The sequence below is a fragment of the Populus euphratica genome, unplaced genomic scaffold (assembly GCF_000495115.2).
Source record: "Populus euphratica unplaced genomic scaffold, PopEup_1.0 scaffold266.1, whole genome shotgun sequence".
NCBI lineage: Eukaryota > Viridiplantae > Streptophyta > Magnoliopsida > Malpighiales > Salicaceae > Populus > Populus euphratica.
In genome coordinates this window covers 100,784-163,207 of record NW_011500149.1, presented here as the reverse complement: position 1 = coordinate 163,207, position 62,424 = coordinate 100,784, and the positions used below count along the sequence as shown (strand labels likewise).

Below are 62,424 nucleotides of genomic sequence, written 5' to 3'. Positions count from 1 at the left end.
GATGGCAATGACATTGAACTTGTCTCCCGGTCTGCTGCTTTGATTAATCAGGTTCGTGTGTGTGGTGTGCTCGCATTTGTAGCAATACATACCTGAATGTGCACTTTTGTATCTGAATTTACAATTTTGTTTTAAAAACTTAGGAGTACCTTATTTTGTAAATGAATCATGCTTGCCCAGCAACCTCCATTTCTCTTTATTTGCTGACCAGGATTTTTCATTCAACAGAAATGTCATGTGAAGAACAAGGATATCCGCAAATTTCTTGATGGGATCTATGTGAGTGAGAAGGGAACTGTAGTTGAGGAAGAGTGAGTCAAGGAGAGGAGCAGTTTTAGTTCTGTTCAAGTAGTTCTCTTCATGTTCAATTAATACCCTGGATGCTAAGATGTTTTATCGATGTTTTGTGGAGTTATCATTTATAAAATTTTGATTGTTCTGCCTATGTTTTCAATATTTATTGTGCCATGGGATTGATCAAGTCACCAATATTTTGATTGTTCTGCCGATGTTTTCACTATTTAGTATTTAGTGTGCCATCTCTTTTACTCTTTTTTTGGCTACCAGCACTGATGCTACTATGTCCAGAGCTTGAATATTGCTGGATATTTTGGAATGATAACACCTAACTAGATGACCAAGTCACCAAAATTTTGATTGTTCTGCCTATGTTTTCAATATTTATTGTGCCATGCGATTGATCAAGTCACCAATATTTTCATTGTTCTGCCTATGTTTTCACTATTTAGTATTAGTGTGCCATCTCTTTTACTCTTTTTTTGGCTACCAGCACTGATGCTATTATGTCCAGAGCTTGAATATTGCTGTATATTTTGGAATGATAACACCAAACTAGACGACCAAGTCACCAAAGTAGCTTGGGTTTTCTTGCTGTAGACTGGAAATGTGAAGAAAGTAGATTTGTATATGTTTACTTGTGGTGTGTTTCCTTCAAGGTTCACTTTCAATGATTTATCATTGTGCCTCATGTTGGCATGAGAGGATGTTTTAGATCAGAATAAAAAATAGAAGAATTTCTTCGATTCCTGCACCAAATATCCGGATCTAGTGGGTAACAGCAGGCTTTATGCTAGAAAGTTGTTCCATTACCAAAAGAAACACGAAACAGAAATGAGAAAGTGATCAGACCTAAATCAAAATAAAGGTAAACGTCCACCGATTATCAAGAAACATCAACCCAGCAAAAGAAAACATCTTTTAAACTACTACTACAGTTTCTCTTCGCTGTACTTTGTGTCAAATTTTGCAAAATCATTATAGGGTGAGGCGGGGAAGTGTTTTCTGACTGCTGAAATCAATTTTCTTTAGAAGTAAAAAAAGAGAGATCTGGACAATACAGTCCTATAAAAGATGAAAAAATCTAAATGGTACTCTTTTTTTGGCTACCAGCACTGATGCTACTATGTCCAGAGCTTGAATATTGCTGGATATTTTGGAATGATAACACCTAACTAGATGACCAAGTCACCAAAATTTTGATTGTTCTGCCTATGTTTTCAGTATTTAGTGTGCCATGGGATTGCTCTTTTATTATTTTTTTGGCTACCGGCACTGATGCTACTATTCCCAGAGCTTGAACATTGCTGGATATTTTGGAACGATAACACCAAACTAGACGACCAAGTCACCAAAGTAGCTTGGGTTTTCTTGCTGTAGACTGGAAATGTGAAGAAAGTAGATTTGTATATGTTTACTTGTGGTGTGTTTCCTTCAAGGTTCACTTTCAATGATTTATCATTGTGCCTCATGTTGGCATGAGAGGATGTTTTAGATCAGAATAAAAAATAGAAGAAATTCTTCGATTCGTGCATCAAATATCCCGATCTAGTGGGTATCAGCAGGCTTTATGCTAGAAAGTTGTTCCATTACCAAAAGAAACACCAAACAGAAATGAGAGTGATCAGACCTAAATAAAAAGAAAGGTAAACGTCCACCAATTATCAAGAAACATCAACCCAGCAAAAGAGAACATCTTTTAAATCACTACTACAGTTTCTCTATGCTGCACTTTTTGTCAAATTTTGCAAAATCTTTATAGGGTGAGGTGGGGAAGTGTTTTCTGGCTGCTGAAATCAATTTTCTTCAGAAGTAAAAAAAGAGAGATCTGGACATTCCAGTCCTATATATAAAAGATGAAAAATCTAAATGGTGGGATGGATGCTGTAGTTTGGAGATCATTCTATGGTGGACTAAAGATCCTTGGAATAGTCATCACTGCTGGAGGATCCATGCTGCTTAGCTTCTACTGAAGATCTCCAATGAGACATCCTCACCCGCCTAGTCCTTTTGGCAGCAGTGAAGGAACATTCTTTATAAATGAATTGGAGGATAGAACGAGATTGATATGAGGACCTGTTCTAATGTTCCTTTCTGCCATAGCTTCGTCAACATGGCTTGCGTTCAGTCGAAATTTCTGGAGCTTTATCCAGCGAGGTGACGCCTCTCCGCTCTAGAGTGTCTCATCGGCTCTGTGCAATCCACTATTATAGCTGCAGCCTTGGAGCGAGAACGCAACTCATGGAAGATAAGATGGGATATTCATCTTGCTTCCCTTGCATATCGTATAAGCTTCAGCTTTCCACAGACCAATTACTGCCATTACCATCCCTCCATCATTCATTTTTATATCCTCCTTTTGTAGTTCGTATTCAATTTATAACTTGCTTGAACAAAATGTAGGGTGTATTTGTATCTGGGACTGCATATAGACTCCAAATTTGGTGTATAGAGGAGGAATAGCCTTTTTCCGTTTCCATGTTTTCTCCACTTGCATTGCTTTCAACTGCCATCTTCTCGGCATTTGTCTGGGCTGAACGATTGAACTGAGGAAGGTTTGTTGCTTTCAAGTGAAAGAGACAAATAGCAATTATAAACACAGCTAGGTTTTTCTTATGGTGCACCCTTCTTACTTTGTTTCTTATGTTTATTGTGTTCTTCCACAGTAAATTGGGAGGTATTCTGATTGTTGGTCATTATGGTTTCCTGTGGGGAAGAAGCAAGGCTGGGAAACAAGAAATGCAAAGATGGAAAGGAATTGGATGCGCTAAACTCAAGTATTTATTAACCAACATTTTGTTCCCACGAAAGAATCATCATCGTTCACGAATTTTGATTTCCTAATCGGAATTGTTGTTATGTTGTCGCCATTCATGTGAAATGACAGCTCTCTCATTCCAAGGCGGCTGGGGAGAGTAAAAAACGAAGCTGCATTTTAATGTGTTTAAGGGTGTAATTACTGTTATTTTTTAAAATATTTTTTTATTTATAAATATATTAAAATAATATTTTTTTATTTTTTAAAATTATTTTGATATTAGCATATTAAAATAATTTAAAAATACTTAAAAAATATTAATTTAAAGCAAATAAAATAAAATAATTTTTTTTAAAAACGCTTTTAAAATACAAAAATAAATCAAAAATAATTTGTACACTTGCTTTGCACCTTGCAACTCGTGGCCTTAAGAGTTTTTTTGTTAGCAGGAGGATTCGAACTTGAGACCTAAAGGGAGCAAACCCTCGAGCCCCATCTAATTTCCACTAGATCAACACCTTAAGGTTCTTAAATGGTAGCGACATCTCTAGTAAAAAATGTTTGGCATGTTTGATAGCCATCAATATTGAAGAATGAGCTAGAATGATTATCCATTGAAGCCTATAAATAGAACCAAGCAAAGAAAGCAATTTAGAAGCGCCAATGAGGACAAAAAAGAGGTAAGGAGAGCTGCTAAAGGGTAAGAGCAGTGGCTGCAACTATAGAACTGTAGAGATAAAACGAGTGAGATTGAGAGTTGAGCGGAGATGATGTTCCTCACCCATTGATTGTAGTTTGTTACTTTCTCTTTATATATTAACATTGGTTGTCCTGTGGACATAGACAAGTTACCAAAGCATGCTAAACATTTTGTTCTACCTCTAGGTAATGATGAGACATGATCTTAGCAAGTGGTATCAGAAATTTGGTATGAAAGTTATAGTTTGTTTGAACTTTTTATTCTAGAAATCAAATTGGTTCAAAACATGTTTTGAACATACCACTGTAAAGAGGAGGTTGAGAGGAATGAACTGGATAAATTGGTGGGAAGAATGATATCCTGCATGTTCACCCACACTACCACACATAGATGAGGGAATTGCTCGAATGCACAGAGCATATCACTTGCCCTTTTCACTCAAAATAAATGACTCGAACCATAAATCAATGATTCAACCTGACAACAACAAAAGTGACATCAATGATGATGTAAGCGTGACATCAATTATCACATCATCCATCTAATCAGCAGCCATGTTAGCCTAGTAGTCCCGTCAATCATGTAAACATAATTGCAAGCCGAGTCGAGCCAAGCTGAAGGTAGTGATCTAGTGTGGGTGATCCTACGTGCAACCAATGATTTGTTGTTTAATTTAGACCATTCATTAGCCATAATTGTCATGGTCAAATTAAAGTTATTTAGAACGCGTATGTGATGATTTTAGACACATTATCAAATAATTAAATTATTCTGAATGCAACTGTCTAGTCTAATTGTTGAGCTTTAAACTAAGAGTGTTGGTAGTGATCTAATGAGACATATTGCTTATAGAGAGGCATATGAAAGTCATCTTGGTTGGTGATGATGAAGAAGAAAAAGTCACACATGTTATATATGTGCTAGATTGTGATGATTTTAGTAGCGTTGAGAAAATAATAAAATTGGATATTTTAGACATCTTATCACATGGAATGTAAAAAGATCAAGATTCAGAGAGCTAGATGAAGAAAGACTAATCTTGAGGAATCTGTAGCATTATTAGTCTTGCTAGGTGTTTAGTAATCATATATATAAAGCACCAAAATATTAAGATAACTTGTAATGAGGTAAAAAAAAAGAAAAGGTTCACAACCAAGCATGCGATATAAAAACTATCAAGGATAACCATATATAATAGGGTTAACAAGTTGATGACAAAAGGGACAAATAAGTTTCATATGTTTAAGGATATGATTAAGATGTTATGTCTCCATAAATACTAGATTTAATTACTATGGTTTCTCGAGAGTATAACCGAGAAGGTCTTGAATAGAAGAACAAAAATACAACAAGAAGAAGAAAATTGACATTCTCTTTTAACTTAGAGAGGTGTTGTGATAGAAGAAGTTATTGTCAAACATATACAAGGGACATGAAAACTGGAGAATAGATATTGCATTAATGCACATAGAGATTATATAGCAATGCCTATAGATCCAGAAAGGTATTGGAAAATGAGATAAATAATGTATTAGAAAGATGTTTGACATGACTAATACATTTGATTTAGGTATAAGAATGATTAGTGACTGTCTTAGATGAAAAGTAAATGATTAATCGAGAAGTAAGATACGATTTCTAGAATGGAACAAATTGTAGGAATGACTTTTGGATGAATAGACTTTTAGAAGTGTGGTAAGCTTCTGATCATATTGTAATACTTATTTAGTGATTATCACACTCATAAATAGATATTTCGACTAGAATGGGGGTTGTAAGCCTCAATGAAAGGCTTAGTTGATCATTCTAGATTGAACATAGTTGCGAAACTCGATGGAAGAAATGTAGTATAAACCATAAACTAGTATGAATTTTGATATGGTGTGACAAACCATCTAGTTATAATGAAAATTTAGTGTAAGCAAATGGGTGTTTTGATAACTTTAGTAAAATAAATGTTTGGCTAGTACTTGTAACTTGTCTAAAATGTTCTCATATTGATAAACTTAGAAGAATTGTAGGTTGCAAACATGCGCTAAAGTAACAAAGATGATTATTACAACACAAGAACAACAAATAAAGTGATTTTTCAAACTCTTGTGAGTGATAATTACATATAATAAAATACAAATTCAGAATTCTCTCAAATGTCATAGAAGATTACAACTCTGTCATAATCTCTCTCTAACTCTCATTATTCTCTTGATCACTTGACACATTTAACACTTAAATTACATGCCTATTTATATATAAAAAAACACACTAAAAAAATCATTGATTACATTAACTCTTTTATTTTCTTCTTTATTTTTTTAACTATTAGCCATTCTTTAATATTTGTGGTTGCCTTATTAATTAACAATGATAACCACTTGTTTCTAGAAAGCATAAGCTGATGTTGTGTTATCAATCAAGTTTACTCATATGACTCTATAGGTTTAATCATTTTAAATTTTTTTTTAGTCTTGCAAATATATCATGTTTAAAGGGCTTCATAAAAAAATCTATAATTTGAACACAAGTTTTATAAAAGAATAATTCCACTTCTCTATTCTTGGTAAGCTCTATAATGAAATGATATTGAATATCAATATCTTTGCTTCTCTCACGGAAGACTATATTCTTTATTAAGTTAATTACCAATCAATTGTTAATGCAGAGCTGTAAATTAACTCTTGAGTTGAGCTAAGTTGATTAACTCTAGAACTTTACATTAACAATCAATTAGCGATTGTCCTAGTAAAGAATCTAGAATCTAGAATCTAGTCTTTTATTTGCGAAGCAAATATATGGATACTCAATATCAATTCATCATAAAGCATGCCAAAAATAGAGAAATAAAGTTAATTTTTTGCATGACTTATGATGAGATTGCAAATATTTTAATAAAGTGTCTCGAGCATGATATATTTGCAAGACTAAGGAAAATGCTCGAAGCAATTAACATCTAGAGAGTGAAGTTTAAAGGGATGTTAATATATAAACTGATGAACACACTATTAGCCTATACTTTCTAGAAGTGAGTTGCTGCCATTATTACATAAGAAAGCCACCTTGAATATTGAAAAATAAAGTAGCCACTAATTAAAAGAGGTGCAATAATAGTTGAAAAAAATAATTTAGTTAAAGGGTAATATAATCATTGATGTTTTTTAGTGTTATATTTTTCAATAAATAATCATGTAGTTTCAGTGTTTAATTAGATGTGTGGAGTAATCAAGAGAATAGAAAGAGTAAAAGAAAGAAAAAAAGTTGTAATCTTGTGTACTGTTTGAAAGAACATTAAATTGAGTGTTTGTTAATGGGCATTTATCTTTTATAAAGGTGCACCACTAGTAACCTCAATCATCCACTCCACCCAACAACTCAATCATCCACTCCACCCAACAACTTTAGCAGCTTGGGATATTATTTTTGTGTGTGTTTTATTGTTTTTTCGTGATGTTCCTCTTAATTGCACATTAAAGAAATCAGATCAGTTTTTGTTTTTTTATTTTTATTAGACTTTGTGGCAAAAACTATTAGAGTTGTAAGAAAGTTAATATGTGAATCATATATAGGTGTTGAAGTTTTAGATTTGGGACCTGCAGAATAAAATGCTTGAATGGTTGATGCTAATATGTGGTAACATGTGAATTAGTGGGAAGTTACTGGCAAGTTAATGGCAATACAAATAGGCTAAGTAAAATCCTGGAAATAGCACAAAACTATTGTTTTTGCACAGTTTAGTGTTCTTGTTTGCTCAATATAGAGTTCTGTGTACGTGAATGATGCATACCAGGTCACTAAATTATATGCTTTCATTCTCTGATCTTGTCTCTTTCTCGTACAGAAATGTCATGTCAAGAACAAGGATATCCAAAATTTGTAGATGATGGGCAGTACCGTTGTTCAGGAAGGATGATGCGACCTAATCTGTTTAAACAAGGAATCAAATCAAACAAGATTACAGAAATCATGAAAAGGGATTATGGAACCTTAAAATTATTGTATATTCTTAATATTTTTTTTGAAGAAACAGAACCTTTTGGCTTCTCGATCTCAATTAGTTATAACCAATCGATCTATATTACAAAAAAATAGTGTAAAAATTTCTTGAAAAATTTAAATAAAAAATTAAACAAGGTCATTTGACATGTCTAGATTTCTTTTTATATTTTAACCTGTCGTTCTTGTTCATAAACGAGGCATTTCACATTATCTAATTGCAATGAATCCAGTACCTTCGACTATTTACATAATTCAGAACCTCCTGCATCAAATCAATTATCAAGGAGCCATTCCAGTTGCATCAACATTTTGCTGTGACGATGAGGTTAAGAGGTTAGACATGACTGAATGCTTTTTTTTTTTTTTTTTTTTTTTTTTTTTTTTTAATTTGAAGAACCCTATTTGACAATATATTACAGACTGTTTTCGATGAAAGCTCAGGCAGTTGGGTTGTAATTATTGAGAAAATTGGCAATACTCTACTTAGCAGTGTTTTTGGCGTTGGCAGCTTGAGATTCTCTGTTGCACTCTAGTTTTCCTTTGAAATGCCCGGTTTAAGTACTCCGATCATGATTCTTGTTATTCCATTTCCCAAAATTTTCATACATGATAGAGGATCATATAGTTTTTGAGCCACTAGTTTGCTTTAGACTCGGTGCCATCATCGTGATAGAGTTGGCAAAAGTTATCTTGCGAGCTAAGAAGTTAGATATTGGTGTCGAAAATCAGTCAAGGACCCTCAAAACTATAGTTGTCAAAAGTCACTCAAGGTTTTCAGGTGTTCTGATGATTTTGGGGCTGATCTTAGATTCCCAGTGCATGCCTAGTGCACTCGCCACTTTCGAGTTTACACCTGGTTGGAGTTAATGCACTGTTTTGAGGCTGATGTCTTTGCTATATCCGATCCTCCGTTCAACCTTCTCCTTTTCCAGGCTTGTTATAGGAAGGTAGTGGTGCTGGTGATTGGCTAGGAACCTTGTGGGAACATGATGTTTGTAGAGCCAGTCGAGTTATGCAAGGATTGACCTCGATGCCTCCAAGCCTTTGCTCTTTTAAGGATTGGTGGCCAAAGGGTTGGCTTGTTGTCCTCTAATGCTCTTTGCCTGTTTTTGCCTTCATGTTGACTATCTATAATCCAATGAAATCTGCCCTACGAATGCATCTTGCTTCACCAGGCAGCAAAATTAATGAATAGTGGTGATATAAACATTCAACTGAAGGTGTTTCAACAGAAACGACAGTTGCAAGGTTCTTCAGTCGACGGCAAAATGATCTCCACTTTGCAGTCTCTTTCCTAAATCTTGCAACCATGTCAGACTCGTCAGCACAAATCCTTGACCACGTCCAATTCCAATCAAACAATAGGAGGAGGTACATGCACCCAGAAGCCTTGATGGCTGGGTCTATTCTAATAATAGGAAGAGGAGCCCGTTCCTGCCAGCCATTAATGGCAAAATCCTACGGGCTTTGCCGGATTTGCTTGCCGCTGAGGTTCCTTTTCTCAATGTATTTAAGCGTGTGGTGGTTAGCAGGTAGCCATCACAGCACATTAATTCTTCTTGCCGTAAATCAGAAGGCAAACATAATTAACATTGGCCGTTTTCCATCTGGCACGAAAAAGACCCCATTGGCTAAAACATTTACGGGGCAGACCAGAAAGCTCTTCAAAGTTCAATCATCAACAACATCTGTTTTTAGAAATTGAAATAAAAGGGATCCTCGAGGCTGAGCCACGCTAAAACCAGCAGCTCATACGGTCAATCATGGGGTAATATACAGAACTTCGAACTCCTGACGACTTGTTCTTGAAACTTGCTCTTAGATTTGAATCTAATAGAGAGAAAATCTAATTACTACTCAAACGTCCGACTTTCAAAGAATTAATTGAACCACCAAACTCGTCATGGGTTAGTAGCCTAAGAGATGACACACTAAATTATTGCACTTACTATGGCTGCCAACAAACAGATGACTTGCCAACATGGGCACGGCATGGTTCTTCAATACGAAAGGCTCAAGGCCATACCCTTCAGAAAATTTGTCTTCAGTACACAATTGAGTTGAATAATAATTAGATGAACTCCATCCCACCCGGTACTGTGCAGTTGCCTTTGGAGCAAGGCAATTCCATAGCTATTTCCTTTACCTAATAAATTCCTTGATGGGTGTACAACAGTACAATTGTACATGTATTTGTGTCGCCTCACCTTCATGCCTTGAATTGGCTTGTAGTCCTGGTAGCCTAATTTAAACTCTCGTCAATTTCAGTGCCTCTATACCACATAATTTGAAGGCTGATCCAAATTAAATTCTTGGAATACCTGGCAAAGATTGATGGATATAGGGCCTAAATAATTGTTATAAGATTGTTGGGTTTGGTTTGCTTTCTGCAGGGAAAGGTTATGTGCAGCTATAACCTAGTTGTAAGGCTTGGTTCAACCTGGTGAGTCAGCTCAATAACTAGTTAATTGAGAGCTTGATCAAGGTTGCTGAAAAAACTAGTTTTTTTTTTTTAAATGATAGTGTTTCAAGTTTTTTATTTTTTTTATTTAAAAAAATAAATGAGTATTAATTTATTAACACATAATTCGAGTTTTAGAATAGACTAATCTCCAAACCTGATTTTATATCTATGATATATAACCTCATATTGTATTATTAGCGCTATATATTATTAATGCCATATATTACCCTAATTAGTTCAACCCTGGCAACCTGTTGTTTTCTTGATTCATTTAAGAGGTAACCATGTGTAGCTTACATCAACCCTAGTAAATGTTATTTGTTCGGACATGTTTATGAAACCCTATGTTGTGAGATCATAGTTAGGCTCTATCCTAGTAGCAATCACATTTGTAAATTGCCTACGGGAGCTTGTAGAGTTTGACATCACCATTAATTAAGCAATAAGATTTTTTGCTTTATGAAAATGTCCCAAGGCAGAAGAAACAAATATCATTAAAAGCTACCAAATACTTAATTAAATAAAGATTAATTGTTTCATTATTTTAATATATGAAAACTGGCTGGGGAATATCCGATCGTCAGAAAAAGTTGTGGAATCCCTTGATGCCTATAAATTCACTTCAGTCTGAACTTCCACGAATCTTTCTCTTTCTCACTCTGTGGAGCTGATAAACCTATCTCAGGACACGAGCATAACCGGCAAGAACCAAGAATCGCACATTGCAAAACATTTTCGAGCCCCAAAATGAGACCAGCACCAATAGAAACAGTAGCAGCAGACATCGGCCATCTATCCCCACCACCACCACTTCCTTCTAGACCTCCATCATGTGACCCTCAAGTTCACAGCTGCAAATGGTGGCCTTACTCAAACTCAAATGATGCTGGAGCCAACACAGCTACGATCCTCATGATTCTCCTCTGTGCACTCGTTTGTGCACTGGCTTTTAATACAGCCATTCGTTGGTTCTTGCGAAGCGACAATGATAGCTCATCGGACCACCTTCGCGAACTCGAGGAGCAGAGGAAACCTAACAAGGAGTCAGACATGGCATCACTAGTACTGGCTACAACACAGGTGTATTATGCTGGAACGAAGCTTGCTGGGGCGGAGGCTGATTGCGCAATTTGCTTGTCAGAATTCGTTGAAGGCGAGGGGATTCGGGTGTTGGGGAGATGTAACCATGGATTCCATGTCCACTGTGTAGAAAAGTGGTTGGCTAGTCATTCTTCCTGTCCTACTTGCCGCTGCAGTTGTCTTGCTTCCTCCCTTTCCTCACCAGAACCTGCCAATTGCTGCGCAAGAAATGGCCTCGACAGCAACTCTTCTCAATCAGCAGAACCTGAAAGAGCTCCAGCCAATCTCAGTGCTAATGAAAACACACCAGTGTAGCTAGTTTTTGCAAGTTTTTTCTTTTAATAAAACTTTCATATTTTTAAGCCCTTCAACCACATGGACCTCCCCCCCCAAGAGGTCTTGGCTTCAAGCCTCTCTGCGAATACAGAAACGTTGAGATACTTATATTTAATAAAACTTGAATATTTTTAAATCCTTCAACGACGTTGTCCCTTTTGGTTTCAAGCAAGCAACGCCAGTTGTGCTCCTAGGTATTGAATGTGTTTTGGCTAATGATAAGACTCTCGCCCTTTTGTTCTCTGTTGCTGAACCGAAGAGAAGCTTGCGTTCAACTCACTACAAAAAAAGAATTATCCTTTTATTGCAAATGGGTATCGAATATGTGCCACTTCTTTCCTTGATCATGATTTATTTCAAAGGCATCAATGCAAATGTGTAGTTCTTTCCTCAGGCATCGCTTGGCCGCAAAACTGATGGCAACTCCTCGCCCTACTTCAGCTGCATTTCTCTGGGAATTCTAGAATCCACCGAGGAGAATGTGCCGGATCCGGACGTATCTCAATAAGTTCACTGTCTGCACAAAAATCGTGGGTCATTTACCAGCACCGGAAAGGGCTTCCGTTTCAACGCAGCGCAGAGTCAACACAAACTATTAAAAGAATAAGGCTCCTCACCTCAATCATTCCACTGCTATTATCACAAACAGTAGGCAGAATTTCCTCAGAGCTGCCATGGTTGATATTATCCTCTCCAATTTAAACAATATCATTTATTCTACTATCTTTTCTTATATAGTTCTATAAATTAAATGCAGGAAATTTATTTCTAACATATTGCTTTATGTTAATAGATATAAGTTTTAATTCAATTATTGAACGAGGCTGAATTTTTTTTAAGAGATTTGAAAGAAATTAATTATTTTATAGAATTAATTTGACATGTTTTTCGAGTTGGTTTAAGAATTTTTTTCTTTATTTGTTTAAAATATTTTTATTGTTTTTTTCAGTTTTATTTAAGATTATAAAGAATGCCCTACGAGTTAAAACAACCTATGATCCACATTACTTAACTTTTTTTGTTCTTGTTCATAATCACATATTCAAAAAGACAACATCAATAAGAATTAATATGCATAACTTTATGATTTAAATTACATATTTAACAAGTTAATTCAGATTGATTTATTTTTTAATTTTTTAATATTTAAATTTCATGTTTATTATATTAGTTTGTTAATTTTGTTGATTGATCATACTGATTTTTTTATCATTTTTTTTAATCATATTCCATCTTTCTATATTTAATTAATTAAAAATTAAATAATATTGTTTTTCTACTATTAAATAAAGGTCTTTTCTTTGTTTACCTTAATCATTTTATTTTTTAAAATATTTGTGTTCATTTATTATCGTTTCCTTTTATTTTATTATTTGATTTAAATAAAATTAATTTATCTAATTGATCAATCAACACTTAAATATTTTATTAAAAAAATAATACGGCCCACGGTGCAGTGGAGAACTATAATTCAACTAACAACAGAAAAAGAAGCAGAATATATCAAAAGTAAAGTATCTGATCAGTTCTTGAATATAGCTAAGAAGCATGATAGCTAGACAACTCATAACAAATCTTTTTTAAAAAAAAAAGAAAAAGAAAAAGAAAAAAATACCTCGATAGAATGTGCTCGTTTTTGTTTAAGAAGTAAAACGAGCACTAGCTCGGTAAGGAGGGGAGACAGTGGAAGCTGAAGAGGGCTCACTCTTGTTTCTTTGTTGATTTTTTTGTCTTCAGTCCCATCGGTAAAACGTGAAGCTCATACATTTAATGGCGGGAAAGGAAAGAGATAAGGGGATAGGGAACGGTTGGGTGTTGATTTTTTACTTTAAAGCGTGGTGCTGGCTCGTTAACTGGGTGGTCAGGCAGCCCACCTTACCTCCCTCGTCTGGTTAACGAGCAAGAAAACACACAGGCCCCTGCAAGATCAGGCCTTGCCGTATTCACACAAACCGCCATCTTCTCCATTTTCCCCTCTCCCTTTGTGGACACAGATATACCACCTCACTTCTCTGGTCGAAAACCAACCTGAGGGCCTGATTTTTGTGTGTTTGTTTAAATACTACAAATCGTTATAAGAATAAAAGATTCTCACCTTGGAGAATCTGAAAAAAGGGGAAGCTATTTTTAACAAAGTGCTGTACACCGATGATGACTAGCATTTGATTTCTTTCCCATTTCTGCAATCTTCAAAGAAGGTGCATGCAAGCTATCTGAGGGTGGAAGGCTTCTGGGATTTCATTATTCATTAAATGAAAATTTTATTCTGTAATAAAAGAGCGCTTATTAACTCAAATCGCTGATTCACAGTGCATGAGCCATGACCATGCTATTAAAATCTCAGGAACGAGGGAAAATCCGTGCATTTCATTTCATTTCGTCCAGTCTAGTATACAAAGAGCAGGAAAAGAAAGAGAAAACAAAGGAAGAGACTGAATGATTGTAGTGATCAAACACATTAATGCTATTTATGGGGCAATGACTTGGAGAAGATAAAAAGGCAATCTACACATGATTTACATGTACCAACAAGTACATGTTTCATATTGTGACCATGTAGGTGAGAAAGAGAACAAAACCACAGAGGAGCAAAACCGAACCAAACACGCCGATACTACACGGTCTCACAATCCAAAACCATAATGATAAATAAGGAATGGGAAAAAGGGGGGCAAAATGGCAATTGCATATCTAGAAGCACTTCCTATGAACAATGGAGGGTCCTGATTCATCATACTCTCCCTTTGATATCCACATCTGCATATGACAGAACCGAAACAAATAAAAAATTAAATTCTAAAATCCATTTCCTGAATTAAAATGCTGAACGCCAAATAAATATAGACAGAAAGTATGTGGAAACTTCAGAACAGCGTAAAATAATTAATCCAGTAAATGTTATGACTTGGATTTCTAGTTTTTCTGTTTTGTTTTTGTACCAATTACCATTGCCAATTGTCTTGTGAGTGTTATGGGTTTCTCAATTAATGGAAGCTAACATTTTCAAATACAGAAATACAAAGAAGAAATTAAACATATAAGAGAATCCTCACGGGAGATGTACGATGGATACCTGTTGGAAAGTGCTGAGAGAAGCCAGTATAGACCCTCCAATCCAGACACTGTATTTTCTCTCAGGAGGTGCAACCACCTTGATTTTCATGCTACTTGGAGCAAGAGCTGTGATCTCCTTACTCATTCTATCAGCTATTCCTGGAAACATGGTAGATCCACCACTGAGCACTATGTTACCATACAAGTCTTTCCTGATATCAACATCACACTTCATGATCGAATTATAAGTGGTTTCATGAATTCCAGGTGCTTCCATTCCAATGAGTGATGGTTGAAATAGGACCTCAGGACAACGGAAACGCTCTGCACCGATGGTGATAACCTGGCCGTCAGGTAGCTCATAGCTCTTCTCAATTGAAGAGCTACTTTTAGCAGTTTCAAGCTCCTGCTCATAATCAAGAGCCACATATGCAAGCTTCTCCTTAATGTCTCTTACAATTTCCCGTTCAGCAGTTGTGGTGAATGAGTACCCTCTCTCTGTAAGGATCTTCATCAAGGCATCTGTTAAATCCCTTCCAGCAAGATCAAGCCTAAGGATTGCATGAGGAAGTGCATAACCTTCATAGATGGGGACTGTGTGACTAACTCCATCACCAGAATCCAACACAATACCTGAAAAGTACACCACAAAAAGAAAGTTACAGACAAATTTGAAGAGCATCAAACTTTTCTTTGTGATTGAAAACAGAGAAGGGTTTCAAAGATACATGTATCTCCTTCACACCTGTAGTACGTCCACTAGCATATAAGGAGAGCACTGCCTGGATAGCAACATACATGGCAGGGACATTAAATGTTTCAAACATAATCTGTGTCATTTTTTCCCTGTTGGCCTTAGGGTTCAGGGGAGCTTCAGTAAGTAGCACAGGATGCTCTTCAGGAGCCACACGAAGCTCATTGTAGAAAGTGTGATGCCAAATCTTTTCCATATCATCCCAGTTGCTAACAATCCCATGCTCGATAGGGTACTTTAACGTGAGAATACCTCTTTTTGACTGGGCCTCATCCCCAACATAGGCATCTTTCTGCCCCATTCCGACCATAACACCTGTATGCCTAGGCCGACCAACAATACTTGGGAAGACTGCCCTTGGAGCATCATCTCCAGCAAAACCTGCCTATTGAAGAAGCAAACACTTCAAAGTTATATGCATGTTCAAGTGAACTAAAAAAGGCTCTCACAACATTGTGGCCCAAAAGGAACACAAATTGTTAAAAGACAACCACACTCACCTTAACCATTCCAGTGCCATTATCGCATACAAGAGGTTGGATTTCCTCATCATCAGCCATGGTTTATACTGATCCTGCAAGTCGAGCAGCACCATCTAGTCAAGGCAGAGAACCATAGCAAGGTACAATAGTATTTGGAAAAATAGTCATAAATTCACCATGCAACAGAAAAGATTGGTCTTTGGAAAGACAAGATAATTGTACTTCAACAATGAGAAAAGAACTGTTTACGTCTTGGAGAAACAAACTTGAACGAAGTGTTATGTACTTTCATTGAAAGTAAACTTAAGAAAGACAAAGTGTAAACCAGCAATACAACAATTTAATTCTTTATTTGTGGCAATACCAAACCAAAGGCTAGTGCTCCCTACACCACCTCTAATGTTAACACAATCCAATGTTAGCTTATGGGCATAATAGGTGGTGTTTGGTGATAGGTTATGAAAAAGAAGGATGAATTATTACTGGAGTAATTATTACAATAGCAATTTTTAAGGCTGGCACAATTGGTTTGTAAGAATGTTTGGTGTTCTAATAAATTGAAGGGTTAAAAGTTAGTGGAAAAATAAAAAAAATATTTGGTGTGTATGTTTAGGGAAAAAGGAGGAGAGAGAGAGAAAAAAATTACTTACTTAATGGTTAAAATTTACCCTCCAAAACACCAACTCAAGGTATACTAGTTGCCCTCCTTAATAATTAAGCCCACTCAAAAATTGATCCTATCATACTTAAGATGACCAGGGTAAAATTTAACCACCATAAATCCCCTACCATACACCCCCCAACGATCACACCAGTTATACCAATCACCCATTTTTCTTGCACACAACAAAAATCAAGTGTGCAAATGCTTCCGTTCAGAAAATCTCATATCCAGAATCAAGGTAAACATTTGTCTTATAATCCATATACAAAAACAATAAGTCCAAATTCAAGACCCCTAATAAAGTTTTAGTGCAATTTCTATAGCAAATTACATGTCTTGAACGTAAAAATATCTTAATTGATTATTGTACTTCAACAATAAGAGCACACTTGTCCACATTATCAAGAAACAAGCTTTGAAAATAATGTCAAATACTTCAACTGAAAGCAGCACGCGACAATTTGATTCCCTGTTCATTGCAATCCTAAGAGAAAGGCCAACGATTCCTACACCATATTAAAGTTTAACGAAATCGCCTATCAGCTAAATGAGCACAAAATGGAACATGCCAGTCATATCAATCACTCATTTTTATAGCATGCAGCGCAAACCACAAATGCAAATCAACAAATCCCAAATCCACAGCCCAGGTAAACATATTTCCTAGCAGAAAACAAGAAGTCCATGTCCAAAAACCCGGCAAATAAGCACTACGCTAACTGACATTTGCAGTTAAGAGTCCTAGTACAGTTCCTACCGCCCAAAGCATAAGTCTTGAACATGAAACACACAAAGCATACATCGAATGTTCCTGTTTCCAATAATCAACAATTGATATTATAAACTTAAGCACAAAATGATCCAAGTAATAGATCCAATCATTGATAATAAAGACTATAAAGCACACAGAAATCAAATAACAAAAGAAATTCAGAGCACAAAACACTAAAATCCACAAGTAAAAAGCACTGATACTGGCAAGAAATAATCAAAACTAAAAGCAAGCAAGCAAACCCAATTCTTGAATAAAGCAAGGAAACACTATAAACAATTCAAGAAACACACTTTCCTTAAAGAAACAACGTACACTGAGATTCTGATGAAATAGAAAACCAAAACTGAGAGCAAAAAAGGAAGAAACCCAAGTTTCTTCTGTTGTATGCTCACAGTGAATGAGTTGTCTAGAGAATGTGCTTGCTTTTATTTAAGAAGTGAAAGAAAATAAGAAAAAGCTGGAATTTTTGGGCTAATGAGATTGAAGTGAAGTGGGCAGGGGAGGGGTCACTTTCTTTTCTTCCTTTCTTCGATGCCACGGGAAGAAGTGACTGAAGAGAAACAATGCTAAAAGCAAAAGCAAAAAGAGAAAGAGGAGGGGGAACAGGTGGGTATTGTGCCACTGGACTGACAGTGTGGCAAGTGGAGGATTTGCTTGCCTGCCTGCCTGCCTTCCTTTACTTTGGACAGTATCTCCAGTGATGCTTCTCGTTTTCTTTCATTTTCTCTAGTTTTTCCAACATATTTTTCTTCTTTCTTTTTTAAAGTAAATTACAAAAGAAGTTAATGTGATTTTAACCTTAAGGTGTTCTTACAAAACCCGAATTGAGAATCAATTCAAGACAAAATTAGGGTTATAGATTGAAAAATCATTTTAATTAAAAAAAAATTGATAAAAAAAATCAATTAGTTGGGAGTCGAGCTTAAACTTAAATTTACTTTAATCTATTTGAATTTTTAAAAGTGAACCGAGACAAACTTCTGGATCTCAAGTTGCAATCCCTTGGTTGTGTTTTGGAGATATATATATATATATATAAGTGGGGGTAAAAGTCTTCTATATCCTAAAAATTGCTAGGGTGGATTAGAATATGTAAGTATAATATCAAGAATACATGCGGGAACTTCCTTCTTGCGTTTCCCGTATGGGCTTTTGCAGTCACTGCCCTTGGTGAATGGTAATGATGCCTCTTGCACATTTGCTATAAAACCAACATCTTGAAGTGTATTTCAAACAGGGAATTCTGTTTCCATCGCCCTTTCTCATTGTTCACTGTTATAGAGGGAGATGTAATTTTATCCAGCAAATTCGAGTGAATCTGATTTTTTTTTTATATAATTTTTTTTTCAATTCTAACTGGTCATTTTGTTCATCTCGGGAAATATCTGGAGTACACTTTTCCGGTGGAAAGGGCAGGACTCTAAACTCTCCAGCACTTTCACTCAATATCAGACTTGCAAAGAAGCTTTGGACTTCATCCTGTGACCTCTTTCTAGAGTCAAGACTCACTCCTGATAGAACATGCTCTTATTCTTGATTGCCTACATGCATGTCGCATTGCACTTTACCTGAAGAACCACGAACTGAGCAATCAAACAGCGCACCAGAACTGAATCTGCAGACCAAGAAGCTTTCAACAAAGAGGAAAAAGCAACGCAAATAATACTTGGCAGGGAACACTGCTAAATTAAGGAGTGCTCATTGGAACTCACAACGCACCATCTCTTTCTGTGATTTTATGCTCCATCAGGATTGATGCTTCTTAAACCCTGTAACTCGTGTTTGTTCAATGTATTAGACCTTTCCCAATATACCGCACCATGATCCTCTCCCCCTTGTTGGAAGATTTTTGACATCACCTTGTTTCTTGATTTTCTTGAACATGTATAATAAAGTTGAAAGTTTTAGGAAACATACTTCTAGTTGTGCCTTTGTGTGCGGTATGTGTAAGTTTTGAAAGCTTGTTTGCTTGAGGACATCTTTCAATATTACCACCTGTGATGGCATAGCATGCTTGTCTCACGCTATAAGATAATGCTTTATGCCTGATTGTTCTGCTACTATAAAGTCAGAATGAAGAAATCAGTTCATTCTTTTGCACGCGGGTTTGATATTTTTTTTTTCATCAATCTTGAAAAAAATGTTAAGAGCGCTGAGGTGACCATCACTGAGTTATGAGGAACTTGCCGTCTGCTCATTTTCTCTAATCTCTTCTCTTCATGCACGCTCGAAAAGGTTTGTGTTCTGAATTTGGATACAGGACCATCAACAATGGATTCGCCCCAGACGTTTATCGATTCTGTATGGCCGGATGAAGGTCGTGTATTAACTGAACTGGGCACAAGCACCACCAATTGCTCCGATCTGCTTAATCACAGATGACCCTTGAGACATTATTACGTAAATCAAATATATTATATATTGATCATGTCGATAAATTTATTTGTGTAAACCATTGATATTAAAACCACGAATTAATTTTTAAAATTTTATGATTTTACCAGTTAATATATATTTAATATGTTAAATTGAATTAAAAATTAATCAAATTTAATTTGTATAAAATTAATAAACTCAATCTAATTTTATAAATTTATTAAATTTGTGATATAAATCAAGTCAAATTTAAATTTAACTTTAAAATATTTATTGATTAATTTTATGAGATTGATTATATCTTTCAAATTATATATTAGATAAAACTAAAATTTTATAAAAAAATATTAGATAAATATAAGTTTTTAGGTAAAATATAGTTAAGAAACATAATATTTCACATGATTAAAATTAATAAATTAATATAATTAAATATCTCAAACAAAATTTTTATGCATTGTTTAGAATATATATAAAGCTATAAATAAAATTTTACTTCAATTAAAATAAAAATAAAAACTAAAATTTTAAAACTTTTTAATTATATATTATAAGTCGATAATCCATTCACATAAAAAAAAATATGTTTAAAATTAAAAAAGAATAATATATTTAAAATTAGGATTCAAAGGCATCAAGAAATATGTAAAAATTGAACATCGAAGTTATATAAAAGAATTATAACACGGAATTTTTTATATTATTTAATTTTATTTATTTATTTAATTTTAAATTATTATTTTAAATTTGAAATTTTTCAACGCATTAGCCGACGTCCATGCTTTGATATTAAAATTAATATCTTTAACATTTTCTTTTTGAGTATTTTGCAATGGCAAGATGAGATCTTATCTCCTGGATTTGATTTGCTAATTGAAGAGCCCTATCTCATCAGCCAAAGTCGTTCTTCAAGTCTCTTTTCTCGTACAAACAAACAGAACACAATCACTCTGCAACTCGCCCTTCTCTTCCTTCTCAACTACTTCACAGCACTACTACATCTTTGGACTTTTACGGGTAATAACAAAATCTCTTTCAATTTGATATTTAGAATTTCTCTGTGAATTTGTTGTTTATGGCACTAAATTTGATTTCCCTTTTATCTAAATTTTGCTAAGAATTAACTTACAATCCCATCTCAGATTCATAAGTTGTTGTCTGTGTATAAGCATTAGTTACAAGCAAATCGATATGCTAGTTCCATCCTAAGCTTTTCAATCCTTTTTTTTTTTTAATTTACTGTACAATTTATGAGTGCCTTTATATGCTACTGAGGTTATGATGTCTACTGTGTTAGACGATTTATGTATACCATTTTATTTTTATTGCATACTTTGAGAAAGTGATGTGCCATGGCTTTTATGGCGATTTAGTTAAAACTACTTAGCAATGAGCTCTGAGAGTGTTAAAGATGACTGTCTTGCGTGGGCAGCGAGAGACCCCTCTGGAGTCTTATCTCCTTACAAGTTTAGTCGCAGGTATGCTTTAGGTCTTCCCTTGAAGGTTGAGTTTCGTTTTTTATATGCAATGTTTATACCAGCGGTTGCAATTTACAGCTTAAGTTTCGAATAAGAGTTTTTTGATTTATTTATGGATGTTTTGTCAAGTATAAGCTAGAAGAACTGGTGATTTTTTTTTTCCGCTTAATTCAAAAGACTATTGTTTTTTGAGATAACAGTCAAATACCCGAGCTCTTTGATGTTGTTAGCTGTAACCCAGAATGAATTGGCTGTGCTTCCACAATTCTTCTTGCCTTTGTAACCGTTGGCTAAAGGTAATCTGGGAAATTCTATTCAGGGCTCTTGGAAAAGATGATGTTTCGCTAAAAATAACGCACTGTGGAGTTTGCTATGCTGATGTTATCTGGAGTAAGAACAAGCATGGAGATTCGCGCTATCCATTGGTGCCTGGGTATGTGGCCTAATTGAATAATATCACCAACTTTGATGATAAAACTAATTTTATAGTTTTATTAAACTTAAGTAGTTATGGTTATTTGCTTACAGACATGAGATTGCTGGAATTGTAAAGGAAGTTGGTTCCAGTGTCAGCAACTTCAAGGCTGGTGACCATGTTGGAGTAGGCACTTATGTTAATTCTTGCAGAGAATGTGAGTATTGCAATGACAAGGAAGAAGTTAGTTGTGAAAAAGGATCGGTTTTCACTTTTAATGGCATTGATGCTGATGGCTCGATTACAAAGGGTGGATATTCTAGCTACATCGTTGTCCATGAAAGGTAAATACTTTTGTAATTTCTGCCTTTGTTCTTATATTTTCTGTTTATTTTGTTATACATCAAGAAATTTAGAGATGAACTATCCATGAGAAATAAGTTGACTTTGCTGTTGCTTTGTCACCATGAAATTCCAATGATTTGCTGTATTTCAGAGCCTAGACATCTCTTCAGCATCAAATAGTAATATAATGCGTGTTCTTAGTGCAAGGATCTAACATTAAAAAAACAAAAGAAAAATCAATGCCAAGGCTTCTAGAGTTAAAATGATACTGTTGACCTATCAATCTGATGCTTCGAAAATTGAGCCAGCTTTCACTCCATCGGTTGTGTTGAATCTACAGGTACTGCTTTCGGATACCTGATGGTTATCCTTTGGCCTCTGCAGCACCTCTGTTTTGTGCTGGAATCACTGTGTACAACCCCATGATGCGACATAAGATGAACCAACCTGGTAAATCTCTTGGAGTGATTGGGCTCGGTGGTCTGGGTCACATGGCAGTGAAGTTTGGCAAGGCTTTTGGATTGAAAGTAACTGTTTTAAGCACAAGTGTATCTAAAAAAGAGGAAGCCCTGAGTGTGCTTGACGCAGACAATTTTGTGATTACATCCGATCAAGTGCAGATGAAGGTGAAGTCACAAGAATTTCTGGGAAGCATGTTTTTATTTAATGACATAAGTGATATTAATAATCATGTTTGCTCCCTATTTTCCAATTGTTGATTTGTTTCTTTGATATCTGATATCTTTTATGCAGGCCTTGTACAAATCGCTAGACTTCATAATCGACACAGCATCTGGCGATCACCCATTTGATCCATACTTGTCTCTTTTGAAGACTGCTGGTGTTTTTGTTCTTGTTGGGTTCCCAAGTGAAGTCAAATTCAGTCCTGCGAGCCTCAATATCGGTAACTTACTCTAGCAAATTTAGTTCTTAGTTTCTTTCTAGCCGAACTTTCTGATAGTCTTCTGTTGATATAAGAAATTGCAAGCGGAATTGATAGCTTAACCTACCATACTGGCAGGTATGAAAACTGTAGCTGGTAGCATAACAGGCGGGACAAGAGTGATCCAAGAGATGTTGGACTTCTGTGCTGCTAATAAAATTTACCCCGGGATTGAAGTTATTCCAATTCAGTATATAAATGAAGCTCTTGAGAGGATGGTAAAGAACGACGTGAAGTACCGGTTTGTGATTGATATTGAGAAGTCCTTGAAGTGATAGCATGGAGGCAACCAGGGAAATCTCCTCATTTCATGCATACAGTCATAATATGCATGTTGGATGCCAGGGGTTTTTCTTCTATGAAATATATTTTGGTTTGATCTCATCCTTGGTGTTGTCGAAATAATGATCCAGAATTTCGCGAATGAATCATTTATATCCAGGAATATTGTACCGCAGCAATAACAGTATTTATTACCTACTGTTTATTAAGTGTGGCGCTCTATCCAATAAAAGAAATAGCAGTTTTTGTATTTTTGAGGTGTCCTTTCTCGTTTCTCTATTGATGCTTCTGAGTACTGTTACCGCCAAATATCACACGATTCCATGCAAATAGACTTGAATGACTTCGATTAGAAAGTGGCATGAGAACGTTGAAGATGAAGACAAAACCCTTGTTGCTGTACCTGCATAACCAAGGACATAACTTCTGATGTGAGCAGCTTCTATGTATTAACATTATTATTAGCTGACAAAACCTATATATTAGATAGACACGAAGAAACGAGTTGCATAGACTCTGTAAACCACAACCTGAGTAAGTTGGACGGAATTATTATTAGCAAGACCTTAATGAACAAATCCACTACAAATATAACAGATGATTGATTACCTGGAGAATTAGTGACGCACCACCTGCAATATTTCTGGTCAAGGTCAAAATAGAAGTGTGTCAACAATTGTTTTTTAAAGTATGCATTTATAATCTTCACTTTCTCCATCCTCAGAAGCTAATCTGTAAAATGGTAAAAGTTGAGCTGAAGTTTTTCATCATGAGTTCATTTAGGCACGTACCCGAGAAAACTTCCATGGAGAAAGTGAAATTCGGGGTGACATTACTTAATGCACTTGCAACTCCCGAGGAACTGCGCTAAACCAGCATGGTTAAGATAGGTGGTAAATGATGCGGGTGTCTGCCTCACCTGGGCTAAATGGATAGTTGTATCGAGATATTTATCGCTCGATAGGGTGGAGCTAAGCTTAAAAGTGGGTTTGAGTTGCTTAAAATAATTGGTTTGGCAAAAAATTTCATAATTTTCAATCTGCGTATTGAATTGTACGCAAATTTTACTAGGAGGTTCCAAAAATCAAGTTCTACATGGGGTTATTGGAGGGGTTGCTCACTTATTATTCTCGAATTCTCTAGTTTGTTTAAGTCTATTTTTAAATTTATTTAAGCAAAATTATAAATCTCTTATACTTGGAGTAAAGTTTGAATTAAAGTCTTTCTGTGGTAAGTTGTGGTTGCTTTTTTTCTTGTGGTATCTTTGGCCACGTCATCATAATGAAAGGTGGATGATCCCAAATTGCTTTAAATTTTATTTGTATGCAGAATATTCAAAGATTACAAGATCTTTATCAAAAAGAAAAAAAAAATCATCACAATCATAATTACAAGACCTTTATCAAAAAGAAAAGAAATCATAACAATCATAATCTTCTTTATCTAAGGGATTATGTAACTACATGGAAATATTCTAATCAATCTAATCAATCAAATATCTAGATAAACTTAAGCCTAATAATTAAAACATAAAAAAAAAAGACAAAATACCATAACAGATAAATAACTATGGTTAAAAAATAGATGATAATCACCTTTTAACTTTGATGTCACTTTTTCAACACTTCTCCTTAATATCAAAGATATACATTCTAATCCTTTTCCTCGTAGCTTCAAATCTGTTATTAATTAAATACTTGGTAAACAAATATGCTAACTATTCATTTGAGATGTATTAAACTAACTTTAACTCTCCTTCTTGCTGAAATTATCTAATTACATGAAACTTAATCTTCATGTCACGAAAAACAAAATTTTTTAAAATAATTATTGTTAAAGTTTTATCACAAAATAATTTTGTAAGATGTCGTTGATTAAAGTCCAGATCGGTCAATATTTTTCTTAACAAAATCAATTGCTTTACTACCATGTAAAATGCTATATACTTTATCACTATAGTAGAATGTGCAATAACTGATTGCTTTTTAGAGTGTTCATCATTTCACCATCACTTTAATAAAGTTAGATTTCATAAAATACATGCCTAACTCTGCAATCCCTTTCAAATATATTAAAACCCTATTAGCTTTCACGAAGTGAGTTTGACTTGAACTTTGCATGAACCTAGAAAGATAATTGATATCAAACATACAATATTTGGATGTATAATAGTGAAATATAATAAGCTCTCAACAAATTTTTTTTAAGCTTTATCATCTATTCCTGGAGCTTCATTCTCTTCTCTTTTTTAAACTTATCTTCTAACACCATAAAAGTACTAAAGAACTGTTTGGGATTATGGTAATAGTTACGATTCAAAATATGTTTCGCTTAAAAATACATAAAAATAATTTTTTATTTTCAAAAAAATTATTTTTGAAATCTGCACATTAAAACGATCCAAAAACATGAAAAAATAAATTACTTTTTTTAAAAAAATTTGAATTACTAGATTATCAACCTCTCCTTTTTTTTTTCTCCTTTCTTCTGTAAGAGTTCTAACCCCTGGTTATAATTTTTCTATAATATTAAAATATGAGAAATTTAATTGATAGTAAAATAGATTAAATTAAATTAAAAAACCTAAATCAATATAAAAAATAGTGAAATTAAGAAAATAAAAAGTAAATATAGTGCTAAATTGTTAGAAAGAAAAAAATTATGGGGACAAAATAAATACATAAAACTAAGAGGGGTCAATGTTTAAATAACATAAGGTTAAGGGTTTATGTACAAATGATAAAATGACCCCTAATGTGAAATCCTAGAAATTTATAATTTACATATGCAGATGATTTGGTGGAAATTTTGTAAAACCCCAATAAAAGACTTTACCATGATGAATTGAATAATGAGAAGTAAAATAAAAATTATGGTAAATTGTAAACTCTCGATCAAATTTTATGATATTAATAAAATTATTGATTATTCAGAACCGAGAATGGGATGAGCTAGTTAAAATAAAATAAAATGAAATAATATTGAATTATTAGAAAAGAAATTTTAGAGAGAAAGATTTTTTTTGCATATTATTTTAAAAATGGACCAAGAAAAGGCATTTGGTTAAACAAAAAGATACCCAAACTTGATATAAGGGTGTTTTAATAAATATAGATAGATTTGCTAAATAAATAGCAAAATTATGCAAAAATTAACTAGGAGAGCCGAATGAAAGGAAAAAAAAAAGGGAGAAAAAGAGAGAAAAAGAGTGTTTTAAGAACAAACATTCAAATGGCCATATTTTTAAATTTCATTGTTGGATTGTTCTGGTTTTTAGATGTATTATGGTTCTCACCACCCTCTAACATCTAACTATTGGGATCTGAATGTTTTGATTTGGTGTGAGAGATATAACCCTCGCAATATTTCAAGGAAAATTAACTAGCAGTTTTTGCATTTGTCTACTGTTGGATTTTGCTTAATTTTTGATATGTTGGTCATATTGATGAGATCTTCATTATGAATGCGAAGATCAAAATTTTTGATAATAAGTTATTCATTGGAGAATAGTATATTATCAATTTTCAAGTTCGTTTTAGTTTTGTCTTGATTTAGGAAGATCTAACCGTTAAAATGCCATGATTTTTTGGTATGTGTTTTATGGTATAATGGTGATTAACTTCATTGTTTGGATTGTATTCATTCAGATTAAGTTGGGACAAACTTGAACCTTAATGAAACATTTGTTTAAATTAGGTTAGCAGAAATGAAATGAATGGAAAGTGTGGTGGCTTGATTTGTGTTTAACCATTAAAAGCATGTTAATTGTGATTTAAATTGAAGAAAATCCTTAGTAACTTTCCTTAGGCATGTTCGGCCATATTATTAATATTAGAAAAAGAGAGATATTAGTTGTTCCAATCTATATATTGGGACTTAATAGTTTTATCACCCATCTTTCAACTGTTATTAGGGAACCAAAATGATAAAATTACAAATTAGGTTCTTCACAAAGATTGTAAGTATAGATGTTATCTTTTAAACAAAACCGACCTTACATAATTTGAGTTATAGAACTCCAAATATGAATTGAAAATTAAAGAAGGGTCGAACTGTCTTGTACTTGACAGATTTTGCTGAGTACTATCATAGATAATTTCAGGTGTGTTAAGGGCATAATTGGTCTTCCAATCCTTTAATAGAGTTGTAAAATCGTGTCTTACCTTTTCAAGGAGCCAAACGACACTTAAAACCGAATTTTATTACTTTACTTACGAATTAGATGGTAAATAGTGTTCTCGAGTGAAATTTGATTCGGAAAGTGTAATAAGATAGTTGAAGAAAATAATCAAAAAATGAAATTAAAACATGGTGATGAATTCATGTGAATGAGATTGTAATAGTATGAGAAAATTAGAAGAGGGTACTAATTGTATCTCTTGATTTTTAAATAGAAGAGATGCTTGGAGTAGGGTCGTCAGGAGTTGAAGGGACTTAATTGATAGGGGAAACAGGTAGGTGCATTACACCTTGTGTTTTTAATTTGTGTAAACTCGTTGATAAATTTAAGAATTTATTATTTTATTAATTTGATAAATATTAGAATGAATATGAATACCATGAATACATTGATGTGTATTAGTTATGATATAACTGGAATGGATATGAGTGTTTTAGGTATATTGATTTGTATCAAACTTGTGATGATATTATTGGAATGAATAAGAGTACCTCACGTACAACGATATAGATCAATTAGTTAGGATAAATTGGCTCTTAAAAAAATATTTTCGACACTCTTATACGGTATGTGATATGATTAGGGGTTGAGATAAAGAGAAAATGTTGAATTATGGATGTTGTGTGTAAATGGAAAGGTTGATGAATCTTAACAGATTCATCTCCTGACTTGTGGAGAGAATTTGAGTAAGAGGATGAAGAAATTAGGATTACATTCCTTATAATAATTGTAATTTTGGATGTTAACTATCTAAAACAAGTGGTCTTACTTAATTTGGAGATATAAAACTCCAATTATGAGTCACTAACCGAGACCAGGTCATGACAGACCCTATAGGACAATAGGTCTAATTTGTTGATGAATAATTTCAAGTGTCTTAGGGGTAGAATTGGATTCTCCTCCCTTCATGAGACTTGTAGCCGTGTGTCTTAATTTTTTGAGAAGACCAACCTTGCTTGAAACAGAGTTCTAAAACTTCAGATATAGTCAATAATCTGAGGAGAGGTTGGAATACAACCTCTGCTAGCAAATTCAAAAAATAATTAAAGCAACTATTTAAACGTGTTAAAGGGTGAAAATTTGGGTCCTTTTCCTTCGAGGAACATGTGATATCATATCCTAGCTTCGAAACGAAACGAGCTGTATTTGACATGAAAATTTATGATGATAACTATGGTTGGACAAAGAATGACAATATTAATTGATGAAATTGGCATAAACTAGTATATAGAACTATGGTTGGACAAAGAATGACAATATTGATTGATGAAATTGGCATAGACTAGTATATAGTAAGTGTATGTTAGGATCTTGGGTAAGGGGATCGCCATGCATGGATTATCATACATTTAGTATATGTTAGGCTCTTATATAAGGGGATCACCATGCATCAATGCCTATATGACATGGACTAACATACATTTAGTGTATGTTAGGATTCCGAGTAAGGGGATCACCATGCATGAACTAGCATATATTTAGTAAATGTTAGGATCCTTGGTAAAGGAATCATCATGCATCGATGCCTCTGGGGTATGAACTAGCACACATTTAGTGTATGTTAGGATTATAGGTAAGAGGATTAACATGTATCGACTAGCATCCATTTAATGTATATTAGGATTTCGGGTAAAGGGACCGCTAAGCATCGATGCCTATGAGGTGATGATGATACCAGTGAAATTGGTATTAACAATGAGTTAGGCAGAAATAGTTATGGTTAATCTTATAGAATTTTAAATAAAAGTTGAAAATGGAAGATGAAACAGTTTTAGTTATTGAATAAGAAAGAGTTCCAATAAAAAAAATAGAGAAGTGAATAGAATATAAATACATGTTTGTCTTTTTTAAATTGTTGGATATTTATGTTACTATATTTTTTGTGATGTTCATGTTTAATAATATGTATTTTGTTTCAGGACCATCGCGTGCACGATAAGAGTAAATCCTAGTTTTTGTTCACTTTTTTGTTATGTAGTTCTAGCAAGTATATCTTTGTATTTTAAAATATTAAAATATTTATATAACTTAATTTATATAATTGATGTTTAAACTTGAATAAATGAACTTAACTCTTAAATTCATATAATCATGTTTCATGTATGCGTGTTTATCTCATTTATTCCTCTATAATGATATTTGTTATTTCAAAGTATATTATAAATATTATGGTTGTGATGATGATGATGTTTATAGGATTGAGACCCATGACAATTGGGTTATGATTAAGTTATGAGATGTAAGATATTAAAAGTTAAACAGGGTATATATTAATAATTTGGGACCTCCTGGTATAGGAAAAACTCCGCTAAAATTTTGATGAAAATTTTAGTAGACTTTTATATGAGAATTGTAAAAAAAATAAAATTCAACCGTATTTTCAAGTACCAAATTATATATATATATATATATATATATATATATGGGGTATTACAGTTATTATCTTAACTCTTTTCTTTTAAAATTACAACAAGGGTTCTTATACTTTTACCTTCTTGTTGATAGACTTGTTTTTGCTCCACTATTTATAATGCATTTAGATTTATTTCTGATAAATATTTTTTAGTTTTCTATGGAGCTAATTTTATGATTAAATTTTTCTAATAAACTTACTAGAACCTTCTCTCATATCTTGGAATCAGAAAAATCTTTTTTAATAGCCTCACTTGATTCACAATCTTAAAAATTTGATTTGAAAAGTCTTGATTTCCTTTATCTTCATACTTTCAAATTGTCTTCTAAGATTCAAGATTTATATTTTTTTGGACTTCTCCTCACCATGAAATTTAACTTTTAACCCATCTCATGCTTATTTTGCAGTTTAACGAGCTGTAATTGTGAAGATTTCTTCACTCAGATTATCATAAAAACAAGTAAGAGCTTTGTATAGTTTTTTCTTTTCTTTATTAAAGAACTTTATCTATACAATTATCGGATTGTTTTTTAATGAAGTTGGTTGCTTATCACTTTCTCCTACAAATCAGAGATCATAAGATGAGCCTCCATTTTAACAACCCATACACCATAATCTTGCATTGTGAAAACTGGTGTTTTTGGTGGAAAGCTTAAAGCTTCCATTTTCAAACCTTACTAATCCCTCCTATTTCATTCACAACCTTTCAAAGATAAAAGGTGGGCTCTGATATTAAATGTTGTTAAATGGTATTAAGAGAACTTAGCTTAATCAAGGAACAAAGAACCAGGAGTAAAACAAGAACATGGAAGTTACCAAATGTTATTAAATTGTATTTCAAGAACTTAGCTTAATCAAAGAGCAAAGAACCAGGAGCGGAACAAGAACAAGAACATGGAGGTTATTGCCAACCCTCAAATTTTATTTATAGGCAAAATCCAATATCACAAGATCTTTATCATAAAGAAAAGGAATCATAACATCCATAATCTCATTTATCTATGGGATTACAGAACTACGTAGACTTATTCTAAGTGAAACAAACATCTGGCTAAACTTAAACCTAAAAATCAGAATATATATATATATAATCTCTCGCTTTGGTGCCACCACTTCAGCAGTTAATTGGGAGGATGACATTTCTTTCTTTTGGTAGTGGAAGACACGATCTCTCCAGCAACATTCTTAATAATTAAAAGGATGCCCCACTATTCAACACAGTATATTCCTTTCTCTTTCTTTCTTTCTTTCTTTCCTTTTTTTTTTTTTTTTGCTTTGATGTCTAATATCTTTTATGCAGGTCTCATCCATATTACTGTACTTTATGATCAACACAGTATCGGGGAATCACCGTTTTGATCCATACATGTCTGTCTTAATTGAAGACTGCTGGTGTTTTTGTTCGTGTTGTGTTCCCAAGTCAAGTCAGATTCAGCCCTGCAAACCTTAATATTGGTAACTTACTGTGGCAAAACTTACCCCAAGATTGAAGTGATTCCAATTCAGTATGTAAATAATGACTTGAAGTACCTGTTTGTGATTGATATTGAGGACACCTAGAAGTGATAGCATGGATTTTCTGATATGACCAACGCAATGCGATGTTACTTTAAACTGAACTGACAATTCAGAAAAGAAAAGAAAAGAAAAAAATCCAAGTCATACAGTAGAAAACTGAAACTAGATAGTCCTTTCATCACAACCTTACTATTACTAGGTAAATGGATGGCGCGTTGATGACATTGACTCCCACTAACTAGTCATTGTTTTTGGCTGGTCCTTTTTGAGCAGTTAGCAAGACGTTCCATTTAAACTTTATTTTCCTGTGGGTAGGAAAAAAGTGTGTTTGGTGAACTTTATTCAAATACAAGACACCACTGGGACTTCAAAAGCCACTTTGATAATTGCTGACAGTCTTGCATTTGAATTGGTCCAGGTAAGTCTGAATCCTCACTTCCCTTCGCTTGTGTCGGGATTCGTCATTGGGTAGTCATTTATGGAAGTTTCCGATGCTTTACCATCAGCTAAGCCTTTTCCCTCATCAGGCTTCCGCAAAAGCAATTGCTGAGAATAGTACAGCAATGACAACTTGCAGTGAACCAAACATTAGCTGCAAAAACTGGCCCCTTGTGACTAAGACACCAGGTTTGCGGGTAGAAGACTAATGCTGAGTTCACAACTCCCTGTAACAGAATACATCAGTAAAAAGCAATTGACCAGTGTCAAAGTTAGATAGCTATTGCAGAAACTCTTACATAGTATATAGTGGTCAGGAGCTGCACATTCCAATCCAACTTCCATATTGCAGGATTTCTTGCAAAAACAGCGCAAGAAAAGAAGATTGGATTGATGGCAAATCAAACTGTTTAGTGATAAACTGGCTGGATATACTTCGTAAACTACAGCCTGAGTGAGAAGGTCAGAATTATCAGCAAAATCTTAATGAAAATATCTACTTCCAATAAAACAGATGAATGACTACCTGGAGAATCAGCCATGCAATCCACGCAACATGACTGTTAAGAATAAGTGCAGAACCTTTAATCCAGTTTTCTTTAGCATGCCTGTACCCACCAGCAGAACCTTTGGTGCTATAGATGTTTATCAGTGCCAGTCTTCACTTTCTCCATCCTGAATGGGATGGCAGCAAATTAATAAAGTTTGATCTGGTGGACACAAAATTGATACATTATGAGGTCACTTGAGCACATACACACCAGAGTAAAACTGCCATTATGAATGTCAAACTCGAGATAACATTACTCTGCAACTGTGAGAGAAATTTACTTATGTTATATGCTTAAAAGCACACAAGGCATCAAAAAAAATTATTTTCCACAAATGCATGAATTCACAATTATATTTCTTTACCTTTCAATTATATAAGCAAAAGGGCCCACAAAAATCATCGCAATGAGATGACGGTGAACCACAAATACTAGTTGATAGAGTCCCTTCTCAAAGCAATTTCCATGAGGATATTAGATCCTCCATAAGCTAATTGAACTAGTAACATCGCTGCATATGGAGCACTGGCTTGCATGGTTATGAATTGCTTCCACTGCAATAGAAGAGAGAACGGTTCTTCATTTTCCCCTTTAAATAGTAACGAAGGATCAATCTCAGCAACTTCTTCTATAATAAATTCTGTGTCTCGTGTGGAAGAATGACACCTCTTTCTTAATTTAGTGGAATTCACAATCAGTGTAGCAACATGCTACATAAGAAGGATGCCCCACTATTACTGAAAGAGCATGCTTTACGAACCAGAAGCCAGCTATCTCTGAAATGCCTTTCCTTTTCCAAATCCACAATTTCTTCCGAAATCTATGGCCACAAACTGAAAATATATATATTAGAGTACTTTGTGACACGAACATGTTCTGTTCAAAATTAAACCTGATCATTTTCTGGGAATAATAGTTCAACTTGTTCATTCTTCAACTCTGATGTCTACATGGAGCAACTTTATGTCTTTATTCTTCAACGTATCCAACTAGCTCCTCGTCGATTTGTTATGGTTACTTGACATGAAATTCACAAAATATTTTGTGAGGTTCTTCATCAGCCTATTAATGTTAGTTTGTCTGTGTGAGAAAATAGAAGGGGAATTCTGATGTATGTGGTCTAAATTGTGTGTTTGCTAGAATTGGATGCTCTTTACTATAAATTCTACGGTGATATCTGAAAAACAAATCATGTGTTGTTGCAATTCTTGTTAGGAAAACAAAACTCGTGAACTATGATGATTCGTTTGTGGGAACAAAAGGTTGGTTAATAAAGACATGAGTTTAGAGCATCCAATTCCTTTCCATCTTTGCAATGGACCGATCAATGTCATGCTGCAGAATATTTTTTTCAGATAGAAAGGAAAAGGGGGGAAAATTGATATTAGAGGTTAAGAGAGAATTTGACAGCAGAGGAACAGAAAAAGAAAATCATTGTCAGTCAGAGAAGCAGTTTACTTGATATAACTTGCCACACCACTTTATATATCAGAGAAACACAAGCAGAGAAAACAGAGTCTTTTTCGATATCGGAAGATTTCTCTGCTGGAGATCAACTACTATGTATTTCTTGTTTCTCAGCCTTGCTTCTTCCCCGCAGGATACCATAAAGACCTCCATCAATAAGAATACCACCCAGTACAGAGAAACGAAATAGTCCATTCCTCACAACATTACTATTACTAGGCAAACGGACGATGCCTCGGCATTAACTCCCACTAACTAGTAATTGTATTTGGTGGATCCTTTGTCAGCAATTACCAAGACATCCCATTTATCATTGTTTATTGATGAGTAGAAAAGAAGTGTGCTTGGTTAAGTTTATTCAAATACAATACACCACTGAGACTTCAAAAGCCACTTTGATAATTGATGATGGTCTTGCATTTGAATTAGTCTAGGTAAGTCTGAAACTTCACTTCCTTCCGCTTGGGTCAGGATTTGTCAATGGGTAGTCATTTATGGAAATTTCCAATGATTTACCGTCAGCCAAGCCTCCTCTTCCTTCATCAGGCTTCTGAGCAGCGCTATTGTCTTGCCTTTTACCCCACAGTACACAGTAGAGACCCACTACAATGATACCTGTTCCTATCAAGCTGGGAAATGCCAAATAATGGTACTGATAAATAACAATGGACAGCTTGAATTGTTTTGAAATGGCAACCTGTAACTAACTGATGAACGAGAAGAGTGGAGAAACTTTAGAATTGAATAGCTCACCTGCCCAAATGAAGTCTCTCTGCAAATGCAAATGCTGAGAATAGTCCAACAATGACAACTAGTAGTGGACTAAACATAGCTACAAAAACTGGCCCCTTGTGACTAATACACCAGGTTTGCAGGTAGTAGCCTAACGCTGAGATCACAGCTCCCTATAAACATAATATACGTAAGTAACAAGCAATTTAGCAGTCTCAAAGTTAGATAGTTATTTCAGAAACCTCACACTGTATATAATGGTCAGGAGCTGCACATTCCAGTCCAGCTTCCATATTGCAGGAGTTCTTGCAAAAAACAGCGCAAGAAAAGAAGATTGGATTGATGCGAAGAAGCAAATCAAAGTGTTCAGCGATAAACGAGCTGGATAGACTTTGTGAACTACAGCCTGAGAGAGCAGGTGAGAATTATCAGCAAGACCTTAATGAACATATCTACTTCAAATAAAACAGACGAATGACTACCTGGAGGACTAGCCATGCACTCCACGCAAAATGACTGGTAAGAATAAGTGCAGAACCTTTAATCCAGTTTTCTTTAGCATGCCTGTACTCACCAGCAGAACCTTTGGTGCTATAGATGTTTATCAATGCTCTGTTCTCAAAACTTTTAAACAGATATCCTCCTTTCCAGAAGGTAAAAACCAGTGAGCCACTTATGCAAATAGCCGTGCCCAACATTTTAGCCCATCCTCTAGGGCTTTCAGTCTTCACTTTCTCCATCCTGAGAAAGATGGAAGCAGATCAATAAATTTGATCTGGTGAACTTAAATTGAATCATTATAAGGTCAGTTGAGCACATACATACCCGAGTAAAACTGCCATGATGAATGTCAAACTCGGGATAACATTACTCAACGCGCTTGCAACTGTCGGAGAAGTGTATGCTAAACCAGCATAGTAAACATTAAGATGGATGGTAGTTCCTAGTGATGAAAGCAGAAAAATCTTTATGATCACTGACAATGAAAGCAAAGGGCGCTGCTTCCTGCTTTGCAAATACATTCCAAAAATTACAATTTTTCTCATATTCTCCTTAGGAATCCATGATGTCTTAAGCCTTTCTGTTAGTACTTATGTTATATGCTTTAAAGTACATCTAGGCATCAAAAAACTTAATTTCCCACAAATACATGCATCGACAATGTTATTTGTTTACCTTTCAATTACGTAAGCAAAAGGGCCCAACAAAATCACTGCAATGACATGACGGTAAACCACAAATACTATTTGATTGAGTCCCTTCTCAAGAGCAATTTTCATGAGGATATTAGATCCTCCATAAGCGAATTGAACTAGTAACATCGCTGCATATGGAGCACAGGCTTGCATGGTTATGAATTGCTTCCACTGCAATGGAAGAGAAAACAGTTCATCATTTTTCCCTTTAAATAGTAACAAAGGTATCTCAGCCACTTCTTCTATAATAAATTCTCTGTTTTCCGTGGAAGAATGACACCTCTTTCTTTAGTTAGTGGAATTCACAATCAGTGTAGCAACATGCTAGATAAGAAGGATGCCCCACTATTACTGATAGAGCATGCTTAAAGAACCAGTAGCCAGCTATCTCTGAAGATGCTTTTGCCTTTTCCATATCCACATTTTCTGCCGATTAATAGAATTCTCTGAATTCTATGGCCACTATCTGAAAAATATATATTAAGACTATTTTGTGACACGAACATGTTCTGTTCAAGATTAATAGTTCAACTTGTTTATTCTTCAATTCTAATGTCTACATGGAGCAACTTTATGTCTTTATTCTTCAAGTACCCAGTTGGCTCCTTGTCGATTGGTTATGGTTAGTTGACATGAAATTCACAAAATATTTTGTAAGGCTCTTCATCAGCCCGTTGTTAGTTTGTCCATGTAAAAAAATACCAGGGGAATTTTTATGTATGTGGTCTAAATTGTGTATGTTTGCTAGAACTGGATGCTCTTAACTCTGCATTTCTACAGTGGTTAATATCACTCTTGGCAACCTGGAAAACAACATTCATAAACGATAGTGATTCCTTTGGAGGAACAAAAGGTTGGTTAATAAAGAATTGAGTTGAGAGCATCCAATTCCTTTCCATCTTTGCGATAGAATAATTAATGTCATTCTGCTGAATATTTTTATCAGACAGAACGGAGAAAGGAAAAGGAGGACATTCGAGGTTAAGAAAAGGAAATTTATTGTCAGTCTGAGTAGGAATTTACTAGATATAACTTGCTACACTAATTTATATATGAGAGAAACACACAAGCACAGAAAACAGTCAGTTTTTTTCAATATCTGGAGATTGCTCTGCTGGAGATTCACCATTATGTATTTCTTGTTTCTCAGCCTTGCTTCTTCCCCACAGGACACCATAAAGACCTCCAACAATCAGAATAGCTCCCAATATACTGCGGAAAGAACACCAAAAACATAAGATACAAACTAAGAAGGCTGCACAATAAGAAAAACTTTAATTGTGGTTATTATTACTATTTGTGTCTTTCACTTGAAAGCAACAAACCTTTGCCAGTTCAATCGTTCAGCCCAAAAAATTGCTGAGAAGATGGCAGTTAAAACCAATGCAAGTGGAGAAAACACGGAAACGTAAAACGGCCCTTTCTTCTCTATACACCAAATTTGGAGTCCATATGCAGCCCCAGTTACGAATACACCCTGCAATTCGTTCAAGCAAGTTATAAATTGAATATGAACTGCAAAAGGAGGATATAAATATTAATGATGTTGAGATGGTAATGACAATAAGTAGTGTGTGGAAAGCTGAGGCTTACACAATATGCAAGGGAAGCAAGTTGAATATCCCATCTTATCTTATATGAGTTACGTTCTCGCTCCAAGGCTGCAGCTATAATACTAGATTGCACAGAACTGATGAGACACTGTAGAGTGGAGAGGCGTAACCTGGCTGGATAAAGCTCTAGCAATTTTGATTGAACGACAAGCCATGTTGACCAAGCTATGGCAGAAAGGAACATTAGAACAGGTCCTAAGATCGATCTCGTTCTACCCTCCAATTTATTAACAAAGAATGTTCCATCGTTGCTGCCAGAACTTGACGAGTTAGGATGTCTCGTCGTAGGTCTTCGGTAGAAGCTAAGCAGCATGGCTCCTCCAACAGTTATGACTATTCCAAGGATCTTGAGTCCACCATAGAATGATCTCCAACCTACAGCCTCCAACCTACCATTTCAAATTTTCAGATAATTTTGCAAACTATCTTTGGCTCCTTTTTTTTTCTTCAGCAAGAGAAAAATCATCCATCTTACCCCATAATGATAGCTAAGAAAAATGTGATAACTGGAATGGAATTGAGAATAGCAGCTGCAAATGTTGCTGAGGTTAAATGGAGCGCCACGTAGTATAGATCCAAGCTCAATGTTGGCCTACGTTTTCATCAGCCAGACACATAAAAATTAATCTAGTTTCACTCATGAAGATGATTCCAAATTGTTTTATTAACAAAAGACACCATTTAGTTAGGAATTTGAAAGTAGTTTAACCCTGTCAAACAAAAGTTAAAAGTGTAATTAAACAGTTCTATATTGAAAAAGCTGTCGATACATCAACTAACCCTAATAAAGCAGCTACAAAAATCTTGCAGAAGAGGCTGAATGACAGCGATCCGCTCTTCTTCCTACAGGGATAAAGTGATAGAGAGTGTTAGTTCATCCACCCCGTTTTACCGCTTGCCAGTGAAAGAAAAACATGTAGGAATCATTTTACTTGAAGTCAAGCCAAACATGAAAGCAAAACAACGTGAAATGATCAAGATAGAAATGAGAATAACAGCACCAACCTCTCCATCAAGAGAACAAGGAGCGCCAACACAAGTGTGGCAATCATTTGCCGATAGGCATTGAACACTAAAGGGTTCATCCCAGCATTTAGCGCTGCCTTTGATATTAAGGTCATCCCTGCAAAACCAAACTGTATGAAAATCATTGCCAACAGGACTTGATGGCTAATTGCCGCATCCTTCAAAGCTTTGTAAAGCTTCATTATGCAGGCCATGATGGATAAAGAAGAGCGCTCGAATGGCAACATATAAAGGAAGTGAAAACTACTAGCAATGAAGTAGACCTACAACATCGTTGTGGGAAGTGTCAGCGGAGAATCGCATCCCTGTCATTTTCAAAGACACCAGATACATAATTTATTCGCGGGTGGAAAGTGTCCCCCTCTTCAAGATCATTAGAAATGACTGGACAAGCATACAGAATCATCTCCTCTTACTTTCTTAATTCCATGTTAGTCAAAAATCGACGACATGACTGGATGAGCCAATATTATAAATACAAGTCCCTTACAAGTTGATATTACTTTACATTATTATTCAAGACTGGAATAAATGAAATGACAGCAATAGAGAAAAACGCTATAAAATGGATTAAGGTTAGTTGTTATAGTAAAAGGCACCACTATAGGTTCCACTAGATATAGAGGGATCGTGCCAAAGAAACTCCACTGTGTTCTCCTTGAGAGGAACATCAAAGATATCCAGCGAACTGTTCGAACCACCTCCAAATTTGACTTTTATCCTTTGTTCTGTTTTTTTTCTTCCAAGATTTCACACATTGTGCAGCTGGAGAAAATGTATAGTAATCTATTTATAACATGTGTTCCTTTTCGAGGATGGTGTTCTTGAAAATTGGTGACGTTCACCTTCTTTTTGCTATTCGTCCGATCACTTTCCATTTGGTTTAGGTTTTTTTTTTTGTGTTTTAAAGTTGCACCGTCTCCCATAAAGATGTTGTTTCCTACTTCTTATCCAGGAGATATGGTGGTTGAATTGGAATATTTTATATTTCTATTTTAGCTCCTTTATGTTTCTTCTTTTAATAAATTAATAATTACACTGGTAAACAAGTGCGTGCTCTGGAATTGTTTGATTTGGATAGCAGGGCCATTACTACTATGCAGTTGAGATTCCTTCTTTGACCCTCTTTGGATGTCAATGTCTCTGCTCAAAGTTTTGGAAAGCATTTGAGATCTGCTTCTTTGGCTCTCTTGGACGGTAATGTCTCTCTACGGGTGCTCTCTGTTTTTGAAAAGCATTTGAGATTGCTTTTTTGACGATGGTAATGTCTCTATTTGAGAAAGCTGCTTTGGCTCTCTTTGGATAATAACCTCTCAATTTGAGCCTCTTTCGATGGTAATGTCTCTTTTTGAGAAAGCTGCTTTGGCTCTCTTCGACGTGAACCCCTGTATTTGACCCTCTTTGGATGGTAATCTCTCTGAATGCTACAAAGCTGCTTTGGCTCTCTTCGACTTTAACCTCTGTATTTGACCCTCTTTGGATGGTAATCTCTCCGTGAATGCTCGCTGTTTCGAAAAGCATACGTGACCACCACTGTCCTCATGAAAATGTTATATTTTATCTTTAGGGTTGAGGCGTAGCTTTTATTCGAATCAGGTCCTTTGCATGAACAATTATGAGGAGAAAAAGAAAGCAATGATCCTCCACGTAGATTCTTAACATGAATAATTTCATACATCTAAAGCATCCACTCTCATGCAGCACAACAATAAATCACTGTCAATGATGTACAAATCTACTCCCCTCTCATTTCAAGAGCACAGCAAGAAAACCAATGTTGCTTGGTGACTTCATCTTCTAGTTTGGTGTTTGTACCAAATAATTATGAGAAAGAATAGAGAGCAATGATCCTCTACGTAGATTCTTCACATGAATAATTTCATAAATCTAAAGCATCCACTCTCATGCAGCACAGTGATAAATCATTGTCAATGATGTACAAACCTACTCCCCCCTTATTTCAAGAGCACAGCAAGAAAACCAGTGCTACTTGGTGACTTCGTCTTCTAGTTTGGTGTCTTCATTAGTAGAAGTGGCGTGTCAGTAAAAATTTTCAATTTCTTTAGCTGCTTTCATGTGACATTTTTATTATTTTCTCACTTGCCTCTTTTTTTTGGCTCTCGGTTTTTATTTTTCAATTTCAACCTCCTAGGTCAACTTTTTAATTTCAGAAATTTCTTCCATTTTGCACTTCCTATCCTGTAAATAGTTTTGGACTCCGTTCCATGGTTTATGACTCCAAACTATTCAGCAATGTTCAAGATTTGGTAACAATGGCATCGGTGCTTGTAGCAAAAAAGAGAAGAGAGCAATCCCATGGCACACAAAATATTGAAAACATAGGCAGAACAATCAAAATTTTATAAAATGAAAACTCCAGACAAAATCGGTGAAACATCTTAAGCATCCAGGGCATTAATAGAGCACGAAGAGAACTACCATATGAACAAAACTAAAACTCCTTGACTCACTCTTCCTCAAAAACAGTTCCCTTCTCACTCACATAGATCCCATCAAGAAATTTGCGGATATCCTTGTTCTTCACGTGACATTTCTGTTCAAAGAAAAAACTTTTTCAGCAAATGAAGAAAAATGGAAGTTGCTGGGCATGCATGATTCATCTATAAAATAAGGTGCACCAAAGTTTTTTGAACAAAAGAATAAATTCAGATACAGAAGTGCACATTCAGGTACACAAGCATCATCGCACACACAAACCTGATTAATCAAAGCAGCAGACCGGGAGACAAGTTCAATGTCGTTGCCATCTAGGACAAGTTCATCCTTGACCTTTTCAGACCGAACAATAGACACACCTTCCAGCATGTCAACCTTTCTCACCTTAAGAAACCAGACACAAACAGCATTACCAAATTGATCCACCAACAAAAAACATCCGCAAAAAGTAAACATCAGGTTTTTTTAACATGGTCAAAACTCAAAACACTGCTGACTGGCAACAACCACTCGTATCATATCCATGCCCATTGACAAAAATTCAACACAGAACTACACCAAAACCAAATGAATGTTCTTCCTTTAGATTAATCTCACAACAATATTTCAATAAAGAAACATTTACTATGTCTCGGATCAAAACTGCATTAGATCAGCAATAAAGAAACAATAGAATAATCTGTGTATCTGTCATACAATAGCAACATCATTTAAAAATAACCAATAGAATAATCTCACAAACCATCAGCTACCAGCTAAATTATCAACAGTTGAACACTAAGATTTTATAAATAAAAATACTATTTTTTCACTTTCTAAATTGATCCACCAATAAAACTCAAAACACTGCTGACTGGCAACAACCACTTGTATCATATCCATATCCATTGAGAAAAATTCAACACAGAACTACACCAAAACCAAATGAGTTTTCTTCCTTTAGATTAATCTCACAACAATATTTCAATACATTTACTATGTCTCGGATCAAAATTGCATTAGATCAGCAATAAATAAACAATAGAATAATCTGTGTATTTGTCATACAATAGCAAAATCATTTAAAAATAACCAATAGAATAATCTCACAAACCATCAGCTACCAGCTAAATTATCAACAGTTTAACACTAAGATTTTATAAAATATATATATATATATATATATATATATATTTCACTTTCTAAATTGATCCACCAATAAAAATCATCCGCAAAAAGTAAACATCAGGTTTTTTTTTACATGGTCAAAACTCATAACACTGCTGACTGACAAAAACTACTCGTATCCTATGCATATCCATTGACAAAAATTCAACACAGAACTACACCAGAACCAAATGAGTGTTCTTCCTTTAGATTAATCTCACAACAATATTTCAATACATTTACTATGTCTCGGATCAAAATTGCATTAGATCAGCAATAAATAAACAATAGAATAATCTGTGTATTTGTCATACAATAGCAAAATCATTTAAAAATAACCAGTAGAATAATCTCACAAACCATCAGCTACCAGCTAAATTATCAACAGTTTAACACTAAGATTTTATAAAATATATATATATATATATATATATATATATATTTCACTTTCTAAATTGATCCACCAATAAAAATCATCCGCAAAAAGTAAACATCAGGTTTTTTTTTACATGGTCAAAACTCATAACACTGCTGACTGACAAAAACTACTCGTATCCTATGCATATCCATTGACAAAAATTCAACACAGAACTACACCAGAACCAAATGAGTGTTCTTCCTTTAGATTAATCTCACAACAATATTTCAATACATTTACTATGTCTCGGATCAAAATTGCATTAGATCAGCAATAAACAAACAATAGAATAATCTTTGTGTATTTGTCATACAATAGTAACATCATTTAAAAACAACCAATAGAATAATCTCACAAACCATCAGCTACCAGCTAAATTATCAACAGTTTAACACTAAGATTTTATTAAAAAAATACTATTTTTTTCACTTTCTAAACCTAAAATCAATAAAATTAAAAAAATTTCGAAGAAAAACGTATTAAACACTAACACCAGCCTTAAAGAACAATTGGTTTCTCGCAAGTAGTTAGAAATCATTACCTTCTTCTCGCCAAGGAAGTTCCTGATCTCGATGGCAGTATTGCTGTTAGTTATGGAGGCATTGATGGGAAAGTGAGCATACACAAACCTCATCTTGTATCTGTAGCCCTTGGTAACCCCAGTGATCAAGTTCTCAACGTGGCTAAGGGCTGTCCTAATAGCAGCACTGGTCTTTCTTGACCCAAACCAGGCATCTATCTTGAGCTTTCTCTTCCCTTCCTCGTCTTTGATCAACTGAAAATCAAGATTCAAGTGCTTGAAGTTCCTTGTAAGCTTCCCTCTTGGGCCTTCGACTTCGATGATTCTGGCATTGATCTTGATCTTAACCCCATCTGGGATATCCATAGTTTCAGAAGAGAGGATTGTCTTCATGATTTCTCGGCGTCGACGGCAGCCCTCTCCAACTAAAGTTTCTCTCCAAGGCCACAAAACCAGAATTTTTATTATTATTATTATATAACAGCGGGCGGCAGCTTAGAGTAAAGCAGGGTAGAGTGTTACAAAAAATGCCCTAAAGTTATTGTGTTTTAGGGCCTAAGCCCTAAAATATGATATGGTGATGTAGGCCCTTTTTCTTGGTCCAGTTTGAAATTGCTGGATGGGTTTTTCTGAAGCCCAGCCCAACCCACATTTCCATCCCTTGTTTGTTCCTTTATTCATGTAAAACCTTGTTTGGTGAATTTTGTTTTAGTTTTTGGAAAACTTTAGGTGCTTGATTTTTATCCATTTACATAAAATTCTTCTTTTTTTCTTGCACAGTCTTTATAGTTTTTGTATTTTCATTTTTGATACAAAAGCTTAATTTCTTTATATTTTAGTCTGGGAGAAAAAAATTATCTAAAAATAATAAGAGTTAACAATTTAATCATGTTTTAAAGATGAAAATTCTAAGTAAATAGTAAAAACAAAGAAGATATATGAAAAAAAAAAGCTCAAATGAGTTTATTTTCAACTACATAGATGTGTTTTTAAACCCTAAGCACCAGTAAGAACAAAGACTTTCCATTATCCATTGTAATCTTTAAGAATTTTCACTTTGTTTTATTTTCAAGTTTATTTTAATTATTTTTTGCATCCCTTCAAATCTTAAAAACTTGCTTTTGAAATAATATAAGGGATGTCTTTTTCTTAGTAAATGGTAAATAATCATGATGATGGTTAAATTGATTTTTTTTATCAAAGAATAATGTATTATTATTAGTTGTGTTATCATTGTCACCATTGCCATTATACTATAATCAATTCTAGTTATTGATTTTATTGTTATCATTTTCAAATTGAGATAAATTTTTGTAAAAATATCATTCTTTTTCATCATAAGAACACAGCCATATTTTGGAAATGTTGTATATGCTTTATATTAAAAATAATATAATTAAATTTGTAATTTTTTGCTTAAAAGAAATTTGAATAATGATACCATTTTGATACTGTTATAATCTTCCAAGTTTGTTGACGTTATTGAGATACTAGTAGAAACTTAATTACTATTTTCATGATCATGTAAGAATTAACCTAAAAAGGAACCTAGAGTTAACCATGTTTTATAAAATTATGTTAATGTATTGTCTAATCAAGAAGAAATGCGATCCAAGTTTAAATCCCATGAAAACCAGCCTGCAATCCATGCATTGGGTTATGGCTGTCATCACCCCTTGTCATATTACAAGTAAAATCACCAACGAGTGGGATTTGTGATTTCTGTAAGCAAAAGACGAGATTTCACGAAGAAGAGAAACTTGAACAGGAATTTCAAACACAATAAAAGGAATCAATTTTAGTAGAAAAAGGAAACCGACCATCCCTCCATTTTGTCCCCTACAAAGATCAGAAACAGTGAAACTAAAAGAACAACATGCCGATGAGCAGAAAAGATGAAGGGTAAGAACTTGGGCAAGGAAAGGAAGAAGCAAGAGCTAGTGATACACAACCACATTACTCAGCGCTAATATATCACAACTTAGATAAAAATCCTATACAAGTCCAGGCCCCCTCGAAAACAAACAAAAACCCTTGCATCACTCCCTCGGGACTGCCTGCAGTTGTCAACAATCTACGGTAGCTTGCGCATCCGGATCCTCTTCTTCCTCCTCCAGCATGTACTTGCTGAAATGGTTGACCTTGAACTTCCACTCTCCTTTAACAGGGTCATATGAAACAAATTCGGCGCCTTGGTCTTCGGCCTTCCTTTTGAGCATCTCCTTGTATTTCTCTATTTTTGGTCCTTCTGTGAACTGACGTCCGGTCTTTTTGTCAAAGCATTTTATGTTGAGAAGTGTTACCTCAGCGGGCTTGTTGAGACCTTGTCCAACGGGTGGTTTCTTGCTATCATCCATGTACACAATAACCTCCCGGTTATTAAACTGAACAAGGGACTCAAGATCAAGCCGTCGAACATCTGTTTCACCAGAGAACTTGATGCTTCCATAGCCATGCCTTCCAACCACAAAATCCTTAACATGGCGGCAGAAACCCGGTTTAGCCCTCTCCTTGGCTGCCAGTTCCTGAATACGAGGCTCAGTAAAATAGTCAGAACGTCGCAGTTTTGGCATTAGCGCCTCAATATCTGCTCCATGCTCATACACAATTGCAGCCTCGCCAGCTCTGTGACCACTGAGTGTCATGTAGGACTCCTCTTTCTGAGCTGAATGATCCTCATGGACTCCGTTAGGTTTCTGGTTGACTTTGACATGGGGAGCTTGCTCCTTGATCACACCATTTTCAGCCAAATTTTCTGCATAATAAATAGTGATGAGCACAAGCAAAAAAAAAAAAAAAAAATCCATTCAGGGACAATAGAAGCCATACCCAAAGAAAATCCTTGTGAAATAAGCTACAGAAATTAAAACAAAAAAACTACACAAACCCCCAGAATATATTTGGTTTTGAGAGTTAAAATAATGCACAAGACGTAAGTGTCATAAGGTAAGTTTAAACATGCAAAAAATGGAGAACAGCTGTGTTTCCATGGAAAAGTGTGCCTATTGAAGAAAATGACATTCGAAGTGTAGACTTCACGGATGGAAGTCATGAAATCGGTTGTCATATGAAGTTCAGTCAGAAGTTTGAATATACCACGCAACCTCCCAAAAGATCTTATTAAGTAGGCAAGATCAAACTCTTCAACATAAACTAGCAGCAGAAGTTTTGGCCATGTCAATTTCAGGAATCATTCAGCACAAATGAAGAAAGCGCGAATATTGCAAATGTAACAATATCTTACTATTTTTATCACCAGCAGTGTAACCATTTGAGAGATTGGCAAAGTCTGATTCTGAATTTTTTCCTGGATAAAAGAAGGTAATAAGCTAAATTTGGACTGTTAAAAAAAAATTACAGCAACAATGACGCTATAATATGATGACACGGAATGAAAGGAAAGTAAAGCCCTGGAGCATTGGAATAACTGGGGCATCATCCCTTCCATGTGTCAATCACAGTTAGCCAGAATATGCCAACACACTACAAAAATATTGCAGACCTGAGGTAGCATTGTTAGATTGGGAATTTACCATTCTCATGTACTGGTGCAGATGCATTCACTGGAGATGCTTTATCTGCACTTGCCCTTGGAGGCCACTGGTCCATAGGACGAATCACCAGAGCTTTTGGGTTTTCCCTCGGAATAAAAAGAGCATCTGCCTTTGGTGTACTGGGCGTTTCTTCTTCATCACTGAAAAATGGAACCTGAATGCAATAGGTGAGCAAAGAAGCAAGTCAATATGCAACCTCTCCATAAATCCAGTTATAGACAAGGCAATCAATAGCCATTTTAAGGAAAAAAATTTGCAAATCTAATCACCTTTGGACCATCATGCTTAGGGTAATATTTCCTAGCAGGCAACCTAATCCTTCTCTGTGACAGGTGCCGCGAAGTCAATAAGGATGATACTCTAACAGGAGAGGGTTTCTCAATGACCTGATAGAAAAAAAAGAGCCAAAAGTCACCGCTATTTCTCCAATTACATTTTATAGACACAAGAATCAAAGCCAATAACACAGAATAATAGTAAAGATGAGGCAAAGCTGATTTACATTACGAAAAAAAAAAAAAGTCAAATCAAGGTAACCCTATAGTAAACAAGTTCAGTTCAGAACAAGTTATAGTTACAGGCATAGAAGAAATCCCATATTGAACTGAAGGTGTAGTTCCAGCTCGACCAATAGACATTTGAGGCATTGCAGGAAGTGTTCCAAATGGATTTGTAACAGGCACTGGTTGTATAGCAACAGCACTTTGTGGGGTAGACCTGTTAAACCAAAAAACATTGTTATACGCACCATAAATTGATTAATTACCCAGTAGCTTGAATCTTTTCACGACCCATAATAAAGAGGGGTAACAGAACAATATTCACACTGAGTGCACATGTTAAGAACAGACAGGAAGCCTGTCTTAATAAAACAACATAAGCATTGCAGAGCAGGAAGGAGAACACATCTCCTACGCATGTACATTTAGCATACATGATATGAAAAATCAAACAAACATGCACAGCAGCTAAATATAGAAAGTGAAGCAAAGACATACAACTGCCACATGCATACAGACAACTAACTAGAGAGAGTGAAGCAAAAACATACAATTGCCCCAAATTGTTTGATACACCAGCAAAGCCACTCATACCAGCTGAAAAATAGCGCACAACTAATGTCAGCACCATAAATTAAATGCTTAAAAACTAAATGATGAAAAAGAAAAATAAAGATACCTGCTTGTGTCTGACTAAAGTTCGAGGCAAAAGTACCTGCATTCTGAGCTGGCTGAGACATTTGAAAAGGTGCTGGTTGCGATGGCTGCAGATAAAGTTATAGTTAGTCATATAAGTTTACCAGATGTGACAACACTGGAACTTAAATCACTTGCAAATATACACACGCTGCATACAAATCATAAAAAACTAGACAAATTGCCAAAAAGGATTTCTGATTTGGAATGTTTGTTTTTCATTCTCTTCCACCCATGTACACAAGCAGAAAGAGCTTGAAATAAATGAGGGATGGAGCTGAGAATTCAAGTTGCTTGGGAGGTATAAAAACTGATAATGCTCGATACCCACATTTCTGCTCATAAAATGAAGAATTAAATATGATGATAAAGTACTCGACAACATTAATTGTTACTTACTGTCATTTGATTAAACCCCCCCAGATTTGGAGTTATCAGAGACGGGGTGCTTGAGAAAAGGCCACCAGTGGAAGGGCTACTGAACAATGAACTAGTGGTACTTGGTCCAAATGGACTGGGCTGTGAAAATGCAGTAGCCTGTCCCAGTGAAGGTGTGGTTGATGGAAATGAGAGAGATGGTTGGGTGTTATTAAACATACTAGAACCAAATGGTGAAACAGTTCCTTGGCCTACAGTAGAACTAAACAAGGATGGTGTTGAACTAAAACTAGGTGTACTTGTTGATCCAAAAAGAGACGGAGATGAGCCAGCTGAGAATGCAGGTGTTGTTGATGACTGAAAGAGATTGGAAGATGTTGAAGGGCCAAAGGAGGTTGTGTTGAATGAAGGTGTAGATGTTTGAGTTTTTGGAGCAAACAGGTTTGTAGTTGTTGAAGAAAATATATTTGCAGACGTTTGACCAAGTCCAGTTGGAGGAGCAAAAGGATTTGGCTGTGAGGCTGAGACATTAAATCCGCCCCCGCCAGGAGATTGACCAGCAGGAAGCGGTCCACCTGTAATTCAATATTACAGCATTAGTTGTTGGAGAAAATACGCATGATGTGTGTTTTTCATTGTTATTAGCAATGAGAATAAAAATGTCCAGAACTTTCCGACGTAATCACAAACAAATTACCTTTGTCTCCCAATTGATAGTCCTCCCACCTTAGCTCCTCATGGCTTTTATCTTTGTATGCAGTCATGGCTGATATCGACAATAATTTCCCAGCCTGTGCACCACCTTCTGCCTCAGCTGTTTCTGCATATGGTGATGCTCTACTTCCAGGACGTTGCACCCCAAAACCTGACTGGGCAAAGCCATTGTTCCCAAATGGTGATGTTGTACTCTGGGCTCCTACATACCATATTATAAAAATACAAGTCAAACAATGTAAGCCATTCAAGTTCCTTTTACTCTAGAAAAACAAAACTCATTATCAAGACAGGTTTTGTTGCAAATTGCAAAACAATAAACTTAGAAAGGCTTACCAAAGGGAGAAGTCTGGGCTGGAAAAGTTGATGTAGTACTTCCAAATGGGCTGCTCCCAAAAGCAGAAGCTGATTGGCCAAAACCTGGACTGGATGAAAACGTAAAGGATGGTGATGAAGTAGCCCCAAAAGCAGAAGTAGTTGGTGTCCCAAAGGCAGAAACAGTTGAGTTCCCAAAGGCAGGTGTGGTAGTTGAAGCTCCAAAACCTGAAGTGGTGGAAGTTCCAAAAGCTCCACCAGTTCCAAACAACGGGGAACTGGTAAATGTAGTTCCTGTGCTACCAAAACCAGGAGTCGACGTTGAGCCAAAGGCTGGGGCAGTGCTTGGGGCACCAAAGGCTGGGGTGGAGCTTGGGGCACCAAAGGCTGGGGCAGAGCTTGTGGAGCCAAAGGCTGGGGCAGTGCTTGTGGAGCCAAAGGCTGGGGCGGTGCTTGTGGACCCAAAGGGTGGTGTGCTTGTAGCGCCAAAGGCAGGAGTACTTGTAGCGCCAAAGGCAGGAGCGCTAGTAGCGCCAAATGCAGACTGAGTTGGTGCACCAAAAGGTGTGGAACCAAATAAACTATTCCCAAAAGCTGGTTGTGACTGCTGATTTGTGCTTCCAAAAGGACTTGCTTGAGCAGTAGACCCAAAGCCTCCAAAAGGCTTCTGACCGAAAACAGAAGAACCTGCAAATAAATATATAGAAAGAGTGAGAAAGTGCTGTCCATTTGTAAAACCAGGGGAAAAAAAAACAATCAGATAAAGGATACCAACACAAACTTAAAGTGTGTGCGCACATGAGTGTTTGAGCACATGAATTTGTTTGTCTTGATATACAGATGCTAGTAGGGAAGGCAGATGAAGTTAGCCATTAAAATGTTGATGAGGGAGAACACAAAGGCAAGAAAATCACCAAGTTAAGAAGAAAAACAAGCGAGTATAAATCTGCTACAGAGACCGGATAGTAGTAAAAAAAAATGCACAGGCAAAAAATGAAATAGTAAACATACTGTATCATAATTAATTAAATATCAACATCTACCAATTTCATTGAAGAAAACAAACAATAATGAAACAACGAGCTCAAAAACTAGGGTGAAACAACAAGAAGCATTCAGATTTTAGAAAAATAACCAACATGCTGTGCAACCAAATCATCTCCTAGAACACTTGATTTTCCAAGGAATTGAAAACTTGTCTGCTGTAAGACTTCCAAGACAAAAGTTTACGAAATCTCCGAGTTAGTCCACAATCCATATACATTTACTGTACAAGCACAGCAATCTTACTTCTACATGGCAAAATCATAACCCAAGAATAGATAACGGGTGGAAAAGGAAATAAAAATAAAAACTTACCACCAAATGCTGATGACGATGAAGCACCAAAAGCAGGGGTACTAGACGCTCCAAAAGCAGGGGTACTAGATGCTCCAAAAGCAGGCGTTGAGCTACCAAAAGCATTTGTTGCAGAGAATGAAGCAGTTTGGGGTGTGCCAAACATTCCAGTTGAAGTGCCCCCAAATATAGAACTTCCTGTTTGTGCACCAAAAGGAGAAGTCGGACTACCAAATGGCTTCGGCGCAAAAGGATTGTTACTTGCATTACTGGTCTGACCAAAAGCCGGCTGTGTTGTCCCAAACGGACTATTCGATGATTGTCCAAAAGCTGTTACAAAACACAAATTTCAATTCTTTAGCACACACATTACCCATACGGAATCTCACTGACAAATAAATTACACTCCCAACAAAACATGAGCCAAAATTATGAACATAGCACATCAACAATCATCCATCCATCTATTCACGACACAAAAATATGCAATGGCAGCACTGTAATTATGATCAGCATTACGTTCACTTCCATTCCGTATCTATTTCGTGTTTCTTTCATTATTTTTCGCCTCTTTCCTCTAACTCAAAAGAAATCCGAATTCAGCATTATAGAAAAAAAATTAAAAATCATTAAAATCATAAAAAATAACTTACGATTGCTAGCGCCAAACATCCTTCCTTTTATTGACCAATCACTCCCGGTTTGATACCATCCGCCTGCGTTTCCTCTCATCTATGACTGAAACTTGAGGGTTTGGGTCGTCGGAGCCAGAGTTTGAGTTCGAGTTGTCAGGGTTTTGGTCTGCCTGGTTGGATTTATCCGAACCGGAACTCGAACCAACAGGCTTTGGTGATTGAGGAGAGCTTGGAAAGGGGTCGAAACAGTCCCAAGGCGTAAAGCCGTTCTCGAACGACTGAAATGGGTTGCTGGCCATCGGTTCAACCGATGGGAAAATGGCCGAAACCGTTGACAGCATGGCTATAGAAATTGCTAAATAGATAGGGGGGGGGGGGGGGGGGAGGGCAGGGGAGGGAAAGGAAGGGTTTGGGTGTGCAAAATAGAGTGGTGTTTGGCTGTTTCTTTTATTTTTTTATTTTTTTTTCCTTATCTTGCAGAGAGAGGGGCTATGCTGAGTTGCTTGAGCATCATTAATGAAAGGGGTTTTTTCAATGTTATTTAAAAAAAAATTTGTTTGTTGTTAAAAAAATTAATTCATGAAAAATATTTTTTAGTTAAAATAAAATTTTTATTTTTATTCTAATTTTTTTATTTTTAATAAAAAAATTTGAATTGTTATGAAAATTTTAAAAATATATTATTATTTATTAATTATATCAAACTCCATATTTAATTTTTTTTCATTACTATATATTTTATGATGAATCATTTTTATTTTTATTTTATATAAGTTTTAATCCTTATTTTTTATTATTTTATTATTTTTTAATTGAAATTTCTTATTTATTACATTTGATTTTCTATTTTTTAATTTTTATTTATTTTATTTTAAATAATTTATTAAATTAAGTTTTATTTCCAATTTCATTTTTTTAATTTTTTAATTTGTTATGTTTGGTAATTGTTCTTTCCATTATTATTTTTTATTTAAAATAATTTATAAAATTATATTATTTTTGTTAATTATTTTTATGATATGATTAAGTATTGAAAAATATTTTTTAATTTATTTTTTATTGATATTATTAAATGCAAAAATTAATTATTTTTTTATAAATTTATTTTTATAAAATTTCCCTTTTAAAAAATATATTTTTGTGCAAACAAACAAAGCATTGTGAGGGATAAAAAGGAGGTTGTGATAGAGTGCAGAGACAAAGAAAGTAGCGTTGTTTCTAAGTCTGCATGCCTAAGGAATTCAGGACCCTTTTTGTAATTGTGTTAGAGAATAGCGTTAAAGTCCTGTTGAGGTCTGAAAGTGTAGTTTTATTATTTTTTTAAAATATTTTTTATTTAAAAATATATTAAAATAATAATTTTTTAATATAATATTGATTTGATGAAAAACAAATTCAAATTTTAATAAAAGATAGGTTGGATATCAATTTCAAATTTACTGGTAAACTGGAAGTTAATCATGATTTAGAGTGTGTTTAGGAGTTTGGTTGAATTTTATTTTTAAAAAAATTGATTTTTTTAAATTATTTTAATATTTTGATGTCAAAAATAACTACTATTTCATTAAGTTTTGAGTTTTTAAATTTTTTTAAATAATTTTTTTAATCATTGATATTCTAGAATAAAAACTAAATTTAAAAACTAAAAAAAATTATTTAATATATTTTTAAATAATTTTTTTTTATCATTATCTCATATACCACTTAAAGAGGCTTAAGATTTCAATTTAAAGTGGAATTTTTAAGATATTATTTTGATAAATAACCGCTCTTGTTTTACAACTCGCGTAGCTCGTTGGTTTGGTGGAGCTAATCCATTTCAAAATGATAATATTTTAAATAAAAAATTAAAATAATTTTAAATAATATCATTTTAAATAAAAAAAAATATGGTGGAGCCCATGTTTTATTTGTATATCATTCCAATTTAACCGAGCCCGAAACAAACGTGGTTTAGACCGGGCTGAAATTTATGACAGGGTAAATAATTTTCTTGTCCTTAAATTTCTATTCAAATGATAATCAATGTAATTTCAACTTTATAGTAAATAATTTGGGAGCGATTTGGAACCTTATATATTTTCCGTAGGGAAATTAAATTATTTTTTAATTAAAATAATATTATTTTAACAAAAAATCAATTTAAAACAAAACTCATTAATGAAAAACTCCACCTTAACAAAAGGTAGGCTTGGTTTTATAACTATAATTTCAAAGCATGAAAGAGCAATTGAGGCGTTGTGGGTAGTTATTCACTTATTTAAATTTACAAGTTAAAGCTATGTGGTAAACTACGGAATTACATAAACATCCACACATAGATGTTGGAATAAGGCTACTCGTTGTTTTTTTCCAATGGATTTAAAAAAACATTATTTTTAAAAAATTATATTTTATAAATTCCTATAAATAAATAAAACTTTAATTATTTTATTTGAGGCCTTGTGGGTAGTTATGCACTTATTTAAATTTACAAGAAGTTAAAGCTATGTGGTAAATTACGGAATTCCATAAACATCCACACATAGATGTTGGAATAAGGCTATTCTTTTTTTTTTGGATTCAAAAAAATTTTATTTTTTAAAAAATATATTTTATAAGTTCTTTAATTATCTTAGAATTGTATAAAAGATATACACTTTAACTTGTACTTGTTTCATTATTGCATACCTACAAATAATATTTCACACCTTCACTTTTTTTTTCTTATCAGGAATTATTATAAAAATATTTAAAGGTGTGTATTGCTTATTTTTAATTTTTTTTAAAAAAATATATTAAAATATTATTTTTTATTTTTATTATTAATATTTCAAAACAATTTAAAAATATAAAAAATAATAATCTAAAAGAATTTTTTATATATAATTTTTGACATCAAATATATTAAAACTCAATCCCAAACACCTTGAATAAAAAGTATTATTATAATTAGCCATCATTTGGGTAATTTAAAATTCATTATTCAAAAATTAAATTTAATTAGCCATCATTTGGGCTAATGGGTATTTAGTATTAATTAAAAGTTTTTTTAAAAGTTTTTTTTTAAACTTCTCGCTTCTTTTCTTGTAAAATATCATTATTTATAATGATTCAAATGTTATCGTATTAAATAATCAAATATTATTATGTGATAAAAGTATATATTTCCTTCACTTGATTAATCACAGTGACGTAATTTCAGGGTACTCTGTCAATGAAAAGTAAAAAATAATAATTGTAGGTCCCATTGTTTTTTTATTTATTATTTTAAGTATAATTACAAACCAATCCCTCAACTTCTATTCTATCAACTTTTTAAATTTTCTAAACTTACTATTTGACCAATCCCTCAACTTTTATTTTTGTATTTTAATTTTTTTAAAATAATTTTTTGATTTTAAATTAATATTTTTTTTAATTTTTTCACAACATTTTGATATACTAATGTTAAAAATAATTTTTTAAAAAAAATATTTTAATATATTTATAAATTAAAAATACTTTAAAAAATAATTATTACCAAACTCTTAAATACTCACTGGTCTTTTGCACCATAAATCAACAAACTACAACTAAAACTTTCCTCAACAAAATAAAATACAATAAAATAATCCTTTAAAATAATTATTTTATCATAGAATATAGCTAAATTTTAGATTTTCTTCCCCTTTTTAAGTGATTATATAATAAGTTCTTCCTTCAAAATTCCTTAATTTGACTTAACATCAATATAAATAATTGTAACCCCCCACCCTCAAATAATAATAATAAAAAAAATCAACATCAATTGTTCTCGATGAGATTGATATTTTCATAAAAATAACATAAAATAAATTTAATTGAGTTTTTATTTTTCACTCAAAATAGTACTTTAAAATGATTCAAAAAATATTAAAAAAAATTAAAGCAAAAAATATTAAAATTAGCAAAAGAAAAGCTGAACTGTTACATTATTAATATATTTGGGAGTGTAGTTATTGTTGTTTTTTAAAGTATTTTTTATATTGAAATGCATTATTTTTTTTATTTTTTAAAAAGTATTTTTAAGATCAATATATCAAAATAAAATATAATTTTTTTAAAATTTTTAACAATAAAAATAAATTTTTTTAACCACATTCCAAACAGTTTAAAACAGTTTATGAGTTAACCAGCAAGACAGAGTTTAATAACTGTGCATTATACGACCATAGTGGATAATGATTCATCGCACGGATTGTTCTAGCTATTAAAAGCAACGAATTCAGTAATGTATATGTTATTCTTGTTTCGATGTAAACAACATGGCCTGCAATATTCAGTCTAGCTGAGCTTATCATTTTCTCACTTGTCCATGTATGGGAATCAGCAGGTACCTGCATGGTTTTAGCATTATAAAAACCAGCTCCTTAGACCCTGGCAAGGTTCGATTAAGTAGAGGGTCAAGTTTGTAGTCGGTCAAGAAAATATGGGGGCACCAAGTGGTGGTTTAAGAGGCAGAAGGAAGTCATCAACTAGGGGACACCACAGGTTTGTTGGTGTGAGGCAGAGGCCATCGGGGAGATGGGTGGCAGAGATTAAGGACTCGTTGCAAAAGGTTCGGCTCTGGCTTGGAACTTTTGATACTGCTGAAGATGCTGCAAGGGCATATGATGATGCAGCTCGGGCATTACGCGGTGCTCACGCTCGTACAAACTTTGAATTGCCTCAGCTTGCACCAAATTCTGGGCCTGGTGGTCGGGCTAGTCTTTCAGAAGTTGAGCCTTTCTCGTTTGAGGACGTTTGCGGGACGGGAACTGAAGCAGAAGGGATTCTCGGTGCGCTCAAGGCCAAGCTGCTTGATGGCAAGGGATTGCGGGTGCTTCCATCTGCTAATTGCTCTTCAAGTGTGCAGCCTGACATGATTGCGAACATTTCCCACAAAAACAATATTTCTAAGAGAGAGCTGGCATCAACAGCTTCTATTACTGACGGAGTTGGAACTGTCATTGCTATTCAGGATCCTGGTAGTTCAGGATCAGGTAAGGGTGACCTTGTCTTAGATCTTGATCATGGTGACATGATGGCAGGTCATGTTGCGGCAGCTCAGTGGAGTCAACCATGCCAAACTACAGCAACAGCAAACATGGAATGGCCTAGTGAACCAGCATCATATGAAGTCTCCTGGGCCACACAGATGAACCATATTTACGATCAGGCTGCTTTGTTTACCTCTAGTTCTACAATTGCTACTTCTGCATGGCCACTTTCTGCGACAACTCAACCAAGTTTTGATTCAACGTATCCGTATCCGTGCGCCACTGAGCTGTTTATGAACAAGATTAGTAGAACAACGACAACAAACACGCCATCACCTCAAATTGATGGACCAACAGAAGGTGTTTGGTCTGATGAACAACAATTCCTGCATTGTGATAATAGTGGTTGGACAGGTGCTAATAGCAGCAGTTGGGATCCTTTTCTCTCGTATCCTCAATGCTAGGATGACATTGTCATTTCTCCCTCTTCTGTTGGTGTCTATAACTTGAAGCCAACAACAATTGTCAGCTAATCATTATTTTACAGTGCACTATAAACTCCCGCCTATATATAGCTAGGGCTTCAAGTTCCAGAATTGTTTTCTTTCCAGGGATTGATCAGTGATAAGTATGTGTAATTTTCCCTTTACATGTAATATTCAAAAGTGTCTTTCACAAACTTTTATTTATTGGAGGAATTATATTGCCTCTACTATGAAGATATTCTCTGGATTTTTAATCACATAAAGGAACAAAATTCCCTCTGAAGCATAGAAGAATAAAAAGCATAGTACTGCTGATAGTTGTCAAAAACTTAGTTTTATATTTTTCTGAGAAAGCAATCTTATCAGACAGGAAATTCTTGCCCTGCAGCTTAAGCACTCAAATTTATAATTTATTTCCTTACTATCAAAAGGAACAGGAATCCTGTGCAAGCGATGGTAAGGCTAGCAAGCTCTAGAAAACTTACAAGTCGAATGGAAAATGGAATAACAGTTCATATCCTGAAGTTTGAATCCCTAACCATAAAATCCAGAACCGGCTTTCTTACTCACAGTAAGTTATTGATCTACCATAACGCGTGAAGATTACGATAATTTATAAATCTAGACCATAATATGTGAAGATTACGATGATGTTGTTTCAGTTGCATGTTGCAGTACTTCATAGTGAAGTACAATTGTTAGAATTTAAGTCCATAAAATAAAATAAAAAAGAAGATTACATTTCGCACTTTTGAAGCCTGGAAATGTAGGATGACTATTTCCTTGTGATGATAGTCGAAACGACAAATATCTGATTCAGTCCATGTTACTAAGAAGCGTGATACGGAAAGCTAGAATGGCCCTGCAATTAAAAGCCAAAGACATCAGGTTACGAAAAATAAAATAACATGGTGTTACTTCATTTGGACTTAGTAAGATATATGCTAGCAGTATGAAATGTTTCCTTGTTCTTGACATGGCATGTTTTGTCCCAGTGCAGGGACATGACAGAGACCGTGCGAGCCGGACGAGGTTAATTAAACACCATTTTACTATTTATGATAGTGTCTGAAAGGGGAATCCTATGGCAATCTGAAATGACTACAGTTTTATCCTGTCTCTTGCTCCCTTGGGAAAGGACAGAAGGGATCAGGCACTTGAGGGTCTTAATCATCATCAACGTTGACAGATTATCTTAATGTGTGTTTCAGGTGGGATGCTCAAGTAATCTCACTAAATACGAACGATAATTAACAAAACAGATTAAACTTTGAGAAACCCTGTATTCGTTGTTGAGGGCCTTGAGGCTGATTACCCGTTTTGTCATCGTTGATCTTTGCAGCTACTACAACTTCCATACAACTACCTGACCAGGATTCTCTAATCAAGAATTAATCCTGTGATTAACTAGATATCAGATAACTGATAATACTTCATTAGAAGAGGATTTTCATACACTAAAATGGAAATCAAAAGGAATACGAAAGAAAGCCATCTTTAAATTAGACTAGTCCTCTTGGAAACACATAATAAGGAAGTGATGATCTACTTATCCAATATGCTTAGGAATATGATTGGAGGGTTTGAATAATGGATGTTCCCAGGTTCAAGTTAATATTTTATTTTTAAAAACTAGAATAGCAGGGGTTTACTGGTTAAGGACTCCATTCCTGCAAAATAGTTTGTTTAAACCCTTCAATAATTAACTCAATGATTTTATAGGAAAGAGTTGTAATAAATAAAGAAATAAGTATTAAACTCTTAAAATAAAAATATTTGTTCTTAATTTTTTATGATAGATGCTTTAAGAATATATAATAAAAAAATAAAGATCGTAAATCTCTTACCTCTTGCCCAAATGGTTTGAAGGGTTTTTATAGTCCTTGTATTATGAAATATATCATTTATCTCAATGAGCCAAAAATCTTTTCCTTTCGAATATTTTAGTAAAGAAAAAATCTCTTAGATCAACATTAATATTAATATGAATCACCTTTTCATATCTTTAATGTTAACAAATAAACAATAGAGCTATAAAAGACTTTTATATCTTATTTCACACACAACATTAATGTGGATGAAAATAACAATTTTATAGTATTAACATCAATTAAAATATATTGGTTTCTTAAAGGATTTTTACACACCTAGAGATATAGGGAAATGATTATTCTAAGATCTGATGTTGTGTCATATCCACATTTACTTAAGTTTGGTGTGAGCATGATAGATTTGAGTTTGACATCTTGTTAAAATCATAAGCACTTGAGCTCAGCACGTAACCAAGTCTAAAAATATTAGTAAGATGTATAGTTAAGCAAAAAAGATATTGAGTTTAGCATCTCACTGGATCCATACACATTTGGGCTTTGTATGTAGCCGGGCCTAAAGATATTGAGTCTAGTATCTCGCTAGATCTATAAACAATAGGTTCAATATATAGCCAAACATAAAAGGGATTGAGTTTGGTATTTTGTCAGATCCACAAACATTTGAGCTTAATGTGTAGTTAAATTTAAGGATGTTGGGTCTAACATCTTATTAAATTCATAGACATTTGAATTTAGCTTGACTCACAAATATTTGGATTTAGCGTGTAACTAAACTTAAGGATATTATGTTTGACAAAAAAACTAGATTCATGTCGCCTGAGCTTGTTATCATGTTGTTTATGCATGTTAAGTCATGATCTTGTTTTTCATCCTTTTATTTATGGGTTAAGTTATATAAAACTATGTTGATTTACTAATAGTTTCTCAGTATGTGTATTTAATATGTAAAGATTTTAAAATGTTATTTTTAATAAATAAACTTTTTACTTTCTCTATAATATCATACGTGGAATTATTAGGATCCTTGTAGCTAAACGACTTTGCCTTTACTGTTTAGAAAACAAAATGACATCTGTTATTAATGCAATTGTTGAGTGGAATTTTAAAAATCCAAGATAACATGAAAAATTATTCATCCAAAGTAAAAAAAATATTCCTTTTATAACTTTATTCGTTCATCTTTTCTTTCTTTTACTTTCTTTTTTTATGATCCATGTAAAAACAGATTTGAAGATTTTTCAAGCAAGTTCTGCCCTTTTCCCGAGAAGAAGCTATCGTTATTAGGTACTTCCTTTTAACCACTTCCTCTTCTGTAATCAAAACTAAATGGACCCTCATAGAATCAGACCTGACCCTCGGAGTTTAGGCATCGCTTCCTCTAGCAACGAGCTGAGGTTTCAACTAGGAACCGGTGGAAGCGGAGGGGAACAAGGGGACACCAAATTGGGCCTCAAACCTTCCATTCATAGGCCTCAATTGTATAAAATATGTCCATCCATCAGGAAGTGCCTTCATATTGAACACCCGGTAATACCATATGTTCTGAATCTTATCGTAAATATTCAACAAATCCATTCCAACCTGGCTAACTTGTATGGTCCCTTACAATCTATCACTTTCCTGGAAGAGATCAACTGGGACATGCTATATCAGTTAACGAAACACAGAGAGTACGGCCGTACAAAGACGATAAGCAAATGAATGGTTTTGGCCCTCCCTTCAGAAAGTTGTCAGTAATTGGAATGCAGAATCAGGAACAGGTTCTCGATGCTACATTATTGTTTGATAAAAAAAAAATGAAGGTTCAGGGGGTGCTAGGGCCTTAACCAAAAAGCTCAAACAAGGAGATAGTTGACACATTCAATATATTGATAGTGTTAAAGCATCTCTTGGCGAATCAACACAACAGTATTCCTCCTATTGCCTACTCAGCAGCTGCCTGGTGAGGGTAAAAGTCCTCTCCATTAGTGATGAATAATCACAATAACTTTTAGCTCTTAAGATCCCCCATTTTAATCTGCACTTAAAAGAGTACAATCTGCCAGGATTACATGTGCCGCAGTCGCGTTGAATATTTACTGGCCAGCTATGGAGGAATAAGTGCTAGCAACCAAAAGATTGGAAAGAATGACTGAAGTGAAATCTGATTTTGAGCCTAGGTGTAAACCATGAATGACTTAAGTGTGATATTGAAGGGAATACTTTCAGCTTGGAGTACTAATCTAGGATGGAATACAAGGACGACAGGTAGGTGCAAGAAATGACTCAGGCATTTCATGAAGTGGCACCGATAATGGACAAGATAACTCAGCCATTGGATTGTACAGTGTTTGAGCTCAGAATTAGTTTTTCTTGCGAGGCCAGGAAATAGTGGTATTAAATTACCCTTTTGTTGTATAGAATTTGCTGCATGATAGCCTTCATTTCAGCCTAATTTAGAAAAAATTTAGATTTTTCTTGAACTTGATCCTATCCCATCTTCCATAAATATTTCTGTAAGAATATTTACATTGCACACATGACTACATCTTTTTGAAACACAATGACTAGCATACTCCGCATTCAGGCGTATAGAATTGTATATCCATGAAAATGCCTAAATTTCATCAATCACCCGTACAAAAAAGGGGTAATAGTGATTAGTGATAAGAAAACTCATAGTTTTTGATCTCTTAACAAACGCAAAAATATAGAAAACAACAATAACATTTCTAAACAAACTAGAAAATCTAAAATAAAAAGAAAAAATAACAAAATAAGCACGAACAACACTTTATAGATCTAATTTGGGGGCATTTTAGACACCTTGATTAGAACCGACTCTTCTATAAAACTATATCTTTGGATCTTCCTGACAAAATTTGATTGTGACAGGGTTGTTTGAGGATTTGTAAACTTTTTAGAAAGATAAATTAATTAAAAGAGAAAATATTAAATAATAAAAATTCAAATTAGAATTTTTATGAGGGAATACTATGGGGGTAAAGTTATATATAGCTCGTGCTTACTGTTTTCTTTATATTTTTTGGATATGCTTCATGCAGTATTAGATGCTATAAGCAGGAGATCTCCACTCAAAAGATGCCATTAAACTATATTTGGCAAGGCTAACAATATTTAACAAACGAAGAACATCATCTGCGTAGAGAAAGTCTAGAAGAAAATGCAAATGAAAACTTCTGGCCAATAATCTACTGCTTCTGCCATTTTCGCGGATGAAATCACGCATTGATTCTTCACTGTTTTTGTATGAGCCGTGCTAGATGATTCTCTTGTAATCTCCATTTTTTCGAAAGTATCAGTCAAAAGAAAGTGTAAAGAAGAGAATAAATATTAAACTATTGTCAAAGTTGGTTGCTTAAAGCATTGATGTGATTTGAAGAATTTAATCTTGCTTTCTTCCCACTTATTCCTGAGTCCATTTATTTAGAGCAATAAATCTGTGCATGAGTTGTGGTGTCTGATACAGGAAATTGGTTAGTAAAGAGAGAGATAAGAGAGGTGTTACTCTACTTCCTTCAAGAGCGCTCAATTCAATGGCTGATTGCAATGAATGGAAACCTTTCATTGCGATGATAACAGTTGATTTTTCCTTTTCCATTGTGAATATTCTTCTAAAGAAAGTCCTTGATGAGGGGATTAACCATTTGGTCCTTATCACCTACCGGCTTTCGATTTCTGCTCTTTTCTTGGGTCCAATTGGCTACTTCTGGGAAAGGTAGTAGCTCTTTAGGCCAACATTCTGCCTTGTATTATTTTCATTTCTTGACTGTATAAACTTGTGCCCCTGCTCAGAATAGTTCTATGCAGGCATGTAGCTAGCTAGCTAGGATCAAATGTTCGGCGAAGTTAATGAATAAGGATAGAAGATTTTCTTGTAGCATTAATTCTGATACTACTTTTGAGGTATTAGAGCAACAAATCTTATAAATCAAGCTTGCTTGCAGGGGTAGCAGACCAAAGCTCACCTTTCGGATCTCATGTTACCTGTTCCTTAGTGCCATTGTTGGGTGAGTGTTGTTTAAGCCTTTTCAAGTTTCCAATATCCTTGCCATTAATATCAAGGAAGACTCCTGACTAATTATTCCTTGCAGGGCATCACTGACACAATACTTCTTCCTTCTCGGCAT

At 34.6% G+C, this 62,424-nt stretch overlaps 9 protein-coding genes and 1 long non-coding RNA gene across 20 annotated transcripts in view; 4 read left to right on the top strand and 6 right to left on the bottom strand.

Annotated features, from left to right (window-relative positions):
* The first annotated feature begins 10,754 nt into the window (after nucleotides 1-10,754).
* On the top strand, nucleotides 10,755-11,769 carry LOC105110882 (RING-H2 finger protein ATL79-like). Its single transcript, XM_011006076.1, has one exon. The coding sequence runs from the start codon at nucleotides 10,957-10,959 to the stop codon at nucleotides 11,602-11,604; it is 648 nt and encodes a 215-aa protein (XP_011004378.1). The 5' UTR covers nucleotides 10,755-10,956; the 3' UTR covers nucleotides 11,605-11,769.
* Nucleotides 11,770-14,043: 2,274 nt separating this feature from the next.
* LOC105110881 (actin-7-like) lies at nucleotides 14,044-17,756 on the bottom strand. Of its 3 annotated transcripts, none has more exons than XM_011006073.1 (5): nucleotides 17,667-17,756; nucleotides 15,934-16,007; nucleotides 15,425-15,818; nucleotides 14,699-15,312; nucleotides 14,044-14,382 (listed from the first exon to the last, which is right to left on the bottom strand). In XM_011006073.1, the coding sequence occupies exons 2-5, from the start codon at nucleotides 15,991-15,993 to the stop codon at nucleotides 14,317-14,319; spliced, it is 1,134 nt and encodes a 377-aa protein (XP_011004375.1). In that variant the 5' UTR covers nucleotides 15,994-16,007; nucleotides 17,667-17,756; the 3' UTR covers nucleotides 14,044-14,316. The 3 variants fall into 3 exon arrangements, with proteins under 3 accessions (XP_011004375.1, XP_011004376.1, XP_011004377.1); XM_011006074.1 differs by lacking the exon at nucleotides 17,667-17,756 and adding an exon at nucleotides 17,015-17,031; XM_011006075.1 differs by lacking the exon at nucleotides 17,667-17,756 and having other exon boundaries at nucleotides 15,425-15,814; nucleotides 15,934-15,985.
* Nucleotides 17,757-20,495: 2,739 nt separating this feature from the next.
* LOC105110879 (probable cinnamyl alcohol dehydrogenase 1) lies at nucleotides 20,496-23,452 on the top strand. Of its 3 annotated transcripts, none has more exons than XM_011006072.1 (7): nucleotides 20,496-20,516; nucleotides 21,104-21,208; nucleotides 21,528-21,641; nucleotides 21,737-21,967; nucleotides 22,309-22,594; nucleotides 22,722-22,872; nucleotides 22,990-23,452. In XM_011006072.1, exons 2-7 carry the CDS (start codon nucleotides 21,120-21,122, stop codon nucleotides 23,184-23,186), a joined length of 1,068 nt encoding a protein of 355 aa, XP_011004374.1. In that variant the 5' UTR covers nucleotides 20,496-20,516; nucleotides 21,104-21,119; the 3' UTR covers nucleotides 23,187-23,452. The 3 variants fall into 3 exon arrangements, with proteins under 3 accessions (XP_011004374.1, XP_011004373.1, XP_011004372.1); XM_011006071.1 differs by lacking the exon at nucleotides 20,496-20,516 and adding an exon at nucleotides 20,569-20,738; XM_011006070.1 differs by lacking the exon at nucleotides 20,496-20,516 and adding an exon at nucleotides 20,570-20,747.
* A 7,811-nt stretch (nucleotides 23,453-31,263) lies between these two features.
* LOC105110878 (WAT1-related protein At5g07050-like) lies at nucleotides 31,264-36,037 on the bottom strand. 5 transcript variants are annotated; one of them, XM_011006067.1, is made up of 7 exons: nucleotides 35,669-36,037; nucleotides 35,318-35,497; nucleotides 34,975-35,233; nucleotides 34,740-34,898; nucleotides 34,514-34,665; nucleotides 34,314-34,389; nucleotides 31,264-31,838 (listed from the first exon to the last, which is right to left on the bottom strand). In XM_011006067.1, the coding sequence occupies exons 1-7, from the start codon at nucleotides 35,839-35,841 to the stop codon at nucleotides 31,737-31,739; spliced, it is 1,101 nt and encodes a 366-aa protein (XP_011004369.1). In that variant the 5' UTR covers nucleotides 35,842-36,037; the 3' UTR covers nucleotides 31,264-31,736. The 5 variants fall into 5 exon arrangements, 4 of the variants coding, with proteins under 4 accessions (XP_011004369.1, XP_011004370.1, XP_011004368.1 ...); XR_839543.1 differs by having other exon boundaries at nucleotides 31,816-31,838; nucleotides 34,314-34,331; nucleotides 34,461-34,665; XM_011006068.1 differs by lacking the exon at nucleotides 34,314-34,389 and having other exon boundaries at nucleotides 31,264-31,832.
* Nucleotides 32,341-33,021, bottom strand: LOC105110877 (uncharacterized). Its single transcript, XR_839542.1, has 3 exons — nucleotides 32,658-33,021; nucleotides 32,504-32,556; nucleotides 32,341-32,417 (listed from the first exon to the last, which is right to left on the bottom strand). It is a non-coding gene; the product is annotated as an uncharacterized LOC105110877 (long non-coding RNA).
* A 632-nt stretch (nucleotides 36,038-36,669) lies between the features above and the next one.
* On the bottom strand, nucleotides 36,670-39,040 carry LOC105110876 (WAT1-related protein At1g43650-like). The gene is made up of 6 exons (XM_011006065.1): nucleotides 38,307-39,040; nucleotides 38,082-38,144; nucleotides 37,777-37,893; nucleotides 37,282-37,690; nucleotides 37,014-37,165; nucleotides 36,670-36,900 (listed from the first exon to the last, which is right to left on the bottom strand). Exons 1-6 carry the CDS (start codon nucleotides 38,552-38,554, stop codon nucleotides 36,771-36,773), a joined length of 1,119 nt encoding a protein of 372 aa, XP_011004367.1. The 5' UTR covers nucleotides 38,555-39,040; the 3' UTR covers nucleotides 36,670-36,770.
* Nucleotides 39,041-40,658: 1,618 nt separating this feature from the next.
* LOC105110875 (60S ribosomal protein L9) lies at nucleotides 40,659-43,341 on the bottom strand. Its single transcript, XM_011006063.1, has 3 exons — nucleotides 42,890-43,341; nucleotides 41,046-41,168; nucleotides 40,659-40,881 (listed from the first exon to the last, which is right to left on the bottom strand). Exons 1-3 carry the CDS (start codon nucleotides 43,259-43,261, stop codon nucleotides 40,795-40,797), a joined length of 582 nt encoding a protein of 193 aa, XP_011004365.1. The 5' UTR covers nucleotides 43,262-43,341; the 3' UTR covers nucleotides 40,659-40,794.
* A 1,294-nt stretch (nucleotides 43,342-44,635) lies between these two features.
* Nucleotides 44,636-51,056, bottom strand: LOC105110873 (Nucleoporin autopeptidase). 3 transcript variants are annotated; one of them, XM_011006060.1, is made up of 12 exons: nucleotides 51,017-51,056; nucleotides 50,385-50,693; nucleotides 49,047-49,712; nucleotides 48,694-48,912; nucleotides 48,018-48,571; nucleotides 47,602-47,686; nucleotides 47,474-47,519; nucleotides 47,001-47,139; nucleotides 46,692-46,808; nucleotides 46,402-46,576; nucleotides 46,113-46,175; nucleotides 44,636-45,623 (listed from the first exon to the last, which is right to left on the bottom strand). In XM_011006060.1, the coding sequence occupies exons 1-12, from the start codon at nucleotides 51,033-51,035 to the stop codon at nucleotides 44,935-44,937; spliced, it is 3,081 nt and encodes a 1,026-aa protein (XP_011004362.1). In that variant the 5' UTR covers nucleotides 51,036-51,056; the 3' UTR covers nucleotides 44,636-44,934. The 3 variants fall into 3 exon arrangements, with proteins under 3 accessions (XP_011004362.1, XP_011004363.1, XP_011004364.1); XM_011006061.1 differs by having other exon boundaries at nucleotides 47,638-47,686; XM_011006062.1 differs by lacking the exon at nucleotides 46,113-46,175.
* Nucleotides 51,057-55,427: 4,371 nt separating this feature from the next.
* On the top strand, nucleotides 55,428-56,441 carry LOC105110913 (ethylene-responsive transcription factor TINY-like). The gene has a single exon (XM_011006118.1). It carries the CDS (start codon nucleotides 55,428-55,430, stop codon nucleotides 56,439-56,441), a length of 1,014 nt encoding a protein of 337 aa, XP_011004420.1.
* A 5,324-nt stretch (nucleotides 56,442-61,765) lies between these two features.
* LOC105110872 (WAT1-related protein At3g30340-like) overlaps nucleotides 61,766-62,424 on the top strand; it is a 2,207-nt gene continuing 1,548 nt past the window's right edge. Inside the window, exons 1-3 of the mRNA XM_011006059.1 lie at nucleotides 61,766-62,012; nucleotides 62,242-62,304; nucleotides 62,389-62,411. Of these exons, the coding sequence (XP_011004361.1) occupies nucleotides 61,831-62,012; nucleotides 62,242-62,304; nucleotides 62,389-62,411 (268 nt within the window). The 5' untranslated portion in view covers nucleotides 61,766-61,830. The remainder of the gene's footprint in view (nucleotides 62,013-62,241; nucleotides 62,305-62,388; nucleotides 62,412-62,424) is intronic.

Excerpts from the sequence above, each read along its gene's own strand:
- LOC105110882 (XM_011006076.1), top strand. The coding sequence starts at position 10,957 with ATGAGACCAGCACCAATAGAAACAGTAGCAGCAGACATCGGCCATCTA.
- LOC105110881 (XM_011006073.1), bottom strand. The coding sequence starts at position 15,993 with ATGGCTGATGATGAGGAAATCCAACCTCTTGTATGCGATAATGGCACT. Across the intron at positions 15,819-15,933 it reads ATGGCACTGGAATGGTTAAG|GCAGGTTTTGCTGGAGATGA; the intron begins GTGAGTGTGGTT and ends CTTCTTCAATAG. Across the intron at positions 14,383-14,698 it reads CTCTCAGCACTTTCCAACAG|ATGTGGATATCAAAGGGAGA; the intron begins GTATCCATCGTA and ends TGTCATATGCAG.
- LOC105110879 (XM_011006072.1), top strand. The coding sequence starts at position 21,120 with ATGAGCTCTGAGAGTGTTAAAGATGACTGTCTTGCGTGGGCAGCGAGA. Across the intron at positions 21,642-21,736 it reads CGCTATCCATTGGTGCCTGG|ACATGAGATTGCTGGAATTG; the intron begins GTATGTGGCCTA and ends ATTTGCTTACAG. Across the intron at positions 22,595-22,721 it reads CCGATCAAGTGCAGATGAAG|GCCTTGTACAAATCGCTAGA; the intron begins GTGAAGTCACAA and ends TCTTTTATGCAG.
- LOC105110878 (XM_011006066.1), bottom strand. The coding sequence starts at position 35,841 with ATGCAAGCCTGTGCTCCATATGCAGCGATGTTACTAGTTCAATTCGCT. Across the intron at positions 34,666-34,739 it reads TCCTGACCATTATATACAGT|GGAGCTGTGATCTCAGCGTT; the intron begins GTGAGGTTTCTG and ends TTATGTTTATAG. Across the intron at positions 34,390-34,513 it reads GAGAGACTTCATTTGGGCAG|CTTGATAGGAACAGGTATCA; the intron begins GTGAGCTATTCA and ends GGCATTTCCCAG.
- LOC105110876 (XM_011006065.1), bottom strand. The coding sequence starts at position 38,554 with ATGTTGCCATTCGAGCGCTCTTCTTTATCCATCATGGCCTGCATAATG. Across the intron at positions 37,894-38,081 it reads TTTGTAGCTGCTTTATTAGG|GCCAACATTGAGCTTGGATC; the intron begins GTTAGTTGATGT and ends ATGAAAACGTAG. Across the intron at positions 36,901-37,013 it reads GAACGATTGAACTGGCAAAG|TATATTGGGAGCTATTCTGA; the intron begins GTTTGTTGCTTT and ends TTCTTTCCGCAG.
- LOC105110875 (XM_011006063.1), bottom strand. The coding sequence starts at position 43,261 with ATGAAGACAATCCTCTCTTCTGAAACTATGGATATCCCAGATGGGGTT. Across the intron at positions 41,169-42,889 it reads ACTTCCTTGGCGAGAAGAAG|GTGAGAAAGGTTGACATGCT; the intron begins GTAATGATTTCT and ends TGGTTTCTTAAG. Across the intron at positions 40,882-41,045 it reads CTGCTGCTTTGATTAATCAG|AAATGTCACGTGAAGAACAA; the intron begins GTTTGTGTGTGC and ends TTCTTTGAACAG.
- LOC105110873 (XM_011006060.1), bottom strand. Across the intron at positions 48,572-48,693 it reads CTATCAATTGGGAGACAAAG|GTGGACCGCTTCCTGCTGGT; the intron begins GTAATTTGTTTG and ends ATTGAATTACAG. Across the intron at positions 46,809-47,000 it reads ATGGGATTTCTTCTATGCCT|GTCATTGAGAAACCCTCTCC; the intron begins GTAACTATAACT and ends TTTTTCTATCAG.
- LOC105110913 (XM_011006118.1), top strand. The coding sequence starts at position 55,428 with ATGGGGGCACCAAGTGGTGGTTTAAGAGGCAGAAGGAAGTCATCAACT.